The sequence below is a fragment of the Phyllobates terribilis genome, unplaced genomic scaffold, assembly GCF_046119375.1.
Source record: "Phyllobates terribilis strain yellow unplaced genomic scaffold, ASM4611937v1 Scaffold_162__1_contigs__length_4246735, whole genome shotgun sequence".
Lineage (NCBI taxonomy): Eukaryota > Metazoa > Chordata > Amphibia > Anura > Dendrobatidae > Phyllobates > Phyllobates terribilis.
In genome coordinates, this window is record NW_027362922.1 from 3,377,345 (window position 1) to 3,449,433 (window position 72,089).

Sequence of the window (72,089 nt, forward strand, 5' to 3'; positions counted from 1 at the left end):
GGGGCGCATATGCCCACTGGTCAACAGGTCATCGGATCCAGTCCCGTTTTCCATCCGGAAAACAGGTCATCAGATCGGGGCCCATCTGTCCACCGGACAACAGGTCATCGAATCCGGGCCCGTCTGCCCACCGGACAACAGGTCATCGGATCGGGGCCCATCTGCCCACCGGACAACAGGTCATCGGACCGGGGCCCTTCTACCCACCGGACAATAGGCCATCGGATCCAGTCCCGTTTTCCCATAGGAAAACAGGTCATCGGATCGGGGCCCATCTGCCCACCGGACAACAGGTCATCAGACCGGGGCCCTTATGCCCACCGGACAATAGGCCATCGGATCCAGTCCCGTTTTCACATAGGAAAACAGGTCATCGGATCGGGGCCCATCTGTCCACGGGACAACAGGTCATCGGATCCGGGCCCGTTTGCCCACCTGACAATAGGTCATCGGATCGGGGCGCATATGCCCACTGGACAACAGGTCATCAGATCCAGTCCCTTTTTCCCACCGGAAAACAGGTCATCGGATCGGGGCCCATCTGTCCACCGGACAACAGGTTGTCGGATTGAAGCCCATCTGCCCACCGGACAATAGGTCATCGGATCCAGTCCCGTTTTCCAACCGGACAACAGGTCATCGGATCGGGGCCCATCTGTCCACCGGACAACAGGTTATCGGATCCGGGCCCGTCTGCCCACCGGACAACAGGTCATCGGATCAGGGTCCATCTGCTCACCGGACAACAGGTCATCGGATCGGGGCCCGTCTGCCCACCGGACAATAGGTCATCGGATCCAGTCCCGTTTTCCCACCTGAAAACAGGTCATCGGATCGGGGCCCATCTGTCCACCGGACAACAGGTCATCGGATCCGGTCCCGTCTGCCCACTGAACAACAGGTCATCGGATCGGGGCCCGTCTGCCCACCGGACAATAGGCCATCGGATCCAGTCCCGTTTTCCCACCGGACAATAGGTCATCGGATTGGGGTGCATATGCCCACTGGACAACAGGTCATCGGATCCAGTCCCGTTTTCCCACCGGAAAACAGTTCATCGGATTGGGGCCCATCTGTCCACCGGACAACAGGTCATCGGATCCGGGCCCATCTGCCCACCGGACAACAGGTCATCGGATCGGGGCCCGTCTGCCCACCGGACAATAGGCCATCGGATCCAGTCCCGTTTACCCACCGGAAAACAGGTCATCGGATCGGGGCCCATCTGTCCAACGGTCAACAGGTTGTCGGATCGGGGCCCATCTGCCCACCGGACAACAGGTCATCGGATCGGTGCCCATCTGTCCACCGGACAACAGGTTGCCTGATCGGGACCCATCTGCCCACCGGACAACAGGTCATCGGATCGGGGCCTATCTGTCCACTGGACAACAGGTCATCGGATCCAGTCCCGTTTTCCCACTTGAAAACAGGTCATCGGATCGGGGCCCATCTGTCCACCGGACAACAGGTTATCGGATCCGGTCCCGTCTGCCCACTGAACAACAGGTCATCGGATCGGGGCCCGTCTGCCAACCGGACAATAGGCCATCGGATCCAGTCCCGTTTTCCCACCGGACAATAGGTCATCGGATTGGGGTGCATATGCCCACTGGACAACAGGTCATCGGATCCAGTCCCGTTTTCCCACCGGAAAACAGTTCATCGGATTGGGGCCCATCTGTCCACCGGACAACAGGTCATCGGATCCGGGCCCATCTGCCCACCGGACAACAGGTCATCGGATCGGGGCCCGTCTGCCCACCGGACAATAGGCCATCGGATCCAGTCCCGTTTACCCACCGGAAAACAGGTCATCGGATCGGGGCCCATCTGTCCAACGGTCAACAGGTTGTCGGATCGGGGCCCATCTGCCCACCGGACAACAGGTCATCGGATCGGTGCCCATCTGTCCACCGGACAACAGGTTGCCTGATCGGGACCCATCTGCCCACCGGACAACAGGTCATCGGATCGGGGCCTATCTGTCCACTGGACAACAGGTCATCGGATCCAGTCCCGTTTTCCCACTTGAAAACAGGTCATCGGATCGGGGCCCATCTGTCCACCGGACAACAGGTCATCGGATCCGGTCCCGTCTGCCCACTGAACAACAGGTCATCGGATCGGGGCCCGTCTGCCAACCGGACAATAGGCCATCGGATCCAGTCCCGTTTTCCCACCGGACAATAGGTCATCGGATTGGGGTGCATATGCCCACTGGACAACAGGTCATCGGATCCAGTCCCGTTTTCCCACCGGAAAACAGTTCATCGGATTGGGGCCCATCTGTCCACCGGACAACAGGTCATCGGATCCGGGCCCATCTGCCCACCGGACAACAGGTCATCGGATCGGGGCCCGTCTGCCCACCGGACAATAGGCCATCGGATCCAGTCCCGTTTACCCACCGGAAAACAGGTCATCGGATCGGGGCCCATCTGCCCACTGGACAACAGGTCATCGGATCGGTGCCCATCTGTCCACCGGACAACAGGTTGCCTGATCGGGACCCATCGGCCCACCGGACAACAGGTCATCGGATCGGGGCCTATCTGTCCACTGGACAACAGGTCATCGGATCCAGTCCCGTTTTCCCACTTGAAAACAGGTCATCGGATCGGGGCCCATCTGTCCACTGGACAACAGGTCATCGGATCGGGGGCCCATCTGCCCACCGGACAACAGGTCATCGGATCGGGGGCCCATCTGCCCACCGGACAACAGGTCATCGGACTGGGGCCCTTCTGCCCACCGGACAATAGGCCATCGGATCCAGTCCCGTTTTCCCATAGGAAAACAGGTCATCGGATCGGGGCCCATCTGTCGACGGGACAACAGGTGATCGGATCCGGGCCCGTTTGCCCACCTGACAATAGGTCATCGGATCGGGGCGCATATGCCTACTGGACAACAGGTCATCGGATCCAGTCCCGCTTTCCCACCGGAAAACAGGTTATAGGATTGGGGCCTATCTGCACACCGGACAACAGGTCATCGGAGCGGGGCCCGTCTGCCCACCGGACAATAGGCCATCGGATCCAGTCCCGTTTTCTCATCAGAAAACAGGTCATCGGATTGGGGCCCATCTGTCCACGGGACAAGAGGTCATCGGATCCGTTTGACCACCTGACAATAGGTCATCGGATCGGGGCGCATATGCCCACTGGACAACAGGTCATCGGATCCAGTCCCGTTTTCCCACCGGAAAGCAGGTCATCGGATCGGGGCCCATCTGTCCACCGGACAACAGGTTGTCGGATCGGGGCCCATCTGCCCACCGGACAACAGGTCATCGGATCGGTGCCCGTCTGTCCACCGGACAACAGGTTGTCGGATCGGGACCCATCTGCCCACCGGACAACAGGTCATAGGCCCCGATCCGATCTGTCCACTGGACAACAGGTTGTCGGATTGGGACCCATCTGCCCACCGGAAAACAGGTCATCGGATTGGGGCCCATCTGCCCACCGGACAACAGGTCATCGGATCCGGGCCCTTCTGCCCATCGGACAACAGGTCATCGGATCGGGACCCATCTGCCCACCGGACAACAGGTCATCGGATCGGGGCCCGTCTGCCCACCGGACAATAGGCCATTGGATCCAGTCCCGTTTTCCCATGGGAAAACAGATCATAGAATTGGAGCCCATCTGTCCACGGGACAACAGGTCATCGGATCCGGGCCCGTTTGCCCACCTGACAATAGGTCATCGGATCGGGGCGCATATGCCCACTGGACCACAGGTCATCGGATCCAGTCCCGTTTTCCAACCGGACAACAGGTCATCGGATCCGGGCCCGTCTGCCCACCGGACAACAGGTCATTGGATCAGGGCCCATCTGCTCACCGGACAACAGGTCATCGGATCGGGGCCCGTCTGCCCACCGGACAATAGGCCATCGGTTCCAGTCCCGTTTACCCACCGGGAAACAGGTCATCGGATCGGGGCCCATCTGTCCACCGGACAACAGGTTGTCGGATCGGGACCCATCTGCCCACCGGACAACAGGTCATCGGATCGGTGCCCAACTGTCCACCGGACAACAGGTTGCCTGATCGGGACCCATCTGCCCACCGGACAACAGGTCATCGGATCGGGGCCTATCTGTTCACTGGACAATAGGTCATCGGATCCAGTCCCGTTTTCCCACTTGAAAACAGGTCATTGGATCGGGGCCCATCTGTCCACCGGACAACAGGTCATCGGAACCGGGCCCGTCTGCCCACCGGACAACAGGTCATCGGATCGGGGCCAATCTGCCCACCGGACAACAGGTCATCGGATCGGGGCCCGTCTGCCCATCGGACAACAGGTCATCGGATCGGGGCCCATCTGCCCACCGGACAACAGGTCATCGGACCGGGGCCCTTCTGCCCACCGGACAATAGGCCATCGGATCCAGTCCCGTTTTCCCATAGGAAAACAGGTCATCGGATCGGGGCCCTTCTGTCCACGGGACAACAGGTCATCGGATCCGGGCCCGTTTGCCCACCTGACAATAGGTCATCGGATCGGGGCCCATCTGTCCACCAGACAACAGGTTGTCGGAGTGAAGCCCATCTGCCCACCGGACAATAGGTCATCGGATCCAGTCCCGTTTTCCAACCGGACAACAGGTCATCGGATCGGGGCCCATCTGTCCACCGGACAACAGGTTATCGGGACGGGCCCGTCTGCACACCGGACAACAGGTCATCGGATCGGGGCCCATCTGCTCACCGGACAACAGGTCATCGGATCGGGGCCCGTCTGCCCACCGGACAATAGGTCATCGGATCCAGTCCCGTTTTCCCACCTGAAAACAGGTCATCGGATCGGGGCCCATCTGTCAACTGGACAACAGGTCATCAGATCCGGGCCCGTCTGCCCACTGGACAACAGGTCATCGGATCAGGGCCCATCTGCCCACCGGACAACAGGTCATCGGATCGGGGCCCGTCTGTCCACCGGACAATAGGCCATCAAATCCAGTCCCGTTTTCCCACCGGAAAACAGTTCATCGGATCGGGGCCCATCTGTCCACCGGACAACAGGTCATCGGATCCAGGCCCGTTTGCCCACCTGACAATAGGTCATCAGATCGGGGTGCATATGCCGACTGGACAACAGGTCATCGGATCCAGTCCCGTTTTCCCACTGGAAAACCGGTCATCAGATCGGGGCCCATCTGTCCACCGGACAACAGGTCATCGGATCCGGGCCCGTCTGCCCACCGGACAACAGGTCATCGGACCGGAGCCCGTCTGCTCACCGGACAATAGGCCATCGGATCCAGTCCCGTTTTCCCATAGGAAAACAGGTCATCGGATCGGGGCCCATCTGTCCACGGGACAACAGGTCATCGGATCCGGGCCCGTTTGCCCACCTGACAATAGGTCATCGGATCGGGGCGCATATGCCCACTGGACAACAGGTCATCGGATCCAGTCCCGTTTTCCCAGCGGAAAACAGGTTATCGGATCGGAGCCCATCTGTCCACTGGACAACAGGTTGTCGGATTGAAGCCCATGCGCCCACCAGACAATAGGTCATCGGATCCAGTCCCGTTTTCCAACCGGACAACAGGTCATCAGATCGGGGCCCATCTGTCCACCAGACAACAGGTTATCGGATCCGGGCACGTCTGCCCACCGGACAACAGGTCATCGGATCAGGGCCCGTCTGCTCACCGGACAACAGGTCATCGGATCGGGGCCCGTCTGCCCACCGGACAATAGGTCATCGGATCCAGTCCCGTTTTCCCACCTGAAAACAGGTCATCGGATCGGGGCCCATCTGTCCACCGGACAACAGGTCATCGGATCCGGTCCCGTCTGCCCACTGGACAACAGGGCATCGGATCGGGGCCCGTCTGCCCACCGGACAATAGGCCATCGGATCCAGTCCCGTTTTCCCACCGGAAAACAGTTCATCGGATCGGGGCCCATCTGTCCACCGGACAACAGGTCATCGGATCCGGGCCCGTTTGCCCACCGGACAATAGGTCATCGCATCGGGGTGCATATGCCCACTGGACAACAGGTCATCGGATCCAGTCCCGTTTTCCCACCGGAAAACAGTTCATCGGATCGGGGCCCATCTGTCCACCGGACAACAAGTCATCGGATCCGGGCCCATCTGCCCACCGGACAACAGGTCATCGGATCGGGGCCCGTCTGCCCACCGGACAATAGGCCACCGGATCCAGTCCCGTTTACCCAGCGGAAAACAGGCCATCGGATCGGGGCCCATCTGTCCACGGGACAACAGTTCATCGGATCTGGGCCCGTTTGCCCGCCTGACAATAGGTCAACGGATCGGGGCGCATATGCCCACTGAACAACAGGTCATCGGATCCAGTCCCTTTCTCCCACCGGAAAACAGGTCATCGGATCGGGGCCCATCTGTCCACCGGACAACAGGTTGTCGGATCGGGGCCCATCTGCCCACCGGACAACAGGTCATCGGATCGGTGCCCGTCTGTCCACCGGACAACAGGTTGTCGGATCGGGACCCATCTGCCCACCGGACAACAGGTCATCGGATCGGGGCCTATCTGTCCACTGGACAACAGGTTGTCGGATTGGGACCCATCTGCCCACCGGAAAACAGGTCATCGGATTGGGGCCCATCTGCCCACCGGACAACAGGTCATCGGATCCGGGCCCTTCTGCCCACCGGACAACAGGTCATCGGATCGGGACCCATCTGCCCACCGGACAACAGGTCATCGGATCGGGGCCCGTCTGCCCACCGGACAATAGGCCATTGGATCCAGTCCCGTTTTCCCATGGGAAAACAGATCATAGAATTGGAGCCCATCTGTCCACGGGACAACAGGTCATCGGATCCGGGCCCGTTTGCCCACCTGACAATAGGTCATCGGATCGGGGCGCATATGCCCACTGGACCACAGGTCATCGGATCCAGTCCAGTTTTCCAACCGGACAACAGGTCATCGGATCCGGGCCCGTCTGCCCACCGGACAACAGGTCATTGGATCAGGGCCCATCTGCTCACCGGACAACAGGTCATCGGATCGGGGCCCGTCTGCCCACCGGACAATAGGCCATCGGTTCCAGTCCCGTTTACCCACCGGGAAACAGGTCATCGGATCGGGGCCCATCTGTCCACCGGACAACAGGTTGTCGGATCGGGACCCATCTGCCCACCGGACAACAGGTCATCGGATCGGTGCCCAACTGTCCACCGGACAACAGGTTGCCTGATCGGGACCCATCTGCCCACCGGACAACAGGTCATCGGATCGGGGCCTATCTGTTCACTGGACAATAGGTCATCGGATCCAGTCCCGTTTTCCCACTTGAAAACAGGTCATTGGATCGGGGCCCATCTGTCCACCGGACAACAGGTCATCGGAACCGGGCCCGTCTGCCCACCGGACAACAGGTCATCGGATCGGGGCCAATCTGCCCACCGGACAACAGGTCATCGGATCGGGGCCCGTCTGCCCATCGGACAACAGGTCATCGGATCGGGGCCCATCTGCCCACCGGACAACAGGTCATCGGACCGGGGCCCTTCTGCCCACCGGACAATAGGCCATCGGATCCAGTCCCGTTTTCCCATAGGAAAACAGGTCATCGGATCGGGGCCCTTCTGTCCACGGGACAACAGGTCATCGGATCCGGGCCCGTTTGCCCACCTGACAATAGGTCATCGGATCGGGGCCCATCTGTCCACCAGACAACAGGTTGTCGGAGTGAAGCCCATCTGCCCACCGGACAATAGGTCATCGGATCCAGTCCCGTTTTCCAACCGGACAACAGGTCATCGGATCGGGGCCCATCTGTCCACCGGACAACAGGTTATCGGGACGGGCCCGTCTGCACACCGGACAACAGGTCATCGGATCGGGGCCCATCTGCTCACCGGACAACAGGTCATCGGATCGGGGCCCGTCTGCCCACCGGACAATAGGTCATCGGATCCAGTCCCGTTTTCCCACCTGAAAACAGGTCATCGGATCGGGGCCCATCTGTCAACTGGACAACAGGTCATCAGATCCGGGCCTGTCTGCCCACTGGACAACAGGTCATCGGATCAGGGCCCATCTGCCCACCGGACAACAGGTCATCGGATCGGGGCCCGTCTGTCCACCGGACAATAGGCCATCAAATCCAGTCCCGTTTTCCCACCGGAAAACAGTTCATCGGATCGGGGCCCATCTGTCCACCGGACAACAGGTCATCGGATCCAGGCCCGTTTGCCCACCTGACAATAGGTCATCAGATCGGGGTGCATATGCCGACTGGACAACAGGTCATCGGATCCAGTCCCGTTTTCCCACTGGAAAACCGGTCATCAGATCGGGGCCCATCTGTCCACCGGACAACAGGTCATCGGATCCGGGCCCGTCTGCCCACCGGACAACAGGTCATCGGACCGGAGCCCGTCTGCTCACCGGACAATAGGCCATCGGATCCAGTCCCGTTTTCCCATAGGAAAACAGGTCATCGGATCGGGGCCCATCTGTCCACGGGACAACAGGTCATCGGATCCGGGCCCGTTTGCCCACCTGACAATAGGTCATCGGATCGGGGCGCATATGCCCACTGGACAACAGGTCATCGGATCCAGTCCCGTTTTCCCAGCGGAAAACAGGTTATCGGATCGGAGCCCATCTGTCCACTGGACAACAGGTTGTCGGATTGAAGCCCATGCGCCCACCAGACAATAGGTCATCGGATCCAGTCCCGTTTTCCAACCGGACAACAGGTCATCAGATCGGGGCCCATCTGTCCACCAGACAACAGGTTATCGGATCCGGGCACGTCTGCCCACCGGACAACAGGTCATCGGATCAGGGCCCGTCTGCTCACCGGACAACAGGTCATCGGATCGGGGCCCGTCTGCCCACCGGACAATAGGTCATCGGATCCAGTCCCGTTTTCCCACCTGAAAACAGGTCATCGGATCGGGGCCCATCTGTCCACCGGACAACAGGTCATCGGATCCGGTCCCGTCTGCCCACTGGACAACAGGGCATCGGATCGGGGCCCGTCTGCCCACCGGACAATAGGCCATCGGATCCAGTCCCGTTTTCCCACCGGAAAACAGTTCATCGGATCGGGGCCCATCTGTCCACCGGACAACAGGTCATCGGATCCGGGCCCGTTTGCCCACCGGACAATAGGTCATCGCATCGGGGTGCATATGCCCACTGGACAACAGGTCATCGGATCCAGTCCCGTTTTCCCACCGGAAAACAGTTCATCGGATCGGGGCCCATCTGTCCACCGGACAACAAGTCATCGGATCCGGGCCCATCTGCCCACCGGACAACAGGTCATCGGATCTGGGCCCGTCTGTCCACCGGACAACAGGTTGTCGGATCGGGGCCCATCTGCCCACCGGACAACAGGTCATCGGATCGGTGCCCGTCTGTCCACCGGACAACAGGTTGTCGGATCGGGACCCATCTGCCCACCGGACAACAGGTCATCGGATCGGGGCCTATCTGTCCACTGGACAACAGGTTGTCGGATTGGGACCCATCTGCCCACCGGAAAACAGGTCATCGGATTGGGGCCCATCTGCCCACCGGACAACAGGTCATCGGATCCGGGCCCTTCTGCCCACCGGACAACAGGTCATCGGATCGGGACCCATCTGCCCACCGGACAACAGGTCATCGGATCGGGGCCCGTCTGCCCACCGGACAATAGGCCATCGGATCCAGTCCCGTTTTCCCATGGGAAAACAGGTCATCGAATTGGAACCCATCTGTCCACGGGACAACAGGTCATCGGATCCGGGCCCGTTTGCCCACCTGACAATAGGTCATCGGATCGGGGCGCATATGCCCACTGGACCACAGGTCATCGGATCCAGTCCCGTTTTCCAACCGGACAACAGGTCATCGGATCGGGGCCCATCTGTCCACCGGACTACAGGTTATCGGATCCGGGCCCCTCTGCCCACCGGACAACAGGTCATTGGATCAGGGCCCATCTGCTCACCGGACAACAGGTCATCGGATATGGGCCCGTCTGCCCACCGGACAATAGGTCATCGGATCCAGTCCCGTTTTCCCATCTGAAAACAGGTCATCGGATCGGGGCCAATCTGTCCACCGGACAACAGGTCGTCGGATCCGGGCCCGTCTGCCCACTGGACAACAGGTCATCGGATCGGGACCCATCTACCCACTGGACAACAGGTCATCGGATCGGGGCCCGTCTGCCCACCGGACAATAGGCCATCGGATCCAGTCCCGTTTTCCCACCGGAAAACAGGTCATCGGATCGGGGCACATATGTCCACCGGACAACAGGTCATCGGATCCGGGCCCGTTTGCCCACCTGACAATAGGTCATCGGATCCGGGCTCTTATGCCCACTGGACAACAGGTCATCGGCTCCAGTCCCGTTTTCCCACCTGAAAACAGGTCATCGGATCGGGGCCCATCTGTCCACCGGACAACAGGTCATCGGAACCGGGCCCGTCTGCCCACCGAACAACAGGTCATCGGATCCAGTCCCGTTTTCCCACCGGAAAACAGGTCATCAGATCGGGGCCCATCTGTCCACCGGACAACAGATTGTCGGATTGAAGCCCATCTGCCCACCGGACAATAGGTCATCGGATCCAGTCCCGTTTTCCAACCGGACAACAAGTCATCGGATCGGGGCCCATATGTCCACCGGACAACAGGTCATCGAATCCAGGCCCGTTAGCCCAACTAACAATAGGTCATCGGATCGGGGCTCATACGCCCACTGGACAACAGGTCATCTGATCCAGTCCCGTTTTCCCACCTGAAAACAGCTCATCGGATCGGGGCCCATCTGCCCACCAGACAACAGGTCATCGGATCGGGGTCCATCTGCCCATGGGACAACAGGTCATCGGATCGGGGCCCGTCTGCCCACCGGACAATAGGCCATCGGATCCAGTCCCGTTTTCCCACCGGAAAACAGGTCATCGGATAGGGGCCCATCTGTCCACCGGACAACAGGTCATCGGATCCGGGCCCGTTTGCCCACCTGACATTAGGTCATCGGATCGGGGCGCTTATGCCCACTGGACAACAGGTCATCGGATCCAGTCCCGTTTTCCCACCTGAAAATAGGTCATCGGATCGGGGCCTATCTCTCCATCGGACAACAGGTCATCGGATTCAGTCCCGTTTTCCCGCCGGACAACAGGTCATCGGATCGGGAACCATCTGCCCACCGGACAACAGGTCATCAGATCGGGGCCCGTCTGCCCGCAAGACAATAGGCCATCGGATCCAGTCCCTTTTTCCCATCGGAAAACAGGTCATCGGATTGGGGCCCATCTGTCCCCGGGACAACAGGTCATCGGATCCGGGCCCGTTTGCCCACCTGACAATAGGTCATCAGATCGGGGTGCATATGCCGACTGGACAACAGGTCATCGGATCCAGTCCCGTTTTCCCACTGGAAAACCGGTCATCAGATCGGGGCCCATCTGTCCACCGGACAACAGGTCATCGGATCCGGGCCCGTCTGCCCACCGGACAACAGGTCATCGGACCGGAGCCCGTCTGCTCACCGGACAATAGGCCATCGGATCCAGTCCCGTTTTCCCATAGGAAAACAGGTCATCGGATCGGGGCCCATCTGTCCACGGGACAACAGGTCATCGGATCCGGGCCCGTTTGTCCACCTGACAATAGGTCATCGGATCGGGGCGCATATGCCCACTGGACAACAGGTCATCGGATCCAGTCCCGTTTTCCCAGCGGAAAACAGGTTATCGGATCGGAGCCCATCTGTCCACTGGACAACAGGTTGTCGGATTGAAGCCCATGCGCCCACCAGACAATAGGTCATCGGATCCAGTCCCGTTTTCCAACCGGACAACAGGTCATCAGATCGGGGCCCATCTGTCCACCAGACAACAGGTTATCGGATCCGGGCACGTCTGCCCACCGGACAACAGGTCATCGGATCAGGGCCCGTCTGCTCACCGGACAACAGGTCATCGGATCGGGGCCCGTCTGCCCACCGGACAATAGGTCATCGGATCCAGTCCCGTTTTCCCACCTGAAAACAGGTCATCGGATCGGGGCCCATCTGTCCACCGGACAACAGGTCATCGGATCCGGTCCCGTCTGCCCACTGGACAACAGGGCATCGGATCGGGGCCCGTCAGCCCACCGGACAATAGGCCATCGGATCCAGTCCCGTTTTCCCACCGGAAAACAGTTCATCGGATCGGGGCCCATCTGTCCACCGGACAACAGGTCATCGGATCCGGGCCCGTTTGCCCACCGGACAATAGGTCATCGCATCGGGGTGCATATGCCCACTGGACAACAGGTCATCGGATCCAGTCCCGTTTTTCCACCGGAAAACAGTTCATCGGATCGGGGCCCATCTGTCCACCGGACAACAGGTCATCGGATCCGGGCCCATCTGCCCACCGGACAACAGGTCATCGGATCGGGGCCCGTCTGCACACCGGACAATAGGCCACCGGATCCAGTCCCGTTTACCCAGCGGAAAACAGGCCATCGGATCGGGGCCCATCTGTCCACGGGACAACAGTTCATCGGATCTGGGCCCGTTTGCCCGCCTGACAATAGGTCAACGGATCGGGGCGCATATGCCCACTGAACAACAGGTCATCGGATCCAGTCCCTTTCTCGCACCGGAAAACAGGTCATCGGATCGGGGCCCATCTGTCCACCGGACAACAGGTTGTCGGATCGGGGCCCATCTGCCCACCGGACAACAGGTCATCGGATCGGTGCCCGTCTGTCCACCGGACAACAGGTTGTCGGATCGGGACCCATCTGCCCACCGGACAACAGGTCATCGGATCGGGGCCTATCTGTCCACTGGACAACAGGTTGTCGGATTGGGACCCATCTGCCCACCGGAAAACAGGTCATCGGATTGGGGCCCATCTGCCCACCGGACAACAGGTCATCGGATCCGGGCCCTTCTGCCCACCGGACAACAGGTCATCGGATCGGGACCCATCTGCCCACCGGACAACAGGTCATCGGATCGGGGCCCGTCTGCCCACCGGACAATAGGCCATCGGATCCAGTCCCGTTTTCCCATGGGAAAACAGGTCATCGAATTGGAACCCATCTGTCCACGGGACAACAGGTCATCGGATCCGGGCCCGTTTGCCCACCTGACAATAGGTCATCGGATCGGGGCGCATATGCCCACTGGACCACAGGTCATCGGATCCAGTCCCGTTTTCCAACCGGACAACAGGTCATCGGATCGGGGCCCATCTGTCCACCGGACTACAGGTTATCGGATCCGGGCCCCTCTGCCCACCGGACAACAGGTCATTGGATCAGGGCCCATCTGCTCACCGGACAACAGGTCATCGGATCGGGGCCCGTCTGCCCACCGAACAAAATAGGTCATCGGATCCAGTCCCGTTTTCCCATCTGAAAACAGGTCATCGGATCGGGGCTCATCTGTCCACCGGACAACAGGTCATCGGATCCGGGCCCGTTTGCCCACCTGACAATAGGTCATCGGATGGCGGCTCATATGCCCACTGAACAACAGGTCTTCGGATCCAGTCCCGTTTTCCTACCTGAAAACAGGTCATCGGATCAGGGCCCATCTGTCCACCGGACAACAGGTCATCGGAACCGGGCCCTTCTGACCACCGGACAACAGGTCATTGGATTGGGGCCCATCTGCCCACCGGACAACAGGTTATCGGATCGGGGCCCGTCTGCCCACCGGACAATAGGCCATCGGATCCAGTCCCGTTTACTCACCGGAAAACAAGTGATCGGATCGAGGCCCATCTGTCCACGTGACAACAGGTCATTGGATCCGGGCCCGTTTGCCCACCTGACAATAGGTCATCGGATCGGGGAACATATGCCCACTGTACAACAGGTCATCGGATCCAGTCCCGTTTTCCCACCGGACAACAGGTCATCGAATCGGGACCCATCTGCCCACCGGACAACAGGTCATCGGATCGGGGCCCGTCTACCCGCCAGACAATAGGCCATCGGATCCAGACCCGTTTTCCCATCGGAAAACAGGTCATCGGATCGGGGCCCATCTGTCCATGGGACAATAGGTCATCGGATCCGGGCCCGTTTGCCCACCTGACAATAGGTCATCGGATCCAGTCCCGTTTTCCAACCGGACAACAGGTCATCGGATCGGGGCCCATCTGTCCACCAGACAACAGGTTATCGGATCCGGTCCCGTCTACCCACTGGAGAACAGGTCATCGGATCGGGGCCCGTCTGCCCACCGGACAAAAGGCCATCGGATCCAGTCCCGTTTTACCACCGGAATACAGTTCATCGGATCGGGGACCATCTGCCCACCGGACAACTGGTCATCGGAACCGGGCCCGTCTGCCCACCGGACAGCAGGTCATCGGATCCAGTCCCGTTTTCCCACCGAAAAACAGGTCATCAGATCGGGCCCATCTGTCCACCAGACAACAGGTCATCGGATCCGATGACCTATCTGCCCACCGGACAGCAGGTCATCGGATCCAGTCCCGTTTTCCCACCGAAAAACAGGTCATCAGATCGGGCCCATCTGCCCACCGGACAACAGGTCATCGGACCGGGGCCCGTCTGCCCACCGGACAATAGGCCATCGGATCCAGTCCCGTGTTCCCATAGGAAAACAGGTCATCGGATCGGGGCCCATCTGTCCACGGGACAACAGGTCATCGGATCCAGTCCCGTTTTCCCACCGGAAAACAGGTCATCGTCCCGTTTTCCCACCGGAAAACAGGTCATCAGATCGGGCCCATCTGTCCACCGGACAACAGGTCATCGGACCGGGGCCCATCTGTCCACCGGACAACAGGTCATCGGATCCAGTCCCGTTTTCCCACCGGAAAACAGGTCATCGGATCGGGAACCATCTGTCCACCGGACAACAGGTTGTCGGATTGAAGCCCATCTGCCCACTGGACAATAGGTAATCGGATCCAGTCCCGTTTTCCAACCGGACAACAAGTCATCGGATCGGGGCCCTTCTGTCCACCAGACAACAGGTTATCGGATCCGGGCCCGTCTGCCCACCGGACAACAGGTCATCGGATCAGGGCCCATGTGCTCACCGGACAACAGGTCATCGGATCGGGGCCCGTCTGCCCACCGGACAATAGGTCACCGGATCCAGTCCCGTTTTCCCACCGGAAAACAGGTCATCGGATCGGGGCCCATCTGTCCACCAGACAACAGGTCATCGGATCCGGTCCCGTCTACTCACTGGACAACAGGTCATCGGATCCGGTCCCGTCTGCCCACTGGACAACAGGGCATCGGATCGGGGCCAGTCTGCCCACCGGACAATAGGCCATCGGATCCAGTCCCGTTTTCCCACCGGAAAACAGTTCATCGGATCGGGGCCCATCTGTCCACCGGACAACAGGTCATCGGATCCGGGCCCGTTTGCCCACCTGACAATAGGTCATCGGATCGTGGTGCATATGCCCACTGGACAACAGGTCTTCGGATCCAGTCCCGTTTTCCCACCAGAAAACAGGTCATCGGATCGGGGCCCATCTGTCCACGGGACAACAGGTCATCGGATCCAGTCCTGTTTTCCCACCGGAAAACAGGTCATCGTCCCGTTTTCCCACCGAAAAACAGGTCATTAGATCGGGCCCATCTGTCCACCGCACAACAGGTAATCGGACCGGGGCCCATCTGTCCACCGGACAACAGGTCATCGGATCCAGTCCCGTTTTCCCACAGGAAAACAGGTCATCGGATCAGGGCCCATCTGTCCACCGGACAACAGGTTGTCGGATTGAAGCCCATCTGCCCACTGGACAATAGGTAATCGGATCCAGTCCCGTTTTCCAACCGGACAACAAGTCATCGGATCGGGGCCCATCTGTCCACCAGACAACAGGTTATCGGATCCGGGCCCGTCTGCCCACCGGACAACAGGTCATCGGATCAGGGCCCATGTGCTCACCGGACAACAGGTCATCGGATCGGGGCCCGTCTGCCCACCGGACAATAGGTCATCGGATCCAGTCCCGTTTTCCCACCGGAAAACAGGTCATCGGATCGGGGCCCATCTGTCCACCGGACAACAGGTCATCGGATCCGGTCCCGTCTACCCACTGGACAACAGGTCATCGGATCCGGTCCCGTCTGCCCACTGGACAACAGGGCATCGGATCGGGGCCAGTCTGCTCACCGGACAATAGGCCATCGGATCCAGTCCCGTTTTTCCACCGGAAAACAGTTCATCGGATCGGGGCCCATCTGTCCACCGGACAACAGGTCATCGGATCGGGGCCCGTCTGCCCACCGGACAATAGGTCATCGGATCCAGTCCCGTTTTCCCACCGGAAAACAGTTCATCGGATCGGGGCCCATCTGTCCACCAGACAACAGGTCATCGGATTGGGGCCCATCTGCCCACCGGACAACAGGTCATCGGATCGGGGCCCGTCTGCCCACCGGACAATAGGCCATCGGATCCAGTCCCGTTTTCCCACCGGACAACAGGTCATTGGATCAGGGCCCATCTGCTCACCGGACAACAGGTCATCGGATCGGGGCCCGTCTGCCCACCGAACAAAATAGGTCATCGGATCCAGTCCCGTTTTCCCATCTGAAAACAGGTCATCGGATCGGGGCTCATCTGTCCACCGGACAACAGGTCATCGGATCCGGGCCCGTTTGCCCACCTGACAATAGGTCATCGGATGGCGGCTCATATGCCCACTGAACAACAGGTCTTCGGATCCAGTCCCGTTTTCCTACCTGAAAACAGGTCATCGGATCAGGGCCCATCTGTCCACCGGACAACAGGTCATCGGAACCGGGCCCTTCTGACCACCGGACAACAGGTCATTGGATTGGGGCCCATCTGCCCACCGGACAACAGGTTATCGGATCGGGGCCCGTCTGCCCACCGGACAATAGGCCATCGGATCCAGTCCCGTTTACTCACCGGAAAACAGGTGATCGGATCGAGGCCCATCTGTCCACGTGACAACAGGTCATCGGATCCGGGCCCGTTTGCCCACCTGACAATAGGTCATCGGATCGGGGAGCATATGCCCACTGTACAACAGGTCATCGGATCCAGTCCCGTTTTCCCACCGGACAACAGGTCATCGAATCGGGACCCATCTGCCCACCGGACAACAGGTCATCGGATCGGGGCCCGTCTACCCGCCAGACAATAGGCCATCGGATCCAGACCCGTTTTCCCATCGGAAAACAGGTCATCGGATCGGGGCCCATCTGTCCATGGGACAATAGGTCATCGGATCCGGGCCCGTTTGCCCACCTGACAATAGGTCATCGGATCCAGTCCCGTTTTCCAACCGGACAACAGGTCATCGGATCGGGGCCCATCTGTCCACCAGACAACAGGTTATAGGATCCGGTCCCGTCTACCCACTGGAGAACAGGTCATCGGATCGGGGCCCGTCTGCCCACCGGACAAAAGGCCATCGGATCCAGTCCCGTTTTACCACCGGAAAACAGTTCATCGGATCGGGGCCCATCTGCCCACCGGACAACTGGTCATCGGAACCGGGCCCGTCTGCCCACCGGACAGCAGGTCATCGGATCCAGTCCCGTTTTCCCACCGAAAAACAGGTCATCAGATCGGGCCCATCTGTCCACCAGACAACAGGTCATCGGATCCGATGACCTATCTGCCCACCGGACAGCAGGTCATCGGATCCAGTCCCGTTTTCCCACCGAAAAACAGGTCATCAGATCGGGCCCATCTGCCCACCGGACAACAGGTCATCGGACCGGGGCCCCTCTGCCCACCGGACAATAGGCCATCGGATCCAGTCCCGTGTTCCCAGAGGAAAACAGGTCATCGGATCGGGGCCCATCTGTCCACGGGACAACAGGTCATCGGATCCAGTCCCGTTTTCCCACCGGAAAACAGGTCATCGTCCCGTTTTCCCACCGGAAAACAGGTCATCAGATCGGGCCCATCTGTCCACCGGACAACAGGTCATCGGACCGGGGCCCATCTGTCCACCGGACAACAGGTCATCGGATCCAGTCCCGTTTTCCCACCGGAAAACAGGTCATCGGATCGGGAACCATCTGTCCACCGGACAACAGGTTGTCGGATTGAAGCCCATCTGCCCACTGGACAATAGGCAATCGGATCCAGTCCCGTTTTCCAACCGGACAACAAGTCATCGGATCGGGGCCCTTCTGTCCACCAGACAACAGGTTATCGGATCCGGGCCCGTCTGCCCACCGGACAACAGGTCATCGGATCAGGGCCCATGTGCTCACCGGACAACAGGTCATCGGATCGGGGCCCGTCTGCCCACCGGACAATAGGTCACCGGATCCAGTCCCGTTTTCCCACCGGAAAACAGGTCATCGGATCGGGGCCCATCTGTCCACCAGACAACAGGTCATCGGATCCGGTCCCGTCTACTCACTGGACAACAGGTCATCGGATCCGGTCCCGTCTGCCCACTGGACAACAGGGCATCGGATCGGGGCCAGTCTGCCCACCGGACAATAGGCCATCGGATCCAGTCCCGTTTTCCCACCGGAAAACAGTTCATCGGATCGGGGCCCATCTGTCCACCGGACAACAGGTCATCGGATCCGGGCCCGTTTGCCCACCTGACAATAGGTCATCGGATCGTGGTGCATATGCCCACTGGACAACAGGTCTTCGGATCCAGTCCCGTTTTCCCACCAGAAAACAGGTCATCGGATCGGGGCCCATCTGTCCACGGGACAACAGGTCATCGGATCCAGTCCTGTTTTCCCACCGGAAAACAGGTCATCGTCCCGTTTTCCCACCGAAAAACAGGTCATTAGATCGGGCCCATCTGTCCACCGCACAACAGGTAATCGGACCGGGGCCCATCTGTCCACCGGACAACAGGTCATCGGATCCAGTCCCGTTTTCCACAGGAAAACAGGTCATCGGATCGGGGCCCATCTGTCCACCGGACAACAGGTTGTCGGATTGAAGCCCATCTGCCCACTGGACAATAGGTAATCGGATCCAGTCCCGTTTTCCAACCGGACAACAAGTCATCGGATCGGGGCCCATCTGTCCACCAGACAACAGGTTATCGGATCCGGGCCCGTCTGCCCACCGGACAACAGGTCATCGGATCAGGGCCCATGTGCTCACCGGACAACAGGTCATCGGATCGGGGCCCGTCTGCCCACCGGACAATAGGTCATCGGATCCAGTCCCGTTTTCCCACCGGAAAACAGGTCATCGGATCGGGGCCCATCTGTCCACCGGACAACAGGTCATCGGATCCGGTCCCGTCTACCCACTGGACAACAGGTCATCGGATCCGGTCCCGTCTGCCCACTGGACAACAGGGCATCGGATCGGGGCCAGTCTGCCCACCGGACAATAGGTCATCGGATCCAGTCCCGTTTTCCCACCGGAAAACAGTTCATCGGATCGGGACCCATCTGTCCACCAGACAACAGGTCATCGGATTGGGGCCCATCTGCCCACCGGACAACAGGTCATCGGATCGGGGCCCGTCTGCCCACCGGACAATAGGCCATCGGATCCAGTCCCGTTTTCCCACCGGACAACAGGTCATTGGATCGGGACCCATCTGCCCACCGGACAACAGGTCATCGGATCGGGGCCCGTCTGCCCGCGAGACAATAGGCCATCGGTTCCAGTTCCGCTTTCCCATCGGAAAACAGGTCATCGGATTGGGGCCCATCTGTCCACGGGATAACAGGTCATCGGATCCGGGCCCGTTTGCCCACCTGACAATAGGTCATCGGATCGGGGTGCATATGCCCACTGGACAACAGTTCATCGGATCCAGTAACGTTTTCCCACCGGAAAATAGCTCATCGGATCTGGGCCCATCTGTCCACCGGAAAACAGGTTGTCGGATTGAAGCCCATCTGCCCACCGGACAATAGGTCATCGGATCCAGTCCCGTTTTACAACCGGGCAACAGGTCATCGGATCGGGGCACATCTGTCCACCGGACAACAGGTTAGCGGATCAGGGCCCGTCTGCCCACCGGACAACAGGTCATTGGATATTTGATCAGGGCCCATCTGCTCACCGGACAACAGGTCATTGGATCGGGGCCCGTCTGCCCACCGGACAATAGGTCATCGGATCCAGTCCCGTTTTCCCATCTGAAAACAGGTCATCGGATCGGGGCCCATATGTCCACCAGACAACAGGTCATCGGATCCGGGCCCGTCTGCCCACTGGACAACAGGCCATCGAGTCGGGACCCATCTGCCCACTGGACAACAGGTCATCGGATCGGGGCCCGTCTGCCCACCGGACAATAGGCCATCAGATCCAGTCCCGTTTTCCCATCGGAAAACAGGTCATCGGATCGGGGCCCATATGTCCACTGGACAACAGGTTGTCGGACTGAAGCCCATCTGCCCACCGGACAAGAGGTCATCGGATCCAGTCCCGTTTTCCAACCGGACAACAGGTCATCGGATAGGGGCCCATCTGTCCACCGGACAACAGGTTATCGGATCAGGGCCCGTCTGCCCACCGGACAACAGGTCATTGGATCAGGGCCCATCTGCTCACCGGACAACAGGTCATCGGATTGGGGCCCATCTGTCCACGGGATAACAGGTCATCGGATCCGGGCCCGTTTGCCCACCTGACAATAGGTCATCGGATCGGGGTGCATATGCCCACTGGACAACAGTTCATCGGATCCAGTAACGTTTTCCCACTGGAAAATAGCTCATCGGATCTGGGCCCATCTGTCCACCGGACAACAGGTTGTCGGATTGAAGCCCATCTGCCCACCGGACAATAGGTCATCGGATCCAGTCCCGTTTTACAACCGGGCAACAGGTCATTGGATCGGGGCACATCTGTCCACCGGACAACAGGTTAGCGGATCAGGGCCCGTCTGCCCACCGGACAACAGGTCATTGGATATTTGATCAGGGCCCATCTGCTCACCGGACAACAGGTCATTGGATCGGGGCCCGTCTGCCCACCGAACAATAGGTCATCGGATCCAGTCCCGTTTTCCCATCTGAAAACAGGTCATCGGATCGGGGCCCATATGTCCACCAGACAACAGGTCATCGGATCCGGGCCCGTCTGCCCACTGGACAACAGGCCATCGAGTCGGGACCCATCTGCCCACTGGACAACAGGTCATCGGATCGGGGCCCGTCTGCCCACCGGACAATAGGCCATCAGATCCAGTCCCGTTTTCCCATCGGAAAACAGGTCATCGGATCGGGGCCCATATGTCCACTGGACAACAGGTTGTCGGACTGAAGCCCATCTGCCCACCGGACAAGAGGTCATCGGATCCAGTCCCGTTTTCCAACCGGACAACAGGTCATCGGATAGGGGCCCATCTGTCCACCGGACAACAGGTTATCGGATCAGGGCCCGTCTGCCCACCGGACAACAGGTCATTGGATCAGGGCCCATCTGCTCACCGGACAACAGGTCATTGGATCGGGGCCCGTCTGCCCACCGGACAATAGGTCATCGGATCCAGTCCCGTTTTCCCATCTGAAAACAGGTCATCGGATCGGGGCCCATCTGTCCACTGGACAACAGGTCATCGGGTCGGGACCCAGCGGCCCACTGGACAACAGGTCATCGGGTCGGGACCCAGCGGCCCACTGGACAACAGGTCATCGGATCGGGGCCCGTCTGCCCACCGGACAATAGGCCATCAGATCCAGTCCCGTTTTCCCATCGGAAAACAGGTCATCGGATCGGGACCCATCTGCCCACTGGACAACATGTCATCGGATCGGGGCCCATATGTCCACCGGACAACAGGTCATCGGATTTGGGCCCGTTTGCCCACCTGACAATAGGTCATCGGATCGGGGCTCATATGCCCACCGGACAACAGAACATCGGATCGGGGGCCCGTCTGCCCGCCAGACAATGGGCCATCGGATCCAGTCCCGTTTTCCCATCAGAAAACAGGTCATGGGATCGGGATCCATCTGTCCACGGGCCAACAGGTCATCGGAACCGGGCCCGTTTGCCCACCTGACAATAGGTCATCGGATCGGGGCGCATATGCCCACTGGACAACAGGTCATCGGATCCAGTCCCGTTTTCACACCTGAAAACAGGTCATCGGATCGGAGCCCATCTCTCCACCGGACAACAGGTCATCGGATCCGGGCCCGTCTTCCCACCGGACAACAGGTCATCGGATCGGGACCCATCTGCCCACCGGACAACAGGTCATCGGATCGGGGCCCGTCTGCCCACCGGACAATAGCCCATCGGAAAACAGGTCATCGGATTGGGTCCCATCTGTCCACGGGACAACAGGTCATCGGATCCGGGCTCGTTTGCCCACCTAAAAATAGGTCATCGGATCGGGGCGCATATGCCCACTGGACAACAGGAACAGGTCATCGGATCCAGTCCCGTTTTCCCACCGGAAAACAGGTCATCGGATCGGGGACCATCTGTCCACCGGACAACAGGTCATCGGATCTGGGCCCATCTGCCCACTGGACAACAGGTCATCGGGTCGGGACCCATCGGCCCACTGGACAACAGGTCATCGGATCGGGGCCCGTCTGCCCACCAGACAACAGGTCATTGGATCAGGGCCCATCTGCTCACCGGACAACAGGTCATCGGATCGGGGCCCGTCTGCCCACCGGACAATAGGTCATCGGATCCAGTCCCGTTTTCCCATCTGAAAACAGGTCATCGGATCGGGGCCCATCTGTCCACCGGACAACAGGTCATCGGATCTGGGCCCATCTGCCCACTGGACAACAGGTCATCGGGTCGGGACCCATCGGCCCACTGGACAATAGGTCATCGGATCGGGGCCCGTCTGCCCACCGGACAATAGGCCATCAGATCCAGTCCCGTTTTCCCATCGGAAAACAGGTCATCGGATCGGGGCTCATATGCCCACCGGACAACAGATCATCGGATCGGGGGCCCGTCTGCCCGCCAGACTATGGGCCATCGGATCCAGTCCCGTTTTCCCATCAGAAAACAGGTCATCGGATCGGGGTCCATCTGTCCACGGGCCAACAGGTCATCGGATCCGGGCCCGTTTGCCCACCTGACAATAGGTCATCGGATCCAGTCCTGTTTTCCAACCGGACAACAGGTCATCGGATCGGGGCCCATCTGTCCACCGGACAACAGGATATCGGATCCGGGTCCGTCTGCCCACCGGACAACAGGTCATTGGATCAGGGCCCATCTGCTCACCTGACAATAGGTCATCGGATCAGGGCCAATCTGCCCACCGGACAACAGGTCATCGGGTCGGGACCCAGCGGCCCACTGGACAACAGGTCATCGGATCGGGGCCCGTCTGCCCACCGGACAATAGGCCATCAGATCCAGTCCCGTTTTCCCATCGGAAAACAGTTCATCGGATCGGGACCCATCTGCCCACTGGACAACATGTCATCGGATCGGGGCCCGTCTGCCCGCCAGACAATGGGCCATCGGATCCAGTCCCGTTTTCCCATCAGAAAACAGGTCATCGGATCGGGGTCCATCTGTCCACGGGCCAACAGGTCATCGGATCCGGGCCCGTTTGCCCACCTGACAATAGGTCATCGGATCGGGGCGCATATGCCCACTGGACAACAGGTCATCGGATCCAGTCCCGTTTTCCCACCTGAAAACAGGTCATCGGATCGGAGCCCATCTCTCCACCGGACAACAGGTCATCGGATCCGGGCCCGTCTTCCCACCGGACAACAGGTCATCGGATCGGGACCCATCTGCCCACCGGACAACAGGTCATCGGATCGCGGCCCGTCTGCCCACCGGACAATAGCCCATCGGAAAACAGGTCATCGGATTGGGTCCCATCTGTCCACGGGACAACAGGTCATCGGATCCGGGCTCGTTTGCCCACCTGAAAATAGGTCATCGGATCGGGGCGCATATGCCCACTGGACAACAGGAACAGGTCATCGGATCCAGTCCCGTTTTCCCACCGGAAAACAGGTCATCGGATCTGGGCCCATCTGTCCACCGGACAACAGGTCATCGGATCTGGGCCCATCTGCCCACTGGACAACAGGTCATCGGGTCGGGACCCATCGGCCCACTGGACAACAGGTCATCGGATCGGGGCCCGTCTGCCCACCAGAGAACAGGTCATTGGATCAGGGCCCATCTGCTCACCGGACAACAGGTCATCGGATCCAGTCCCGTTTTCCCATCTGAAAACAGGTCATCGGATCGGGGACAATCTGTCCACCGGACAACAGGTCATCGGATCTGGGCCCATCTGCCCACTGGACAACAGGTCATCGGGTCGGGACCCATCGGCCCACTGGACAATAGGTCATCGGATCGGGGCCCGTCTGCCCACCGGACAATAGGCCATCAGATCCAGTCCCGTTTTCCCATCGGAAAACAGGTCATCGGATCGGGGCCCATATGTCCACCGGACAACAGGTCATCGGATTTGGGCCCGTTTGCCCACCTGACAATAGGTCATCGGATCGGGGCTCATATGCCCACCGGACAACAGAACATCGGATCGGGGGCCCGTCTGCCCGCCAGACAATGGGCCATCGGATCCAGTCCCGTTTTCCCATCAGAAAACAGGTCATCGGATCGGGACCCATCTGCCCACTGGACAACATGTCATCGGATCGGGGCCCGTCTGCCCGCCAGACAATGGGCCATCGGATCCAGTCCCGTTTTCCCATCAGAAAACAGGTCATCGGATCGGGGTCCATCTGTCCACGGGCCAACAGGTAATCGGATCCGGGCCCGTTTGCCCACCTGACAATAGGTCATCGGATCCAGTCCCGTTTTCCAACCGGACAACAGGTCATCGGATCGGGGCCCATCTGTCCACCGGACAACAGGATATCGGATCCGGGCCCGTCTGCCCACCGGACAACAGGTCATTGGATCAGGGCCCATCTGCTCACCTGACAATAGGTCATCGGATCGGGGCCAATCTGCCCACCGGACAACAGGTCATCGGATCGGGGCCCGTCTGCCCATCGGACAACAGGTCATCGGATCGGGGCCCATCTGCCCACCGGACAACAGGTCATCGGACCGGGGCCCTTCTGCCCACCGGACAATAGGCCATCGGATCCAGTCCCGTTTTCCCATAGGAAAACAGGTCATCGGATCGGGGCCCTTCTGTCCACGGGACAACAGGTCATCGGATCCGGGCCCGTTTGCCCACATGACAATAGGTCATCGGATCGGGGCGCATATGCCCACTGGACAACAGGTCATCGGATCCAGTCCCTTTTTCCCACCGGAAAACAGGTCATCGGATCGGGGCCCATCTGTCCACCGGACAACAGGTTGTCGGAGTGAAGCCCATCTGCCCACCGGACAATAGGTCATCGGATCTAGTCCCGTTTTCCAACCGGACAACAGGTCATCGGATCGGGGCCCATCTGTCCACCGGACAACAGGTTATCGGATCCGGGCCCGTCTGCACACCAGACAACAGGTCATCGGATCGGGGCCCATCTGCTCACCGGACAACAGGTCATCGGATCGGGGCCCGTCTGCCCACCGGACAATAGGTCATCGGATCCAGTCCCGTTTTCCCACCTGAAAACAGGTCATCGGATCGGGGCCCATCTGTCAACTGGACAACAGGTCATCAGATCCGGGCCCGTCTGCCCACTGGACAACAGGTCATCGGATCAGGGCCCATCTGCCCACCGGACAACAGGTCATCGGATCGGGGCCCGTCTGTCCACCGGACAATAGGCCATCAAATCCAGTCCCGTTTTCCCACCGGAAAACAGTTCATCGGATCGGGGCCCATCTGTCCACCGGACAGCAGGTCATCGGATCCAGGCCCGTTTGCCCACCTGACAATAGGTCATCAGATCGGGGTGCATATGCCCACTGGACAACAGGTCATCGGATCCAGTCCCGTTTTCCCACTGGAAAACCGGTCATCAGATCGGGGCCCATCTGTCCACCGGACAACAGGTCATCGGATCCGGGCCCGTCTGCCCACCGGACAACAGGTCATCGGATCGGGGCCCGTCTGCCCACCGGACAATAGGCCATCAGATCCAGTCCCGTTTTCCCATCGGAAAACAGTTCATCGGATCGGGACCCATCTGCCCACTGGACAACATGTCATCGGATCGGGGCCCGTCTGCCCGCCAGACAATGGGCCATCGGATCCAGTCCCGTTTTCCCATCAGAAAACAGGTCATCGGATCGGGGTCCATCTGTCCACGGGCCAACAGGTCATCGGATCCGGGCCCGTTTGCCCACCTGACAATAGGTCATCGGATCGGGGCGCATATGCCCACTGGACAACAGGTCATCGGATCCAGTCCCGTTTTCCCACCTGAAAACAGGTCATCGGATCGGAGCCCATCTCTCCACCGGACAACAGGTCATCGGATCCGGGCCCGTCTTCCCACCGGACAACAGGTCATCGGATCGGGACCCATCTGCCCACCGGACAACAGGTCATCGGATCGCGGCCCGTCTGCCCACCGGACAATAGCCCATCGGAAAACAGGTCATCGGATTGGGTCCCATCTGTCCACGGGACAACAGGTCATCGGATCCGGGCTCGTTTGCCCACCTGAAAATAGGTCATCGGATCGGGGCGCATATGCCCACTGGACAACAGGAACAGGTCATCGGATCCAGTCCCGTTTTCCCACCGGAAAACAGGTCATCGGATCTGGTCCCATCTGTCCACCGGACAACAGGTCATCGGATCTGGGCCCATCTGCCCACTGGACAACAGGTCATCGGGTCGGGACCCATCGGCCCACTGGACAACAGGTCATCGGATCGGGGCCCGTCTGCCCACCAGAGAACAGGTCATTGGATCAGGGCCCATCTGCTCACCGGACAACAGGTCATCGGATCAGGGCCCGTCTGCCCACCGGACAATAGGTCATCGGATCCAGTCCCGTTTTCCCATCTGAAAACAGGTCATCGGATCGGGGACAATCTGTCCACCGGACAACAGGTCATCGGATCTGGGCCCATCTGCCCACTGGACAACAGGTCATCGGGTCGGGACCCATCGGCCCACTGGACAATAGGTCATCGGATCGGGGCCCGTCTGCCCACCGGACAATAGGCCATCAGATCCAGTCCCGTTTTCCCATCGGAAAACAGGTCATCGGATCGGGGCCCATATGTCCACCGGACAACAGGTCATCGGATTTGGGCCCGTTTGCCCACCTGACAATAGGTCATCGGATCGGGGCTCATATGCCCACCGGACAACAGAACATCGGATCGGGGGCCCGTCTGCCCGCCAGACAATGGGCCATCGGATCCAGTCCCATTTTCCCATCAGAAAACAGGTCATCGGATCGGGACCCATCTGCCCACTGGACAACATGTCATCGGATCGGGGCCCGTCTGCCCGCCAGACAATGGGCCATCGGATCCAGTCCCGTTTTCCCATCAGAAAACAGGTCATCGGATCGGGGTCCATCTGTCCACGGGCCAACAGGTCATCGGATCCGGGCCCGTTTGCCCACCTGACAATAGGTCATCGGATCCAGTCCCGTTTTCCAACCGGACAACAGGTCATCGGATCGGGGCCCATCTGTCCACCGGACAATAGGATATCGGATCCGGGCCCGTCTGCCCACCGGACAACAGGTCATTGGATCAGGGCCCATCTGCTCACCTGACAATAGGTCATCGGATCGGGGCCAATCTGCCCACCGGACAACAGGTCATCGGATCGGGGCCCGTCTGCCCATCGGACAACAGGTCATCGGATCGGGGCCCATCTGCCCACCGGACAACAGGTCATCGGACCGGGGCCCTTCTGCCCACCGGACAATAGGCCATCGGATCCAGTCCCGTTTTCCCATAGGAAAACAGGTCATCGGATCGGGGCCCTTCTGTCCACGGGACAACAGGTCATCGGATCCGGGCCCGTTTGCCCACATGACAATAGGTCATCGGATCGGGGCGCATATGCCCACTGGACAACAGGTCATCGGATCCAGTCCCTTTTTCCCACCGGAAAACAGGTCATCGGATCGGGGCTCATCTGTCCACCGGACAACAGGTTGTCGGAGTGAAGCCCATCTGCCCACCGGACAATAGGTCATCGGATCTAGTCCCGTTTTCCAACCGGACAACAGGTCATCGGATCGGGGCCCATCTGTCCACCGGACAACAGGTTATCGGATCCGGGCCCGTCTGCACACCAGACAACAGGTCATCGGATCGGGGCCCATCTGCTCACCGGACAACAGGTCATCGGATCGGGGCCCGTCTGCCCACCGGACAATAGGTCATCGGATCCAGTCCCGTTTTCCCACCTGAAAACAGGTCATCGGATCGGGGCCCATCTGTCAACTGGACAACAGGTCATCAGATCCGGGCCCGTCTGCCCACTGGACAACAGGTCATCGGATCAGGGCCCATCTGCCCACCGGACAACAGGTCATCGGATCGGGGCCCGTCTGTCCACCGGACAATAGGCCATCAAATCCAGTCCCGTTTTCCCACCGGAAAACAGTTCATCGGATCGGGGCCCATCTGTCCACCGGACAACAGGTCATCGGATCCAGGCCCGTTTGCCCACCTGACAATAGGTCATCAGATCGGGGTGCATATGCCCACTGGACAACAGGTCATCGGATCCAGTCCCGTTTTCCCACTGGAAAACCGGTCATCAGATCGGGGCCCATCTGTCCACCGGACAACAGGTCATCGGATCCGGGCCCGTCTGCCCACCGGACAACAGGTCATCGGACCGGGGCCCGTCTGCTCACCGGACAATAGGCCATCGGATCCAGTCCCGTTTACCCACTGGAAAACAGGTCATCGGATCGGGGACAATCTGTCCACGGTCCAACAGTACATCGGATCTGGGCCCGTTTGTCCGCCTGACAATAGGTCATCAGATCGGGGCACATATGCCTACTGAACAACAGGTCATCGGATCCAGTCCCGCTTTTCCACCGGAAAACAGGTCATCGGATTGGGGCCCATCTGCCCACCGGACAACAGGTCATCGGATCGGGACCCATCTGCCCACCGGACAACAGGTCATCGGATCGGGGCCCGTCTGCCCGCGAGACAATAGGCCATCGGTTCCAGTTCCGCTTTCCCATCGGAAAACAGGTCATCGGATTGGGGCCCATCTGTTCACGGGATAACAGGTCATCGGATCCGGGCCCGTTTGCCCACCTGACAATAGGTCATAGGATCGGGGTGCATATGCCCACTGGACAACAGGTTAGCGGATCAGGGCCCGTCTGCCCAACGGACAACAGGTCATTGGATATTTGATCAGGGCCCATCTGCTCACCGGACAACAGGTCATTGGATCGGGGCCCGTCTGCCCACCGGACAATAGGTCATCGGATCCAGTCCCGTTTTCCCATCTGAAAACAGGTCATCGGATCGGGGCCCATATGTCCACCAGACAACAGGTCATCGGATCCGGGCCCGTCTGCCCACTGGACAACAGGCCATCGAGTCGGGACCCATCTGCCCACTGGACAACAGGTCATCGGATCGGGGCCCGTCTGCCCACCGGACAATAGGCCATCAGATCCAGTCCCGTTTTCCCATCGGAAAACAGGTCATCGGATCGGGGCCCATATGTCCACTGGACAACAGGTTGTCGGACTGAAGCCCATCTGCCCACCGGACAAGAGGTCATCGGATCCAGTCCCGTTTTCCAACCGGACAACAGGTTATCGGATCAGGGCCCGTCTGCCCACCGGACAACAGGTCATTGGATCAGGGCCCATCTGCTCACCGGACAACAGGTCATCGGATCGGGGCCCGTCTGCCCACCGGACAATAGGTCATCGGATCCAGTCCCGTTTTCCCATCTGAAAACAGGTCATCGGATCGGGGCCCAGCGTCCCACTGGACAACAGGTCATCGGATCGGGGCCCGTCTGCCCACCGGACAATAGGCCATCAGATCCAGTCCCGTTTTCCCATCGGAAAACAGGTCATCGGATCGGGACCCATCTGCCCACTGGACAACATGTCATCGGATCGGGGCCCGTCTGCCCGCCAGACAATGGGCCATCGGATCCAGTCCCATTTTCCCATCAGAAAACAGGTCATCGGATCGGGGTCCATCTGTCCACGGGCCAACAGGTCATCGGATCCGGGCCCGTTTGCCCACCTGACAATAGGTCATCGGATCGGGGCGCATATGCCCACTGGACAACAGGTCTTCGGATCCAGTCTCGTTTTCCCACCTGAAAACAGGTCATCGGATCGGAGCCCATCTCTCCACCGGACAACAGGTCATCGGATCCGGGCCCGTCTTCCCACCGGACAACAGGTCATCGGATCGGGACCCATCTGCCCATCGGACAACAGGTCATCGGATCGGGGCCCGTCTGCCCACCGGACAATAGCCCATCGGATCCAGTCCCGTTTTCCCATCGGAAAACAGGTCATCGGATTGGGTCCCATCTGTCCACGGGACAACAGGTCATCGGATCTGGGCTCGTTTGCCCACCTGAAAATAGGTCATCGGATCGGGGCGCATATGCCCACTGGACAACAGGAACAGGTCATCGGATCCAGTCCCGTTTTCCCACCGGAAAACAGGTCATCGGATCGGGGACCATCTGTCCACCGGACAACAGGTCATCGGATCTGGGCCCATCTGCCCACTGGACAACAGGTCATCGGGTCGGGACCCATCGGCCCACTAGACAACAGGTCATCGGATCGGGGCCCGTCTGCCCACCAGACAACAGGTCATTGGATCAGGGCCCATCTGCTCACCGGACAACAGGTCATCGGATCGGGGCCCGTCTGCCCACCGGACAATAGGTCATCGGATCCAGTCCCTTTTTCCCATCTGAAAACAGGTCATCGGATCGGGGCCCATCTGTCCACCGGACAACAGGTCATCGGATCTGGGCCCATCTGCCCACTGGACAACAGGTCATCGGGTCGGGACCCATCGGCCCACTGGACAATAGGTCATCGGATCGGGGCCCGTCTGCCCACCGGACAATAGGCCATCAGATCCAGTCCCGTTTTCCCATCGGAAAACAGGTCATCAGATCGGGGCCCATATGTCCACCGGACAACAGGTCATCGGATTTGGGCCCGTTTGCCCACCTGACAATAGATCATCGGATCGGGGCTCATATGCCCACCGGACAACAGATCATCGGATCGGGGGCCCGTCTGCCCGCCAGACAATGGGCCATCGGATCCAGTCCCGTTTTCCCATCAGAATACAGGTCATCGGATCGGGGTCCATCTGTCCACGGGCCAACAGGTCATCGGATCCGGGCCCGTTTGCCCACCTGACAATAGGTCATCGGATCCAGTCCCGTTTTCCAACCGGACAACAGGTCATCGGATCGGGGCCCATCTGTCCACCGAACAACAGGATATCGGATCCGGGCCCGTCTGCCCACCGGACAACAGGTCATTGGATCAGGGCCCATCTGCTCACCTGACAATAGGTCATCGGATCGGGGCGCATATGCCCACTGGACAACAGTTCATCGGATCCAGTACCGTTTTCCCACCTGAAAACAGGTCATCGGATCGGGGCCCATCTCTCCACCGGACAACAGGTCATCGGATCCGGGCCCGTCTTCCCACCGGACAACAGGTCATCGGATCGGGACCCATCTGCCCACCGGACAACAGGTCATCGGATCCAGTCCCGTTTACTCACCGGAAAACAGGTCATCGGATCGGGGCCCATCTGTCCACGTGACAACAGGTCATCGGATCCGGGCCCGTTTGCCCACCTGACAATAGGTCATCGGATCGGGGAGCATATGCCCACTGTACAACAGGTCATCGGATCCAGTCCCGTTTTCCCACCGGACAACAGGTCATCGAATCGGGACCCATCTGCCCACCGGACAACAGGTCATCGGATCGGGGCCCGTCTACCCGCCAGACAATAGGCCATCGGATCCAGACCCGTTTTCCCATCGGAAAACAGGTTATCGGATCGGGGCCCATCTGTCCATGGGACAATAGGTCATCGGATCCGGGCCCGTTTGCCCACCTGACAATAGGTCACCGGATCGGGGTGCATATGCCCACTAGACAACAGGTCATCGGATCCAGTCCCGTTTTCCCACCTAAAAACAGGTAATTGGATCGGGGCCCATCTCTCCACCGGACAACAGGTCATCGGATCCGGGCCCGTCTGCCCACCGGACAACAGGTCTTCGGATCGGGACCCATCTGCCCACCGGACAACAGGTCATTGGATCCAGTCCCGTTTTCCCACCGGAAAACAGGTCATCAGATCGGGGCCCATCTGTCCACCGGACAGCAGGTCATCGGATCTGGGCCCGTCTGCCCACCGGACAACAGGTCATCGGATCGGGGCCCATCTGCCCACCGGACAACAGGTCATCGGACCGGGGCCTGTCTGCCCACCGGACAATAGGCCATCGGATCCAGTCCCGTTTTCCCATAGGAAAACAGGTCATCGAATCGGGGCCCATCTGTCCACGGGACAACAGGTCATCGGATCCAGTCCCGTTTTCCCACAGGAAAACAGGTCATCGGATCGGGGCCCATCTGTCCACGGGATAACTGGTTGTCGGATTGAAGCCCATCTGACCACCGGACAATAGGTCATCGGATCCAGTCCCGTTTTCCAACCGGACAACAGCTCATCGGATCGGGGCCCATCTGTCCACCAGACAACAGGTTATCGGATCCGGGCCCGTCTGCCCAACGGACAACAGGTCATCGGATCAGGGCCCATCTGCTCAACGGACAACAGGTCATCGAATCGGGGCCCATCTGTCCACGGGACAACAGGTCATCGGATCCAGTCCCGTTTTCCCACCGGAAAACAGGTCATCGGATCGGGGCCCATCTGTCCACCGGACAACTGGTTGTCGGATTGAAGCCCATCTGCCCACCGGACAATAGGTCATCGGATCCAGTCCCGTTTTCCAACCGGACAACAGGTCATCGGATCGGGGCCCATCTGTCCACCAGACAACAGGTTATCGGATCCGGGCCCGTCTGCCCTCCGGACAACAGGTCATCGGATTGGGGCCCATCTGTCCACCGGACAACAGGTCATTGGATCCAGTCCCGTTTTCCCACCGGAAAACAGGTCATCGGATCGGGGCCCATCTGTCTACGGGACAACAGGTCATCGGATCCAGTCCCGTTTTCCCACAGGAAAACAGGTCATCGAATCGGGGCCCATCTGTCCACGGGATAACTGGTTGTCGGATTGAAGCCCATCTGACCACCGGACAATAGGTCATCGGATCCAGTCCCGTTTTCCAACCGGACAACAGCTCATCGGATCGGGGCCCATCTGTCCACCAGACAACAGGTTATCGGATCCGGGCCCGTCTGCCCAACGGACAACAGGTCATCGGATCAGGGCCCATCTGCTCAACGGACAACAGGTCATCGAATCGGGGCCCATCTGTCCACGGGACAACAGGTCATCGGATCCAGTCCCGTTTTCCCACCGGAAAACAGGTCATCGGATCGGGGCCCATCTGTCCACCGGACAACTGGTTGTCGGATTGAAGCCCATCTGCCCAACGGACAAAGGGTCATCGGATCCAGTCCCGTTTTCCAACCGGACAACAGGTCATCGGATCGGGGCCCATCTGTCCACCAGACAACAGGTTATCGGATCCGGGCCCGTCTGCCCTCCGGACAACAGGTCATCGGATTGGGGCCCATCTGTCCACCGGACAACAGGTCATTGGATCCAGTCCCGTTTTCCCACCGGAAAACAGGTCATCGGATCGGGGCCCATCTGTCCACGGGACAACAGGTCATCGGATCCAGTCCCGTTTTCCCACAGGAAAACAGGTCATCGAATCGGGGCCCATCTGTCCACGGGATAACTGGTTGTCGGATTGAAGCCCATCTGCCCACCGGACAATAGGTCATCGGATCCAGTCCCGTTTTCCAACCGGACAACAGGTCATCGGATCGGGGCCCATCTGTCCACCAGACAACAGGTTATCGGATCCGGGCCCGTCTGCCCAACGGACAACAGGTCATCGGATCAGGGCCCATCTGCTCAGCGGACAACAGGTCATCGAATCGGGGCCCATCTGTCCACGGGACAACAGGTCATCGGATCCAGTCCCGTTTTCCCACCGGAAAACAGGTCATCGGATCGGGGCCCATCTGTCCACCGGACAACTGGTTGTCGGATTGAAGCCCATCTGCTCACCGGACAATAGGTCATCGGATCCAGTCCCGTTTTCCAACCGGACAACAGGTCATCGGATCGGGGCCCATCTGTCCACCAGACAACAGGTTATCGGATCCGGGCCCGTCTGCCCTCCGGACAACAGGTCATCGGATCGGGGCCCATCTGTCCACCGGACAACAGTTAATCGGATCCGGTCCCGTCTACCCACTGGAGAACAGGTCATCGGATCGGGGCCCGTCTGCCCACCGGACAAAAGGCCATCGGATCCAGTCCCGTTTTACCACCGGAAAACAGTTCATCGGATCGGGGCCCATCTGCCCACCGGACAACCGGTCATCGGAACCGGGCCCGTCTGCTCACCGGACAGCAGGTCATCGGATCCAGTCCCGTTTTCCCACCGGAAAACAGGTCATCAGATCGGGCCCATCTGTCCACCGGACAACAGGTCATCGGATCCGATGACCTATCTGCCCACTGGACAACAGGTCATCGACCGGGGCCCGTCTGCCCACCGGACAATAGGCCATCGGATCCAGTCCCGTGTTCCCATAGGAAAACAGGTCATCGGATCGGGGCCCATCTGTCCACGGGACAACAGGTCATCGGATCCAGTCCCGTTTTCCCACCGGAAAACAGGTCATCGTCCCGTTTTCCCACCGGAAAACAGGTCATCAGATCGGGCCCATCTGTCCACCGGACAACAGATCATCGGACCGGGGCCCATCTGTCCACGGGACAACAGGTCATCGGATCCAGTCCCGTTTTCCCACCGGAAAACAGGTCATCGGATCGGGGCCCATCTGTCCACCGGACAACAGGTTGTCGGATTGAAGCCCATCTGCCCACTGGACAATAGGTAATCGGATCCAGTCCCGTTTTCCAACCGGACAACAAGTCATCGGATCGGGGCCCATCTGTCCACCAGACAACAGGTTATCGGATCCGGGCCCGTCTGCCCACCGGAAAACAGGTCATCGAATCAGGGCCCATGTGCTCACCGGACAACAGGTCATCGGATCGGGGCCCGTCTGCCCACCGGACAATAGGTCATCGGATCCAGTCCTGTTTTCCCACCGGAAAACAGGTCATCGGATCGGGGCCCATCTGTCCACCGGACAACAGGTCATCGGATCCGGTCCCGTCTGCCCACTGGACAACAGGGCATCGGATCGGGGCCAGTCTGCCCACCGGACAATAGGCCATCGGATCCAGTCCTGTTTTCCCACGGGAAAACAGTTCATCGGATCGGGGCCCATCTGTCCACCGGACAACAGGTCATCGGATCCGGGCCCGTTTGCCCACCTGACAATAGGTCATCGGATCGGGGTGCATATGCCCACTGGACAACAGGTCTTCGGATCCAGTCCCGTTTTCCCACCAGAAAACAGGTCATTGGATCGGGGCCCATCTGTCCACCGGACAACAGGTCATCAGAACCGGGCCTGTCTGTCCACCGGACAACAGGTCATCGGATCGGGGCCCATCTGCCCACCGGACAATAGGCCATCGGATCCAGTCCCGTTTACCCACTGGAAAACAGGTCATCGGATTGGGGCCCATCTGTCCACGGTCCAACAGGTCATCGGATCTGGGCCCGTTTGTCCGCCTGACAATAGGTCATCAGATCAGGGCACATATGCCTACTGAACAACAGGTCATCGGATCCAGTCCCGCTTTTCCACCGGAAAACAGGTCATCGGATTGGGGCCCATCTGCCCACCGGACAACAGGTCATCGGATCGGGGCCCGTCTGCCCACCGGACAATAGGCCATCGGATCCAGTCCCGTTTTCCCACCGGACAACAGGTCATCGGATCGGGACCCATTTGCCCACCGGACAACAGGTAATCGGATCGGGGCCCGTCTGCCCGCGAGACAATAGGCCATCGGTTCCAGTTCCGCTTTCCCATGGGAAAACAGGTCATCGGATTGGGGCCCATCTGTCCACGGGATAACAGGTCATCGGATCCGGGCCCGTTTGCCCACCTGACAATAGGTCATCGGATCGGGGTGCATATGCCCACTGGACAACAGTTCATCGGATCCAGTAACGTTTTCCCACCGGAAAATAGCTCATCGGATCTGGGCCCATCTGTCCACCGGACAACAGGTTGTCGGATTGAAGCCCATCTTCCCACCGGACAATAGGTCATCGGATCCAGTCCCGTTTTACAACCGGGCAACAGGTCATCGGATCGGGGCACATCTGTCCACCGGACAACAGGTTAGCGGATCAGGGCCCGTCTGCCCACCGGACAACAGGTCATTGGATATTTGATCAGGGCCCATCTGCTCACCGGACAACAGGTCATTGGATCGGGGCCCGTCTGCCCACCGGACAATAGGTCATCGGATCCAGTCCTGTTTTCCCATCTGAAAACAGGTCATCGGATCGGGGCCCATATGTCCACCAGACAACAGGTCATCGGATCCGGGCCCGTCTGCCCACTGGATAACAGGTCATCGAGTCAGGACCCATCTGCCCACTGGACAACAGGTCATCGGATCGGGGCCCGTCTGCCCACCGGACAATAGGCCATCAGATCCAGTCCCGTTTTCCCATCGGAAAACAGGTCATCGGATCGGGGCCCATATGTCCACTGGACAACAGGTTGTCGGACTGAAGCCCATCTGCCCACCGGACAAGAGGTCATCGGATCCAGTCCCGTTTTCCCATCTGAAAACAGGTCATCGGATCGGGGCCCATATGTCCACCAGACAACAGGTCATCGGATCAGGGCCCGTCTGCCCACCGGACAACAGGTCATTGGATCAGGGCCCATCTGCTCACCGGACAACAGGTCATCAGATCGGGGCCCGTCTGCCCACCGGACAATATGTCATCGGATCCAGTCCCGTTTTCCCATCTGAAAACAGGTCATCGAATCGAGGCCCATCTGTCCACGGGACAACAGGTCATCGGATCCAGTCCCGTTTTCCCACCGGAAAACAGGTCATCGGATCGGGGCCCATCTGTCCACCGGACAACTGGTTGTCGGATTGAAGCCCATCTGCCCACCGGACAATAGGTCATCGGATCCAGTCCCGTTTTCCAACCGGACAACAGGTCATCGGATCGGGGCCCATCTGTCCACCAGACAACAGGTTATCGGATCCGGGCTCGTCTGCCCTCCGGACAACAGGTCATCGGATCGGGGCCCATCTGTCCACCGGACAACAGGTCATTGGATCCAGTCCCGTTTTCCCACCGGAAAACAGGTCATCGGATCGGGGCCCATCTGTCCACGGGACAACAGGTCATCGGATCCAGTCCCGTTTTCCCACAGGAAAACAGGTCATCGGATCGGGGCCCATCTGTCAACGGGATAACTGGTTGTCGGATTGAAGCCCATCTGCCCACCGGACAATAGGTCATCGGATCCAGTCCCGTTTTCCAACCGGACAACAGGTCATCGGATCGGGGCCCATCTGTCCACCAGACAACAGGTTATCGGATCCGGGCCCATCTGCCCAACGGACAACAGGTCATCGGATCAGGGCCCATCTGCTCAGCGGACAACAGGTCATCGAATCGGGGCCCATCTGTCCACGGGACAACAGGTCATCGGATCCAGTCCCGTTTTCCCACCGGAAAACAGGTCATCGGATCGGGGCCCATCTGTCCACCGGACAACTGGTTGTCGGATTAAAGCCCATCTGCCCACCGGACAATAGGTCATCGGATTCAGTCCCGTTTTCCAACCGGACAACAGGTCATCGGATCGGGGCCCATCTGTCCACCAGACAACAGGTTATCGGATCCGGGCATGTCTGCCCTCCGGACAACAGGTCATCGGATCGGGGCCCGTCTGCCCACCGGACAAAAGGCCATCGGATCCAGTGCCGTTTTACCACCGGAAAACAGTTCATCGGATCGGGGCCCATCTGCCCACCGGACAACCGGTCATCGGAACCGGGCCCGTCTGCTCACCGGACAGCAGGTCATCGGATCCAGTCCCGTTTTCCCACCGGAAAACAGGTCATCAGATCGGGCCCATCTGTCCACCGGACAACAGGTCATCGAATCCGATGACCTATCTGCCCACCGGACAACAAGTCATCGACCGGGGCCCGTCTGCCCACCGGACAATAGGCCATCGGATCCAGTCCCGTGTTCCCATAGGAAAACAGGTCATCGGATCGGGGCCCATCTGTCCACGGGACAACAGGTCATCGGATCCAGTCCCGTTTTCCCACCGGAAAACAGGTCATCGTCCCGTTTTCCCACCGGAAAACAGGTCATCAGATCGGGCCCATCTGTCCACCGGACACCAGATCATCGGACCGGGGCCCATCTGTCCACGGGACAACAGGTCATCGGATCCAGTCCCGTTTTCCCACCGGAAAACAGGTCATCGGATCGGGACCCATCTGCCCACCGGACAACAGGTCATCGGATCGGGGCCCGTCTGCCCACCGGACAATAGGCCATCAGATCCAGTCCCGTTTTCCCATCGGAAAACAGGTCATCGGATCGGGACCCATCTGCCCACTGGACAACATGTCATCGGATCGGGGCCCGTCTGCCCGCCAGACAATGGGCCATCGGATCCAGTCCCGTTTTCCCATCAGAAAACAGGTCATCGGATCGGGGTCCATCTGTCCACGGGCCAACAGGTCATCGGATCCGGGCCCGTTTGCCCACCTGACAAAAGGTCATCGGATCGGGGCGCATATGCCCACTGGACAACAGGTCATCGGATCCAGTCCCGTTTTCCCACCTGAAAACAGGTCATCGGATCGGAGCCCATCTCTCCACCGGACAACAGGTCATCGGATCCGGGCCCGTTTTCCCACCGGACAACAGGTCATCGGATCGGGACCAATCTGCCCACCGGACAACAGGTCATCGGATCGGGGCCCGTCTGCCCACCGGACAATAGCCCATCGGATCCAGTCCCGTTTTCCCATCGGAAAACAGGTCATCGGATTGGGTCCCATCTGTCCACGGGACAACAGGTCATCGGATCCGGGCTCGTTTGCCCACCTGAAAATAGGTCATCGGATCGGGGCGCATATGCCCACTGGACAACAGGAACAGGTCATCAGATCCAGTCCCGTTTTCCCACCGGAAAACAGGTCATCGGATCGGGGAAAATCTGTCCACCGGACAACAGGTCATCGGATCTGGGCCCATCTGCCCACTGGACAACAGGTCATCGGGTCGGGACCCATCGGCCCACTGGACAACAGGTCATCGGATCGGGGCCCATCTGCCCTCCGGACAACAGGTCATTGGATCAGGGCCCATCTGCTCACCGGACAACAGGTCATCGGATCGGGGCTCGTCTGCCCACCGGACAATAGGTCATCGGATCCAGTCCCGTTATCCCATCTGAAAACAGGTCATCGGATCGGGGCCCATCTGTCCACTGGACAACAGGTCATCGGATCTGGGCCCATCTGCCCACTGGACAACAGGTCATCGGGTCGGGACCCATCGGCCCACTGGACAATAGGTCATCGGATCGGGGCCCGTCTGCCCACCGGACAATAGGCCATCAGATCCAGTCCCGTTTTCCCATCGGAAAACAGGTCATCGGATCGGGGCCCATATGTCCACCGGACAACAGGTCATCGGATTTGGGCCCGTTTGCCCACCTGACAATAGGTCATCGGATCGGGGCTCATATGCCCACCGGACAACAGATCATCGGATCGGGGGCCCGTCTGCCCGCCAGACAATTGGCCATCGGATCCAGTCCCGTTTTCCCATCGGAAAACAGGTCATCAGATCGGGACCCATCTGCCCACTGGACAACATGTCATCGGATCGGGGCCCATCTGCCCGCCAGACAATGGGCCATCGGATCCAGTCCCGTTTTCCCATCAGAAAACAGGTCATCGGATCGGGGTCCATCTGTCCACGGGCCAACAGGTCATCGGATCCGGGCCCGTTTGCCCACCTGACAATAGGTCATCGGATCCAGTCCCGTTTTCCAACCGGACAACAGGTCATCGGATCGGGGCCCATCTGTCCACCGGACAACAGGATATCGGATCCGGGCCCGTCTGCCCACCGGACAACAGGTCATTGGATCAGGGCCCATCTGCTCACCTGACAATAGGTCATCGGATCCAGTCCCGTTTTCCCACTGGACAACAGATCATCGGATCGGGACCCATCTGCCCACCGGACAACAGGTCATCGGATCGGGGCCCGTTTACCCACCTGACAATAGGTCATCGGATCGGGGCGCATATGCCCACTGGACAACAGGTCATCGAATCCAGTCCCGTTTTCCCACCGGAAATCAGGTCATCGGATCGGGGCCCATCTGCCCACTGGACAACATGTCATCGGATCGGGGCCCGTCTGCCCGCCAGACAATGGGCCATCGGATCCAGTCCCGTTTTCCCATCAGAAAACAGGTCATCGGATCGGGGTCCATCTGTCCACGGGCCAACAGGTCATCGGATCCGGGCCCGTTTGCCCACCTGACAATAGGTCATCGGATCGGGGCCCGTTTACCCACCTGACAATAGGTCATTGGATCAGGGCCCATCTGCTCACATGACAATAGGTCATCGGATCGGGGCGCATATGCCCACAAGACAACAGGTCATCGGATCCAGTCCCGTTTTCCCACCGGAAATCAGGTCATCGGATCGGGGCCCATCTGTCCACCGGACAACAGGTTGTCGGATTGAAGCCCATCTGCCCACCGGACAATAGGTCATCGGATCCAGTCCCGTTTTCCAACCGGACAACAGGTCATCGGATCGGGACCCATCTGCCCACCGGACAACAGGTCATCGGATCGGGGCCCGTCTGCCCGCCAGACAATAGGCCATCGGATCCAGTCCCGTTTTCCCATCGGAAAATAGGTCATCGGATCGGGGCCCATCTGTCCACGGGACAACAGGTCATCGGATCTGGGCCCGTTTACCCACCTGACAATAGGTCATCGGATCGGGGCGCATATGCCCACTGGACAACAGGTCATCGGATCCAGTCCCGTTTTCCCACCGGAAAACAGCTCATCGGATCGGGGCCCATCTGTCCACCGGACAACAGGTTGTCGGATTGAAGCCCATCTGCCCACCGGACAATAGGTCATCGGATCCAGTCCCGTTTTCCAACCGGACAACAGGTCATCAGATCCAGTCCCGTCTGCCCACCGGACAAAAGAACATCGGATCAGGGCCCATCTGCTCACCGGACAACAGGTCATCGGATCGGGGCCCGTCTGCCCACCGGACAATAGGTCATCGGATCCAGTCCCGTTTTCTCATCTGAAAACAGGTCATCGGATCGGGGCCCATCTGTCCACCGGACAAGAGGTCATCGGATCCGGGCCCATCTGCTCACTGGACAACAGGTCATCGGATCGGGGCCCATCTGCCCACCGGACAACAGGTCATCGGATCCAGTCCCGTTTTCCCACCGGAAAACAGGTCATCAGATCGGGGCCCATCTGTCCACCGGACAACAGGTCATCGAATCTGGGCCCGTCTGCCCACCGGACAACAGGTCATCGGATCGGGCCCATCTGCCCACCGGACAACAGGTCATCGGACCGGGGCCCGTCTGCCCACCGGACAATAGGCCATCGGATCCAGTCCCGTTTTCCCATAGGAAAACAGGTCATCGGATCGGGGCCCATCTGTCCACGGGACAACAGGTCATCGGATCCAGTCCCGTTTTCCAATCGGGAAAACAGGTCATCGGATTGGGGCCCATCTGTCCACCGGATAACAGGTTGTCGGATTGAAGCCCATCTGCCCACCGGACAATAGGTAATCGGATCCAGTACCGTTTTCCAACCGGACAACAGGTCATCGGATCGAGGCCCATCTGTCCACCAGACAACAGGTTATCGGATCCGGGCCCGTCTGCCCACCGGACAACAGGTCATCGGATCATGGCCCATCTGCTCACCGGACAAAAGGTCATCGGATCGGGGCCCGTCTACGGTCATCGGATCCAGTCCCGTTTTCCCACCTGAAAACAGGTCATCGCATCGGGGCCCGTCTGCCCACCGGACAATAGGCCATCGGATCCAGTCCCTTTTTCCAACCGGAAAACAGTTCATCGGATCGGCGCCCATCTGCCCACCGGACAACAGGTCATCGGAACCGGGCCCGTCTGCCCACCGGACAACAGGTCATCGGATCCAGTCCCGTTTTCCCACCGGAAAACAGGTCATCAGATCGGGGCCCATCTGTCCACCGGACAACAGGTCATCGGATCCGGGCCCGTCTGCCCATCGGACAACAGGTCATTGGATCGGGGCCCATCTGCCCACCGGACAGCAGGTCATCGGACCGGGGCCCATCTGCCCACCGGACAATAGTCCATCAGATCCAGTCCCGTTTTCCCATAGGAAAACAGGTCATTGGATCGGGGCCCATTTGTCCATGGGACAACAGGTCATCGGATCCAGTCCCTTTTTCCCACCGGAAAACAGGTCATCGGATCGGGGCCCATCTGTCCACCGGACAACAGGTTGTCGGATTGAAGCCCATCTGCCCACCGGACAATAGGTCATCGGATCCAGTCCCGTTTTCCAACCGGACAACAGGTCATCGGATCGGGGCCCATCTGTCCACCAGACAACAAGTTATCGGATACGGGCCCGTCTGCCCATCGGACAACAGGTCATCGGATCAGGGCCCATCTGCTCACCGGACAACAGGTCATCGGATCGGGGCCCATCTGTCCACCGGACAACAGGTCATCGGATCCGGTCCCGTCTGCCCACTGGACAACAGGTCATCGGATGGGGGCCCGTCTGCCCACCGGTCAATAGGCCATCGGATCCAGTCCCGTTTTCCCACCTGACAATAGGTCATCGGATCGGGGCGCATATGCCCACTGTACAACAGGTCATCGGATCCAGTCCCGTTTTCCCACCGGACAACAGGTCATCGAATCGGGACCCATCTGCCCACAGGACAACAGGTCATCGGATCGGGGGCCCATCTGCCCACCGGACAACAGGTCATCGGACCGGGGCCCGTCTGCCCACCGGACAATAGGCCATCGGATCCAGTCCCGTTTTCCCACAGGAAAACATGTCATCGGATCGGGGCCCATCTGTCCACGGGATAACTGGTTGTCGGATTGAAGCCCATCTGCCCACCGGACAATAGGTCATCGGATCCAGTCCCGTTTTCCAACCGGACAACAGGTCATCGGATCTGGGCCCATCTGTCCACCAAACAACAGGTTATCGGATCCGGGCCCGTCTGCCCAACGGACAACAGGTCATCGGATCAGGGCCCATCTGCTCAGCGGACAACAGGTCATCGAATCGGGGCCCATCTGTCCACGGGACAACAGGTCATCGGATCCAGTCCCGTTTTCCCACCGGAAAACAGGTCATCGGATCGGGGCCCATCTGTCCACCGGACAACTGGTTGTCGGATTGAAGCCCATCTGCCCACCAGACAATAGGTCATCGGATCCAGTCCCGTTTTCCAACCGGACAACGGGTCATCGGATCGGGGCCCATCTGTCCACCAGACAACAGGTTATCGGATCCGGGCCCGTCTGCCCTCCGGACAACAGGTCATCGGATCAGGGCCCATCTGTCCACCGGACAACAGTTCATCGGATCAGGTCCCGTCTGCCCACTGGAGAATAGGTCATCGGATCGGGGCCCGTCTGCCCACTGGACAAAAGGCCATCGGATCCAGTCCCGTTTTCCCACCGGAAAACAGTTCATCGGATCGGGGCCCATCTGCCCACCGGACAACCGGTCATCGGAAACGGGCCCGTCTGCCCACCGGACAGCAGGTCATCGGATCCAGTCCCGTTTTCCCACCGGAAAACAGGTCATCAGATCGGGCCCATCTGTCCACCGGACAACAGGTTATCGGACCGGGGCCCGTCTGCCCACCGCACAATAGGCCATCGGATCCAGTCCTGTGTTCCCATAGGAAAACAGGTCATCGGATCGGGGCCCATCTGTCCCCGGGACAACAGGTCATCGGATCCAGTCCCGTTTTCCCACCGGAAAACAGGTCATCGGATCGGGCCTGTCTGTCCACCGGACAACAGGTCATCGGATCGGGGCCCATCTGCCCACCGGACAACAGGTCATCGGATCGGGGCCCTTCTGCCCACCGGACAATAGGCCATCGGATCCAGTCCCGTTTTCCCATCGGAAAACAGGTCATCGGATCGGGGCCCATCTGTCCACCGGACAACAGGTCATCGGATCAGGGCCCATGTGCTCACCGGACAACAGGTCATCGGATCGGGGCCCGTCTGCCCCCCGGACAATAGGTCATCGGATCCAGTCCCGTTTTCCCATCGGAAAACAGGTCATCGGATCGGGGCCCATCTGTCCACCGGACAACAGGTCATCAGATCCGGTCCCGTCTACCCACTGGACAACAGGTCATCACATCCGGTCCCGTCTGCCCACTGGACAACAGGGCATCGGATCGGGGCCAGTCTGCCCACCGGACAAAAGGCCATCGGATCCAGTCCCGTTTTCCCACCGGAAAACAGTTCATCGGACCAGGGCCCATCTGTCCACCGGACAACAGGTCATCGGATCCGGGCCCGTTTGCCCACCTGACAATAGGTCATCGGATCGGGGTGCATATGCCCACTGGACAACAGTTCTTCGGATCCAGTCCTGTTTTCCCACCAGAAAACAGATCATCGGATCGGGGCCCATCTGTCCACCGGACAACAGGTCATCAGAACCGGGCCTGTCTGTCCACCGGACAACAGGTCATCGGATCAGGGCCCATCTGCCCACCGGACAACAGGTCATCGGATCGGGGCCCCTTCTGCCCACCGGACAATAGGCCATCGGATCCAGTCCCGTTTACCCACTGGAAAACAGGTCATCGGATCGGGGCCCATCTGTCCACGGTCCAACAGGTCATCGGACCGGGGCCCGTTTGCCCGCCTGACAATAGGTCATCAGATCGGGGCACATGTGCCTACTGAACAACAGGTCATCGGATCCAGTCCCGCTTTTCCACCGGAAAACAGGTCATCGGATTGGGGACCATCTGCCCACCGGACAACAGGTCATCGGATCGGGGCCCGTTTGCCCACCTGACAATAGGTCATCGGATCGGGGTGCATATGCCCACTGGACAACAGTACATCGGATCCAGTAACGTTTTCCCACCGGAAAACAGCTCATCGGATCTGGGCCCATCTGTCCACCGGACAACAGGTTGTCGGATTGAAGCCCATCTGCCCACCGGACAATAGGTCATCGGATCCAGTCCCGTTTTACAACCGGGCAACAGGTCATTGGATCGGGGCACATCTGTCCACCGGACAACAGGTTAGCGGATCAGGGCCCGTCTGCCCAACGGACAACAGGTCATTGGATATTTGATCAGGGCCCATCTGCTCACCAGACAACAGGTCATTGGATCGGGGCCCGTCTGCCCACCGGACAATAGGTCATCGGATCCAGTCCCGTTTTCCCATCTGAAAACAGGTCATCGGATCGGGGCCCATATGTCCACCGGACAACAGGTCATCGGATCCGGGCCCGTCTGCCCACTGGACAACAGGTCATCGAGTCAGGACCCATCTGCCCACTGGACAACAGGTCATCGGATCGGGGCCCGTCTGCCCACCGGACAATAGGCCATCAGATCCAGTCCCGTTTTCCCGTCGGAAAACAGGTCATCGGATCGGGGCCCATATGTCCACTGGACAACAGGTTGTCGGATTGAAGCCCATCTGCCCACCGGACAATAGGTCATCGGATCCAGTCCCGTTTTCCAACCGGACAACAGGTCATCGGATAGGGGCCCATCTGTCCACCGGACAACAGGTTATCGGATAAGGGCCCGTCTGCCCACCGGACAACAGGTCATTGGATCAGGGCCCATCTGCTCACCGGACAACAGGTCATCGGATCGGGGCCCGTCTGCCCACCGGACAAAAGGTCATCGGATCCAGTCCCGTTTTCCCATCTGAAAACAGGTCATCGGATCGGGACCCATTTGTCCACCGGACAACAGGTCATCGGATCTGGGCCCATCTGCCCACTGGACAACAGGTCATCGGGTCGGGACCCATCGGCCCACTGGACAACAGGTCATCGGATCGGGGCCCGTCTGCCCACCGGACAATAGGCCATCAGATCCAGTCCCGTTTTCCCATCGGAAAACAGGTCATCGGATCGGGGCCCATATGTCCACCGGACAACAGGTCATCGGATTTGGGCCCGTTTGCCCACCTGACAATAGGTCATCGGATCGGGGCTCATATGCCCACCGGACAACAGGTCATCGGATCGGGGGCCCGTCTGCCCGCCAGACCATGGGCCATCGGATCCAGTCCCGTTTTCCCATCGGAAAACAGGTCATCGGATCGGGACCCATCTGCCCACTGGACAACATGTCATCGGATCGGGGCCCGTCTGCCCGCCAGACAATGGGCCATCGGATCCAGTCCCGTTTTCCCATCAGAAAACAGGTCATCGGATCGGGGTCCATCTGTCCACGGGCCAACAGGTCATCGGATCCGGGCCCGTTTGCCCACCTGACAATAGGTCATCGGATCGGGGCGCATATGCCCACTGGACAACTGGTCATCGGATCCAGTCCCGTTTTCCCACCTGAAAACAGGTCATCGGATCGGAGCCCATCTCTCCACCGGACAACAGGTCATCGGATCCGGGCCCGTCTTCCCACCGGACAACAGGTCATCGGATCGGGACTCATCTGCTCACCGGACAACAGGTCATCGGATCGGGGCCCGTCTGCCCACCGGACAATAGCCCATCGGATCTAGTCCCGTTTTACCATCGGAAAACAGGTCATCGGATTGGGTCCCATCTGTCCACGGGACAACAGGTCATCGGATCCGGGCCCGTTTGCCCACCTGAAAATAGGTCATCGGATTGGGGCGCATATGCCCACTGGACAACAGGAACAGGTCATCGGATCCAGTCCAGTTTTCCCACCGGAAAACAGGTCATCGGATCGGGGACCATCTGTCCACCGGACAACAGGTTGTCGGATTGAAGCCCATCTGCCCACCGGACAATAGGTCATCGGATCCAGTCCCGTTTTCCAACCGGACAACAGGTCATCGGATCGGGGCCCATCTGTCCACCGGACAACAGGATATCGGATCCGGGCCCGTCTGCCCACCTGACAACAGGTCATTGGATCAGGGCCCATCTGCTCATCTGACAATAGGTCATCGGATCGGGGCGCATATGCCCACTGGACAACAGGTCATCGGATCCAGTCCCGTTTTCCCACCTGAAAACAGGTCATCGGATCGTGGCCCATCTCTCCACCGGACAACAGGTCATCGGATCCGGGCCCGTCTTCACACCGGACAACAGGTCATCGGATCGGGACCCATCTGCCCACCGGACAACAGGTCATCCGATCGGGGCCCGTCTGCCCACCGGACAATAGGCCATCAGATCCAGTCCTGTTTTCCCATCGGAAAACAGGTCATCAGATTGGGTCTCATCTGTCCACGGGACAAAAGGTCATCGGATCCGGGCCCGTTTGCCCACCTGAAAATAGGTCATCGGATCGGGGTGCATATGCCCACTGGACAACAGGTCATCGGATCCAGTCCCGTTTTCCCACCGGAAAACAGGTCATCGGATCGGGGCCCATCTGTCCACCGGACAACAGGTTGTCGGATTGAAGCCCATCTGCCCACCGGACAATAGGTCATCGGATCCAGTCCCGTTTTCCAACTGGACAACAGGTCATCGGATCGGGGGCCCATCTGTCCACCGGACAACAGGATATCGGATCCGGGCCCGTCTGCCCACCGGACAACAGGTCATTGGATCAGGGCCCATCTGCTCACCGGACAACAGGTCATCGGATCGGGGTTCGTCTGCCCACCGGACAATAGGCCATCGGATCCAGTCCCGTTTTCCCACTGGAAAACAGGTCATCGGATCGGGGCCCATATGTCCACCGGACAACAGGTCATCGGATCCGGGCCCGTTTGCCCACCTGACAATAGGTGATCGGATCGGGGCTCATATGCCCACTGGACAACAGGTCATCGGATCCAGTCCCGTTTTCCCACCTGAAAGCAGGTCATCGGATCGGGGCCCATCTGTCCACGTGACAACAGGTCATCGGATGCGGGACCGTTTACCCACCTGACAATAGGTCATCGGATCGGGGCGCATATGCCCACTGGACAACAGGTCATCGGATCCAGTCCCGTTTTCCCACTGGACAACAGGTCATCGGATCGGGACCCATCTGCCCACCGGACAACAGGTCATCGGATCGGGGCCCGTCTGCCCGCCAGACAATAGGCCATCGGATCCAGTCCCGTTTTCCCATCGGAAAACAGGTCATTGGATCGGGGCCCATCTGTCCACGGGACAACAGGTCATCGGATCCGGGCCCGTTTACCCACCTTACAATAGGTCATCGGATCGGGGCGCATATGCCCACTGGACAACAGGTCATCGGATCCAGTCCCGTTTTCCCACCGGAAAACAGCTCATCGGATCGGGGCCCATCTGTCCACCGGACAACAGGTTGTCGGATTGAAGCCCATCTGCCCACCGGACAATAGGTCATCGGATCCAGTCCCGTTTTCCAACCGGACAACAGGTCATCGGATCGGGGCCCATCTGTCCACCAGACAACAGGTTATCGGATCCGGGCCCGTCTGCCCACCGGACAACAGGTCATCGGATCAGGGCCCATCTGCTCACCAGACAAAAGGTCATCGGATCGGGGCCCGTCTACGGTCATCGGATCCAGTCCCTTTTTCCCACCTGAAAACAGGTCATCGCATCGGGGCCCGTCTGCCCACCGGACAATAGGCCATCGGATCCAGTCCCTTTTTCCAACCGGAAAACAGTTCATCGGATCGGCGCCCATCTGCCCACCGGACAACAGGTCATCGGAACCGGGCCCGTCTGCCCACCGGACAACAGGTCATCGGATCCAGTCCCGTTTTCCCACCGGAAAACAGGTCATCAGATCGGGGCCCATCTGTCCACCAGACAACAGGTCATCGGATCCGGGCCCGTCTGCCCACCGGAGAACAGGTCATCGGATCGGGGCCCATCTGCTCACCGGACAGCAGGTCATCGGACAGGGGCCCATCTGCCCAGCGGACAATAGGCCATCGGATCCAGTCCCGTTTTCCCATAGGAAAACAGGTCATCGGATCGGGGCCCATTTGTCCACGGGACAACAGGTCATCGGATCCAGTCCCTTTTTCCCACCGGAAAACAGGTCATCGGATCGGGGCCCATCTGTCCACCGGACAACAGGTTGTCGGATTGAAGCCCATCTGCCCACCGGACAATAGGTTATGGGATTGAAGCCCCTATGCCCAACGGACAATAGGTCATCGGATCCAGTCCCTTTTTCCAACCTGAAAACAGGTCATCGGATCGGGGCCCATCAGTCCACCGGACAACAGGTCATCGGATCCGGGCCTGTGTGCCCACTGGACAACAGGTCATTGGATCGGGGCCCATCTGCCCACCGGACAACAGGTCATCGGATCGGGGCCCGTCTGCTCACCGGACAATAGGCCATCAGATCCAGTCCCGTTTTCCCACCGGAAAACAGGTCATCGGATCGGGGCCCATCTGTCCACCGGACAACAGGTCATCGGATCCGGGCCCGTTTGCCCACTGGACAAAAGGTCATCGGATGGGGGCCCGTCTGCCCACCGGACAATAGGCCATCGGATTCAGTCCCGTTTTCCCACCTGAAAACAGGTCATCGGATTGGGGTCCATCTGTCCACTGGACGAGCCCCGATTCGATGACCTGTTGTCCGATGGGCAGATGGCCCCGATCCGATGACCTGTTGTCCGGTGAGGAGACTGGCCCCGATCCGATGACCTGTTGTCCGGTGGGCACATCAGCACCTGTTGTCCGGTGGGCATAGGGGCCCCGATCCGATGAGCTATTGTCCGGTGGGTATAAGAGCCTCGATCCGATGAGCTATTGTCCGGTGGGCAAACGGGCCTGGATCCGATGATCTGTTGTCCGGTGGGCAGATGGGCCCCGATCCGATGACCTGTTGTCTGTTGGGTAGTCCGGCCCCGATCCGATGACCTGTTGTCCTGTGGGCATAAGGGCCCCGATCCGATGAGCTATTGTCCGGTGGGTATAAGGGCCTCGGTCCGATGAGCTGTTGTCCGGTGGGCAAACGGGCCTGGATCCGATGATCTGTTGTCCGGTGGGCAGATAGGCCCCGATTCAATGATCTGTTGTCCAGTGGGCAGGCGGGCCCCGATCCCATGACCTTTTGTCCGGTGGGCAGACGGGCCCCGATCCCATGACCTGTTGTCCGGTGGGCAGACGGGCCCCGATCCGATGACCTGTTGTCCGGTGAGCAGACCGGCCAGAATCCTATGACCTGTTGTCCTGTGAGCAAACGGGCCTCAATTCGATGACCTTTTGTCCGGTGGGCAGATGGGCCCCGATCCGATGACCTGTTGTTCGGTGGGCAAACAGACCTGGCCAGATCTGATGACTTGTTGTCCGGTGGGCAAACGAGCCTGGATCCGATGACCTGTTGTTCGGTAGGCAAATGGGCCCCGATCCACAGACCTGTTCTCTGGTGGGCAAACGTGCCTGGATACGATGACCTGATGTCCGGTGGCAGATGCGCCCTGATCCGATGACCTGTTTTCCGGTGTGCAAACGAGCCTGGATCCGATGACCTGTTGTCTGATGGGCAGATGGGCCCCGATCCGATGACCTGTTGACCGGTGGGCAAATGGGCCCGGATCCGATGACCTTTTGTCCGGTGGTCAAACGGGCCTGGATCCGATGACCTGTTGTCCGGTGGACAGATGGGCCCCGATCCGATGACCTGTTGTCCGGTGGACAAACGAGCCTGGATCTGATGACCTGTGTTCCGGTGGGCAGATGGGCCCCGATCCAATGACCTGTTGATCCGATGACCTGTTGTCCGGTGGGCAAACGAGCATGGATCCGATGACCTGTTGTTCTGTGGGCAGATGGGCCCGGATCCGATGACCTGTTGTCCGGTGGGCAAACATGCCTGGATCCACCTGTTGTCCGGTGTGCAGATGGGCCCCGGATCCAATGACCTGTTATCCGGTGGGCAAACGGGCCTGGATCCGATGACCTGTTGTTAGGTGAAATGGGCCCCGATCCAAAGACCTGTTCTCCGGTGGGCAAACGTGCCTGGATTCGATGACCTGTGTCCGGTGGGCAGATGGGCCCCAATCCGATGACCTGTTTTCCGGTGGGCAAATGAGCCTGGATCCAATGACCAACTGTTGTCTGGTGGGCAGATGGGCCCCGGGATCCGATGACCTGTTGTCCGGTGGGCAAATGGGCCCGGATCACATCTTTTATCCGGTGGGCAAACGGGCCTGGATCCGATGACCTGATATCCGGTGGGCAATTGGGCCCAGATCCAATGACCTGTTTGTTGTCCGGTGGGCCAAAATACCTGGATCCGATGACCTGTTGTCCGGTGGGCAGATGGGCCCCGATCCGATGACCTGTTTGTTGTCCGGTGGGCAAACGGGCCTGGATCCGATGACCTGTTGTTCGTTCGGTGGGCAAATGGGCCCCGTTCCACAGACCTGTTCTCCAGTGGGCAAACGTGCCTGGATCCGATGACCTGATGTCCGGTGGGCAGATGCGCCCTGATCCCATGACCTGTTTTTCGGTGTGCAAACGAGCCTGGTTCCGATGACCTGTTTGTTGTCTGATGGGCAGATGGGCCCCGATCCGATGACCTTTTGTCTGATGGTCAAACGGGCCTGGATCCGATGACCTTTTGTCCGGTGGTCAAACGGGCCTGGATCTGATGACCTGTTGTCCGGTGGACAGATGGGCCCCGATTCGATGACCTGTTGTCCGGTGGGCAGACGGGCTCAGATCCGATGACCTTTTGTCCGGTGGGCAGACCGGCCCCGATCCCATGACCTGTTGTTCGGTTGACAGACGGGCCCGGATCCGATGACTTGTTGTCAGGTGGGCATAAGGTCTTGGATCCGATGACCTGTTGTCCGGTGGGCAGATGGCCCGATCCGGTGACCTTTTGTCCGATGGGCAAACGAGCCTGGATCTGATGACTTCTTGTCCGGTGGGCAGAAAGGCCCCGATCAGATCAGATGACCTGTTTCCAGGGAGCAGACGGGCCCCGGACGGTGGGCAGACGAGCCCCGATTCGATGGCCTGTTGTCCGGTGGGCAGACGGGCCCCGATCCAATGACCTGTTGTCCGGTGAGCAGACGGGCCCCGATCCAATGACCTGTTGTCCGGTGAGCAGACGGGCCCCGATCCAATGACCTGTTGTCCGGTGGGCAGATGGCCCCGATCCAATGACCTGTTTTCCGGTGAGTAGACGGGCCCGGATTCGATGACCTGTTGTCCGGTGGGCAGACGGGCCCCGATCCAATGACCTGTTGTCCGGTGGGCAGATGGCCCCGATCCGATGACCTGTTTTCCGGTGAGCAGATGGCCCCGATCCAATGACCTGTTGTCCGGTGAGGAGACGGGCCCGGATCCGATGACCTGTTGTCCGGTGGGCACATCGGCACCTGTTGTCTGGTGGGCATAGGGGCCCCGATCCGATGAGCTATCGTCCGGTGGGTATAAGGGCCTCGATCCGATGAGCTATTGTCAGGTGGGCAGATGGGCCCCGATCCGATGACCTGTTGTCTGGTGGGCAGTCCGGCCCCGATCCGATGACCTGTTGTCCTGTGGGCATAAGGGCCCCGATCCGATGAGCTGTTGTCCGGTGGGCAGATGGGCCCCGATCCGATTGTCAGGTGGGCAAACAAGCCTGGATTCGATGATCTGTTGTCCGGTGGGCAAATGGGCACAGATCAAATGACCTGTTGTCCTGTGGGCAAACAAGCCTGGATTCGATGACCTGTTCTCCGGTGGGCAGATGGGCCCTGTCCAATGACCTGTTTTCCGGTGAGCAAACTGCCCCGTTCCGATGACCTGTTGTCCGGTGGTCAGACAATGACCTGTTGTCCGGTGGGCAAATGAGCCTGGATCCGATGACCTGTTGTCCTTTGGGCAGATGGGCCCCTATTCGATGACCTGTTGTCCGGTGGGCAAAAATGCCTGGATCTGATGACCTGTCCCGATCCTATGATCTGTTGTCCGGTGGGAAAACGAGCCTGGATCCGATGACCTGTGTCGGAGTGGGCAGATGGGCCCCGATCTGATGACCTGTTGATCCAATGACCTGTTGTCCGGTGGGCAGACAGGCCCCAATCCGATGGATGACCTGTTGTCCGGTGGGCAAACGAGCCTGGATCCGAGATCAGTGATGTTCAGCTCCTCCACACTGTTTACATCTGACCTCTGCCGAAGCTGCAAACAGCTGATTAGTGGAGGTGCCGTGTGCTGGACCCCCACAAATCTGATATTAATGACCTAACCAGGGGATAGGCCATCAATATGTTTGTCCTGGAAAATCCCTTTAAGGCCCACCTGCGGGTATATAATATATTATGATGGGCCCCGATTCGATGACCTGTTGTCCGGTGGGCAAATGGGCCCGGATCCGATGACCTGTTGTCCGGTGGGCAAACATGCCTGGATCCAGCTGATGTCCGGTGGGCAGATGGGCCCCGGATCCAATGACCTGTTTGTTATCCGGTGGGCAAAAGGGCCTGGATCCGATGACCTGTTGTTCGGTGAAATGGGCCCCGATCCAAAGACCTGTTCTCCGGTGGGCAAACGTGCCTGGATTCGATGACCTGTGTCCAGTGGGCAGATGGGCCCCGATCCGTTGACCTGTTTTCCGGTGGGCAAACGAGCCTGGATCCAATGACCTGTTGTCTGGTGGGCAGATGGGCCCTGGGATTGGATGACCTGTTGTCCGGTGGGCAAATGGGCCCGGCCGGATCACATCTTTTATCCGGTGGGCAAACGGGCCTGGATCCGATGACCTGTTATCCGGTGGGCAAATGGGCCCAGATTCAATGACCTGTTGTCCGGTGGGCAAACGAGCCTGGATCCGATGACCTGTTGTCCGGTGGGCAGATGGGCCCGGCCGGATCCAATGACCTGTTTTCCGGTGGGCAAACGGGCCTGGATCCGATGACCAACATGTTGTCCGGTGGGAAGACGGGCCCCGATCCGATGACCTGTTGTCCGGTGGGCAAATGAGCCTGGATCTGATGACCTGTTGTCCGGTGGGCAGATGGGCCCCGATTCAATGACCTGTTTTCCGGTGGGCAAATGGGCCCGGATCCGATGACCTGGTGGGCAAACATGCCTGGAGATCCGATGACCTGTTGTCCGGTGGGCAGATGGGCCCCGATCCGATGACCTGTTGTCCGGTGTGCAAAAGGGCCTGGATCCGATGACCTGTTTGTTGTTCGGTGGGCAAATGGGCCCTGATCCAAAGAACTGTTCTCAGGTGGGCAAACGTGCCTGGATCCGATGACCTGATGTCCGGTGGGCAGATGGGCCCCGATCCGATGACCTGTTTTCCGGTGGGCAAACGAGCATGGATCCGATGATCTGTTGTCTGGTGGGCAGATGGGCCCCGATCCGATGACCTTGTTGTCCGGTGGGCAAATGGGCCCGGATCCGATGACCGTTTGTCCGGTGGGCAGACGGGCTTGAATCCGATGGCCTGTTGTCCGGTGGGCAGATGGGCCCCGATCCAATGACCTGTTGTCCGGTAGGCAAACGAGCCTGGATCCCATGACCTGTGTGACATCACTGTGCTCATTCCTCCTGTACTGACATCGCTGTGTTCATTACTCCTGTACTGTGACATCACTGTGCTCATTACTCCTGTACTGTGACATCACTGTGCGTGCTCATTACTCCTGTACTGACATCATTGTGCTCATTACTCCTCCTGTACCACATGTGACATCACTGTGCTCATTACTCCTGTACTGTGACATCACTGTGCTCATTCCTCCTGTACTGACATCATTGTGCTCATTACTCCTGTACTGTGACATCACTGTGCTCATCTGTGACATCACGGTGCTCATTATGTTGTCTGGTAGGCAGATGGGCCCCGGGATCTGATGACCTGTTTTCCAGTGGGCAAACGGGCCTGGATCCGATGACCTATTGTCCGGTGGGCAGAAGACGGGTTTTAATCAGATGGCCTGTTGTAAGGTGGGCTGACGGGCCCAGATCCGATGACCTTTTGTCCGGACGGTGGGCAAACGGGTCTGGATCGGATGACCTGTCCTCCAGAGAGAGACTCTTTTTATAGCTCCCCATTGATGATGGGACCTGAATGGGGAGACCCCTCTATTAACTCAGAATTGCCAAAGAGGGTATTTGAAAACATTTTTTCCAAACCAGACAAGAAATTGTACTAGAGGAACTTGGGGTAAAAATCTGTCACTTTGGTATTTGTAGATCATGTATGAGACCAAATGATTTATTTTCACTGGAAAATATAATCTTCAGGGTCATGTTCTAAAGATGACCTCCTAATTGTACTTTTGTACTTTTTTTCATATGTTGTTGTAGCTATCCATGTAATGAATGACATGAAAGGACTGCACTGGCTTTACGAGCCATTGTATAAAAGCAGGTCATTGGATCGGGGCCCATCTGCCCACCGGACAACAGGTCATCGGATCGGGGCCCGTCTGCTCACCGGACAATAGGCCATCAGATCCAGTCCCGTTTTCCCACCGGAAAACCGGTCATCGGATCGGGGCCCATCTGTCCACCGGACAACAGGTCATCGGATCCGGGCCCGTTTGCCCACTGGACAACAGGTCATCGGATGGGGGCCCGTCTGCCCACCGGACAATAGGCCATCGGATCCAGTCCCGTTTTCCCACCTGAAAACAGGTCATCGGATTGGGGTCTATCTGTCCACCGGACGAGCCCCGATTCGATGACCTGTTGTCCGGTGGGCAGATGGCCCCGATCCGATGACCTGTTGTCCGGTGAGGAGACTGGCCCCGATCCAATGACCTGTTGTCCGGTGGGCACATCAGCACCTGTTGTCCGGTGGGCATAGGGGCCCCGATCCGATGAGCTATTGTCCGGTGGGTATAAGGGCCTCGATCCGATGAGCTATTGTCCGGTGGGCAAACGGGCCTGGATCCGATGATCTGTTGTCCGGTGGGCAGATGGGCCCCGATCCGATGACCTGTTGTCTGGTGGGTAGTCCGGCCCCGATCCGATGACCTGTTGTCCTGTGGGCATAAGGGCCCCGATCCGATGAGCTATTGTCCGGTGGGTATAAGGGCCTCGGTCCGATGAGCTGTTGTCCGGTGGGCAAACGGGCCTGGATCCGATGATCTGTTGTCCGGTGGGCAGATAGGCCCCGATTCGATGATCTGTTGTCCAGTGGGCAGGCGGGCCCCGATCCCATGACCTTTTGTCCGGTGGGCAGACGGGCCCCGATCCCATGACCTGTTGTCCGGTGGGCAGATGGGCCCCGATCCGATGACCTGTTGTCCGGTGAGCAGACCGGCCAGAATCCTATGACCTGTTGTCCTGTGAGCAAATGGGCCTCAATCCGAAGACCTTTTGTCCGGTGGGCAGATGGGCCCCGATCTGATGACCTGTTGTTCGGTGGGCAAACAGACCTGGCCAGATCTGATGACTTGTTGTCCGGTGGGCAAACGAGCCTGGATCCGATGACCTGTTGTTCGGTAGGCAAATGGGCCCCGATCCACAGACCTGTTCTCTGGTGGGCAAACGTGCCTGGATCCGATGACCTGATGTCCGGTGGCAGATGCGCCCTGATCCGATGACCTGTTTTCCGGTGTGCAAACGAGCCTGGATCCGATGACCTGTTGTCTGATGGGCAGATGGGCCCCGATCCGATGACCTGTTGACCGGTGGACAAATGGGCCCGGATCCGATGACCTTTTGTCCGGTGGTCAAACGGGCCTGGATCCGATGACCTGTTGTCCGGTGGACAGATGGGCCCCGATCCGATGACCTGTTGTCCGGTGGACAAACGAGCCTGGATCTGATGACCTGTGTTCCGGTGGGCAGATGGGCCCCGATCCAATGACCTGTTGATCCGATGACCTGTTGTCCGGTGGGCAAACGAGCATGGATCCGATGACCTGTTGTTCTGTGGGCAGATGGGCCCGGATCCGATGACCTGTTGTCCGGTGGGCAAACATGCCTGGATCCACCTGTTGTCCGGTGTGCAGATGGGCCCCGGATCCAATGACCTGTTATCCGGTGGGCAAACGGGCCTGGATCCGATGACCTGTTGTTAGGTGAAATGGGCCCCGATCCAAAGACCTGTTCTCCGGTGGGCAAACGTGCCTGGATTCGATGACCTGTGTCCGGTGGGCAGATGGGCCCCAATCCGATGACCTGTTTTCCGGTGGGCAAATGAGCCTGGATCCAATGACCAACTGTTGTCTGGTGGGCAGATGGGCCCCGGGATCCGATGACCTGATGTCCGGTGGGCAAATGGGCCCGGATCACATCTTTTATCCGGTGGGCAAACGGGCCTGGATCCGATGACCTGATATCCGGTGGGCAATTGGGCCCAGATCCAATGACCTGTTTGTTGTCCGGTGGGCCAAAATACCTGGATCCGATGACCTGTTGTCCGGTGGGCAGATGGGCCCCGATCCGATGACCTGTTTGTTGTCCGGTGGGCAAACGGGCCTGGATCCGATGACCTGTTGTTCGTTCGGTGGGCAAATGGGCCCCGTTCCACAGACCTGTTCTCCAGTGGGCAAACGTGCCTGGATCCGATGACCTGTTGTCCGGTTGGCAAACTGGCCTGGATCCGATGGCCTGTTGTCCGGTGGACAGATGGGCCCCGATCCGATGACCTGTTGTCCGATGGGAAAACGGGACTGGATCCGATGACCTATTGTCCGGTGAGCAGACGGGCCCCGATCCGATGACCTGTTGTCCGATGGGAAAACGGGACTGGATCCGATCTATTGTCCGGTGAGCAGACGGGCCCCGATCCGATGACCTGTTGTCCGGTGGGCAGATGGGCCACGATGCGATGACTTGTTGTCCGGTGGGCAGAGGGGACCGGATCTGATGACATGCTGTCTGGTGGATAGATGGGCCGATCTGATGACCTGTTGTCCGGTGGGTAAACGGGACTGGATCCGATGACCTTTTGTTTGGTGGGTAGATGGGCCCCGATCCGATGACCTGTTGTCTGGTGGGCAGATGGCCCCGATCCGATGACCTGTTGTCGGGTGGGCAAACGGGCCTGGATCCGATATCCTCCTGTTGTCCAGTGGACAAATGGGCCCCGATCCGATGGCCTGTTGTCCGGGGGGCAGATGGGCCCCGATACGATGACCTGTGTTGTCCGGAGGGAGGGCAGACAGGCCCGGATCCGATTGTTTGTTGTCTGTCCGGTGCACAGATGGGCCCCGGGATCCGATGACCTGTTGTTTGGTGGGCAGACAGGCCCCGATCCGATGACCTGTTGTTTGGTGGGCAGACGGGCCCCAATCCGCAGACCTGTTGTCCGGTGGGCAGACGGGCCCCGATCCGATGACCTGTTATCCGGTGGGTAGACGGGCCCCGATCCGATGACGTGTTTTCCGGTGGACAGACCGGCCTCACTGTATGTAGTGCTCATCAGTCACTGTTGCTCATCTGGTATATAGTGCTCTGCACTCACTGTATATAGTTAGTGCTCATCCACTGTATATAGTGCTCAGCAGTCACTAGCTCATCAGTCACTATGTACAGCACGATCCGATGACCGACTAGTCGTCCGGTGGACAGACCGGCCATGATCCGAACAACAGGTCATCGGATCGGGGCCCATCTGCCCACCGGACAACAGGTCATCGGATCCAGGCCAGTTTGCCCACCGGACAACAGTTGGTCATTGGATCGGGGCCCATCTGTACACCGGCCAACTGGTCATCGGATCCAGGTCCGTTTGCCCACCGGAAAACAGGTCATCGGATGGGGGCCCATCTGCCGACCGGACAAAAGGTCATCGGATTCAGGCCCGTTTGCCAACCGAACGGCAGGTCATCGGATCGAGGTCCTTATACCCACCGGACAATAGCTCATCGGATCGGGGTCCTCATGCCCACTGGACAACAAACAGGTCATCGGATCAGGGCCTGTCTGACCTCCGGACAACAGGTCATCGGATCGGGGCCCGTCTGCTCACCGGACAACAGGTCATCGGATCCGGGCCCGTCTGACCTCCGGACAACAGGTCATGGGATCGGGGCCCATCTGCCCACCAGACAACAGGTCATTGGATTGGGGCCCATCTGCCCACCAGACAATAGGTCATTGGATTGGGGCCCATTTGCCCACCGGACAACAGGTCATCGCGATGATCGGCGCCTGTCTGCCCACCGGACAACAGATCATCCGATCCGGGCCCGTCTGCCCACCGGACAACAGGTCATCGGATCGGGGTCCGTCTTCCCACCGGACAACAGGTCATCGGATCCAGGCCCGTTAGCCCACTCGACAGCAGGTCATCTGATCCAGGCCCGTTTGCCCACCGGACAATAGGTCATCGGATCGGGGCCCATCTGCCCTCTGGACAACAGGTCATCGGATCCAGGCCCGTCTGCCCAACAGACAACATGTTGGTCATCGGATCAGGGCCCATCTGTCCACCGGGCAAAAGGTCATCGGATCCAGGCCCGTTTGACCACCAGACAACAGGTCAAAGGATCGGGGCCCATCAGCCCACGGACAACAGGTCATCCAATCCAGGCCTATTTGCCCACTTGACAAGTCATCGGATCAGGGCCTATCTGCCCACCGGACAACAGGTCATTGGATCCAGGCCCATTTGCCCACCGGAGAAGAGGTCATCAGATCCAGGCCCATTTGCCCACCGGACAACATGCTCATCGTATCAAGGCCCTTATATCCACCGGACAATAGCTCATCGGATTGGGGCCCTTATGCACACCAGACAACAGGTCATCGGATCTGAGCCCTTATGCCCTCCGGACAACAGCTCATCGGATCGGGGCCCATATGGCCACCGGACAACAGCTCATTGGATCGGGGCCCTTATGCCCACCAGACAACAGGTCGTCGGGTGAGACAACAGGTCATCGGATCGGGGCCCGTCTGCCCACCGGACAACAGGTCATCGGATCGGGGCCCGTCGGCCCACCAGACAGCAGGTCATCGGATCGGGGTCTGTCTGCCCACCGGACAACAGATCATCCGATCGGGGCCCGTCTGCCCCAACAGACAATAGGTCATCGGATCCAAACCAGTTTTCCTACCGGACAACAGGTCATCGGATCGGGGTCCATCTGTCCACCGGACAACAGTCCATCGGATGCAGGCCTGTTTGCCCACTGGACAACAGGTCAACGGATCGGGGCCCATCTGCCCACCGGACAACAGGTCAAAGGGGCCTGGATCCGATGACCTGTTATCCGGTGGGCAATCGGACTTGGATTCGATGACCTGTTGTTCAGTGGACAGATGAGCCCCGATCCGATGACCTGTTGTCCGGTGGACAAATGGGCTTGGATCCGATGACCTGTTATGCGGTGGGCAGATGGGCCCCGATCCAAAGACCTGTTCTCCGGTGGGCAAACGGGCCTGGATCCGATGACCTGTTGTCCGGTGGGCAGATGGGCCGGATCTGATGACCTGTTGTCCGGTGGGCAGATGGGCCCCGATCCGATGACCTGTTGTCCAGTGTGCAGACGGGCGGGTACCGATGACCTGTTGTCCGGTGGGCAGACGGGCCCTTATCCGATGACCTGTTGGCCGGTGGACAGACCGACCACGATCCGATGGCCTGTCGTCCGGTGGGCAGACGGTCCCTGATCCGATGAGCTATTGTCCGGTGGGCATAAGGGCCCCGATCCGATGAGCTATTGTTCGGTGTGTATAGAGGCCTCGATCCGATGATCTGTTGTCCGGTGGACAGACGGGCCTGGATTCGATGACCTGTTCTCCAGTGGGAAAATGAGCCTGGATCCAATGACATGTTGTCCGGTTGACAAACATGCCTGGATCCGATGACCTGTTGTCCGGATCTAAGCCCGTTTTCCCACCAGACAACAGGTCATTGGATCGGGGCCCATCTGCCCACCGGACAACAGGTCATCGGATCCAGGCCCGTTTGCCCACCTGAGAACAGGTCTTTGGATCGGGGCCCACCTGCCCACCAGACAACAGGTCATTGGATCCAGGCCTATTTGCCCACTGGATAACAGGTCATCGGATCGGGGCCCATCTGCCCACCGAACAGCAGGTCATCGGATCGGGGCCCATCTGCCCACCGGACAGCAGGTCATCGGATCGGGGCCCCTCTGTCCACCGGACAACAGGTCATCGGATCCGGGCCCATCTGCCCACCGGACAACAGGCCATCGGATCCAGGCCCATCTGCCCACCGGACAACAGGTCATAGGATCCAGACCCGTTTGCCCACCGGACAACAGGTCATCGGATCCAGGCCCGTTAGTTAGCCCACTCAATAGCAGCTCATCTGATCCAGGCCCTTTTGCCCACCGGACAACAGGTCATCGGATCGGGGCCCATCTGCCAACTGGACAACATGTTGGTCATCAGATCCAGGCCCGTTTTCCCACCGGAGAACGGGTCATCAGATCGGGGCCCGTCTGCCCACCGGACAACAGGTCATCGGATCGGGGCCCATCTGCCCACCGGACAACAGGTCATCGGATCGGGGCCCGTTTGCCCTCCAAACAGGTCATCAGATCGGGGCCCATTTGCCCACCGGACAACAGGTCATTAGAACCAGGCCCGTTTGCCCACCTGACAACAGGTCATCGGATCGAGGCCCTTATACCCACCGGACAAAAACCTAACTGTTTGTCAAGTGATATACTGTGGATAAGGGTTGAGAGACTGAACCACTAATAGACACAGAAACATGGGAAGCAAGATGAAATAGACTTTCCAGCTCAGGCAGAAGGTGGCCACCCACCGGACAACAGGTCATCGGATTGGGGCCCGTCTGTCCACAGGACAACAGGTCATAGGATTGAGGCCCGTCTGCCCACCGGACAACAGGTCATCTGATCGGGGCGCATCTGCCCACCGGACAACAGGTCATCAGATCCAGGTCCTTTTGCCCACCGGACAACAGGTCATCGGATCGGGCCCATCTGCCCACAGGACAACAGGTCATAGGATCCAGGACCGTTTGCCCACCGGACAACAGGTTATCAGATCGAGGCCCTTCTACCCACCGGACAAAAACCTTACTGTTTGTCAAGTGATGTACTGTGGATAAGGGCTGAGAGACTGAACCACTAATAGACACAGAAACATGGGAAGCAAGATGAAATAGACTTTCCAGCTCAGGCAAAAGGTGGCCACACCCTTATATGCACTTGTGCACATTAGACTGAAAAAAGCTGAAGGACTGAACTGGAATGTAAATTGGTGTGCATGCTACAAGTAAGAGCATGTTCACACATGGTCACTAAACGGAAAAAAAACAAATATAGAAACACAATACACAAATACCCTGCCTGGTCGGACGACTGCTTTCTGGTAGCGTATATGGCTTCAGGGGAGGGAACGATTACAGAGCAAAAGAAACAGGACTATTACATTTTATATTTAATCCAAAAGAGAGGCAGTGCTTATGAAAAATATACAAAAGGTTTTATAAAAGGGGACATTTACAGTACGGAATATACTGTGTCACTGGTGTTATATATGAGGGGACGTATGTGTCACTTAGGTTGCTAGCCTGTGTGAACGGAAACCTACATACTTTCTGCCAGCATACTGGGGGCTAACTCACTAAAGGGTGTGTTTTTTTGTGAATGGCAAAGAGGGTGGGACGCCATTCACACTACCTCGCCTCAGGGTGTGGCTGAGCAAGCTTAAATACACAGTCACTGTTTTTTTTTCTGTTGTTGTGTTTGGAGAGGCAAGGTCTCCAGACTGAGAAGCCATAGCTCAGGAAGGAGCTGAAGGCTGTGCTACAACCTGTGTGGACAAACCACACACTCCTATGGACTGTGCTGTCGTTTATCTTTTGCTTTGTCATTTTGCCAGTAAGGTCGTGTTTATTTTTAATGGAGCTGCGGGGCTTTATGCCATATAATAAAGCCTGCAGAGAAAACCCGGTTCCTGAGTCTACTTCCGAAAGCGGACAAGTGAGTCGTCTTACCACAACAGTTACACAAAATAAACAGGATTACAGAAGACTTACTATAAAGATCGCTGAGATGATTCGGTATAGGTGGAGGGGAGGTGCCCCAATTATTGATTTGACCGTTCTCGAACAGGATCCATTGCTTATAGAACCTATACCCCCCGGCAATGAATACTGACCCCCCTTTGACTGTGTCTTTTATGCCGAAGGTGGAGACCTGCCCACACACCCCACGTGATGACCTCACGTATGCTGGGCTCCAGCCTTCATATTTCTATTAGAATCTCTAATTTCTGGCATAACTTATCGCTGGTTGATCGCAGAAGCCCCAAAGTGATACCATATTTTCCATTATGAATTTAACTCTCTTTAGAGACCACAGATGACTTAGTTGCAGTCTGTTATTTTGTTACTTTTCCATCACAGCTTCCCGGAGGGGCTTACAGCTATGGAAAAATATCCATATTACTCCTTAGCTGACCCTGCAACTAAAAATATGGGTCCCATTATTATCAGAAGTATAGCACTTCAGTTATTCCATATTTTGTGTCGGTGACAAAAATCCTGCAGTTTGCAGCTGGGAATTGTCCTGGTTATTGTGAGTGTGTTTGAAATGGGAGAAAGATACCCCGAACCAACCGTTCAGGGTGATCGGAAGGCTGTATCCCCAGTCGGTCAGGGTGGTGGGCTAGCTGGGTCCATATCTCGTCAGACCACTAGGAAAAGGTGGTTATCCCCCAGGGAAAGGGCAGGAATAACCAACCGCAGATATGTCATGTCTACTCTCTAAAGAAAGTTAAATTGATAATAAAAAATATGGTATCACTTGCGAACTTATGCGATCACATGGCCCCACTCACGCCTCAAAAGTCACATGTGTACCATCGTAAATGCCATCTGTATCGCTCCTGGTTTCAGTTACAGCTGCGAGACGTGCAGTCCTGCCTCATCTGCGCACAGCACAACCCAGGTAAGACAGTAAAAGTCCCTTAGAAAGCGACACCAAGGCCTCTCTACCCACTTCAGAGACTGCAGAGAAAAACAAACACACTCTAATACATCACTATTATTTTGTTGCACCACCTCTGTCTTTAATAACAGCTTGCAGTCTCTGAGGCATGGACTTAATGAGTGACAAACAGTACTCTTCATCAATCTGGCTCCAACTTTCTCTGATTGCTGTTGCCAGATCAGCTTTGCAGGTTGGAGCCTTGTCATGGACCATTTTCTTCAACTTCCACCAAAGATTTTCAGTTGGATTGAGATACGGACTATTTGCAGGCCATGACATTGACCTTATGTGTCTTCTTTCAAGGAATGTTTTCACAGTTTTTGCTCTATGGCAGGATGCATTACCATCTTGAAAAATGATGTCATCATCCCCAAACATCCATTCAATTGATGGGATAAGAAAACTGTCCAAAATATCAATGTAAACTTGGGCATTTATTGAAGATTTAATGACAGCCATCTCCCCAGTGCCTTTACCTGACATGCAGCCCCATATCATCAATGACTGTAGAAATTTGCATGTTCTCTTCATGCAGTCATCTTTATAAATCTCATTGGAACGGCACCAAACAAAAGTTCCAGCATCATCACCTTGCCCAGTGCAGATTTGCGATTCATCACTGAATATGACTTTCATCCAGACATCCACAGTCCACGATTGATTTCCTTAGCCCATGGTAACCTTTTTTTTTTCTGTTTAGGTGTTAATGATGGCTTATGTTTAGCTTTTCTGTATGTAAATCCCATTTCCTTTAGGCGGTTTCTTACAGCTCGGTCACAGGCATTGACTCCAGCTTCCTCCCATTCATTCCTCATTTGTTTTGTTGTGCATTTCCTGTTTTGGAGACATTTTGCTTTAAGTTTCCGGTCTTGACGCTTTGATGTCTTCATTGGTCTACCAATATGTTTGCCTTTAACAACCTTCCTGTTACGCTCGCGCCCGGACTGACTAGCGTGAGGGTGATTAGTGATCCCACTGTACCATGAACCGAGGAGTGCCTGGAGGGGCGTAACTAAGTATCAACCCGATCCAACCAAGATTGCATGGCGGCTAGTCGACTCCGTGGACCAAGGAGGAACCGAGCAGAGGGACCAGGTGCGACTCCAGGTCAGACCCCGGTCACAGTTGTTGACCCACACCGGGGAATGCAGGAACAGGCAGGTTAGATTGGCATACAGACAGGTGGGTATTGGCAAGTACGGCTGGTATGCAGACAGTTGGGTACTGGCAAGTACGGCTGGTATGCAGACAGGTGGGCACTGGCAAGCACGGCTGGTATGCAGACAGGTGGGTATTGGCAAGTACGGCTGGTATGCAGACAGGTGGGTACGGGCAAGCACAGCCTGGTATGCAGACAGGTGGGCACTGGCAAGCACGGCTGGTATGCAGACAGGTGGGCACTGGCAAGCACGGCTGGTATGCAGATAGGGAGATACTGGCAAGCACGGCTGGAGTGCAGACCGGGAGGTACTAGCAGGTTGGAGCGCAGGCTGGATAGGGTCCAGTACAGACTGGGAGACAGACAGCTACAGAGCCGCAGATGCGGTAGAAAAGCAGAGTAAAGCGAAACCGCCAGAGCGGAGGACAAGGCAGAGCAGAGAGGAACTGCTGGTGCGGTGAGCAAGGCAGAGCAGAGAGAAGCCGCCGGAGCGGTGAGCAAGGCAGAGCAGAGAGAAGCCGCCGGAGCGGTGGCCAAGTCAGAGCAGAGAGAAACCGCCGGAACGGTGGGTAAGGCAGAGCAGAGGGAAAATGCCGGAGCGGTGGGCAAGTCAGAGCAGAGAGAAACCACCGGAGCGGTGGGTAAGTAAGAACAAAGAGAAACCGCTGGTGCGGTGGGCAAGGCAGAGCAGAGAGAACCCGCCGGAGCGGTGGGCAAGTCAGAGCAGAGAGAAGCCGCTGGAGCGGTGGGTAAGGCAGAGCAGAGGGAAGCCGCCGGAGTGGTGGGCAAGTCAGAGCAGAGAGAAACCGCCGGAGCGGTGGGTAAGGCAGAGCAGAGGGAAACTGCCGGAGCGGTGGGCAAGTCAGAGCAGAGAGAAACCGCCGGAGCGGTGGGCAAGACAGAGCAGAGCGAAACCGCAGGTGCGGTGGACAAGGCAGAGAGGACAGGGCTCTGTTCACATGGAACAGACTGGAAAATACAGGAAGATACGGAGGAAGGGAAAAGGGACAAGCAGAACCAGATACACACAAGGTACTTCCTATGACAGATAACAGGTCTGGTTATGCAACCAGCCCCCAGAGATGGCGGGAACAGACAAGAAGCAGAACTGGATCTGGCAACTTCAGAGTCAAGGAGCACACTGAATGTTAGTGTTGCTCAGGCACCTCTTACTGGGTGGAGGGGGTTTAAATATCCAGTGACTCACAGCAATAGGCTGGAGACGCATTAGGCGTGCGCCCACAGCAGCTATAAGAATCAGGAAGTAACCGGGCCGCCGCCCTAAGCAGTCAGTCAAGAGACATGCACACAGCATGAACTGGAGCAAGATTTGCAGGCTGGACTGACTGGTAAGATTGCGGTCTTGCATAGTGGGAGGTGGTTCACTATGCAAGCACTCCGCCAGGGATGTTACACTTCCCATGTTGTTTGTATTTGGTCCACATTTTAGACACAGCTGACTGTGAACAACCAACATATTTTGCAAAATTGCGTGATGATTTACCTTCTGTTAAGAGTTTGATAATCCTCTCCTTTGTTTCAATTGACATCTCTCGTGTTGGAGCCATGATTCATGTCAGTCCACTTGGTGCAACAGCTCTCCAAGGTGTGATCACTCCTTTTTAGATGCAGACTAATGAGCAGATCTAATTTGATGCAGGTGTTAGTTTTGGAAATGAAAATTTACAGGGTGATTCCATATTTTTTTCCTCAGAATTGAGTGATTCCATAATTTTTTCCCTCTGCTTGGTCTGAAAAAAATTATCCTTACTGAGTACCATATTTTTTATCTTGATTTCTTTTAGTGTTTCTTAAAGCCCTAAAGTTGCCATTTGAAATGACTTTAGTTTTGTGCCATGTCTGTGATCTGCTTTTTTTCAACAACATTAAACAACTGAATGAACATCCTCCAAGCCCGGTGATTCCATAATTTTTGCCAGGGGTTGTATGGACTAGGACAACAAATTTATTCAACATCATGGTTTTCTTATAAAAGATATGGAAGGAGAAAAGCCGAAGGACTGTTGGATTTGCACACACAGCCCAGTATCTGCAAAGACTATGCCGTACTTAGCCTTACCTCTGGAGCCAGGGGAGGTATTAACACCACACTGCAAACACAATGAGAAAAACCTACAAGATGCAAAATGAACATAAACCCTGCTGTAAATAAATAAAAAGCAAGTGCATTTAAATAAAATAGGGTTCTTAGTAACACTGTTTTTGATCAAAAATAGTATAAAAGATTTCCCACTGCGACAAGGTGAACCCGTTCGGGAAAGTCATACACTGTCTAATATAAATTGACTTTCCAGAACAGCAGGGTTTATGTGGGTGAAAGGCACGTAGGGGTGCAAGGACACACAGCTCATATTCACCCTTCACTATAAGTATATGTCACTACCTATTAGGATGATATCTTATACATGAATATATTAAGTCAGTGGTGAGGTGCGCAATTTTTGCTTACATTTATCTCTAGGGTCATCCTATTTAGGATTCAGGCATATATATTGGTATGTATGACCATATACATTCCCCATTTAGCCCTTTTAGGTGTATTACTATTAGGACTAATTAAATCATTTTGATCCAGTTTTGCACAAAGCACATGTCACTTTATAAAGGTATTGGGGATATTTAATTGTGGTTTGATAAAAACTTATTTACTTGATTTGTAACTGTAAAAAATATTCAAGATGATCCCTTGTCAATCATTGTGCCCTGTTGGCGGGCTTATAGAGCTCTTCTAATGTACAGTGTAATCCAACACTTCTGCAAGGGAGGGGGCCGAGAGGCAGGGAGTAACAGCAGCTCTCAGCCCAGAAGCTGCCATAGAAAGACCTCCTGTGGACCCCAGCCATGCGGTCTTTTATGTCTGACTATTATAATTCAACACCGAGTTATGGGAATACAATACATCCCAGTGATACACCAAATAGATTTTTGGAAACACACAAATTGGATGAATCTCACCCTTCCTTTCAGCACAGTCCAGCGTGTAGGGAAAGGGAGATACACGACACAGCCTTGCGAGAGCCCCTAGGGCCCCGGTGCTTGGTTTCCACGCATAGCAGGAGCCCGGCCGGATCCGATGACACCAGAACCGGCTCCCTAGGTCCGTCCATTAAGGAAGTATAGCTGTTTTAGTTTTAGAGTTTTTAGCTGAGAGAGGCCAGGGGTGGAGATTCAGGTCCAGCCAGGAGGCAGAAGGGGGAGTGACCAAGAGGGGTTAAGAGCTCCAGCAGCCCTAGATCCATTGTCTTTTTCCCTGGGAGGTCGTGATGACACATCATGTGTGGGAGAAGTCCTGCAACAAAGGGGACCACAAGCCTCCCATGTGGCAGCCCCTACCTCACAAGCCAGCTCTTCCAATTGACTGGTGACTGATTCATATCTTTTGTACTCCTACTATTGTGTTTGTTTCTCTGATCATTATGTAAATGTAACCCTTATGTATATAGTGTAATGTCTAGTGTGCCCTTACGGCGATTAAATATATGATTTAACCTTGGGCTGCTCTGTTATCTTTAGCCATGAACTCATATGTCCGTTGTTTGGCTTAATCCTCATGCTACCGAGGCAGGTTTCTGGCCCCATATAATTCCCGTTAACGGACCGGCGATTTATATCTAATAGAAACCGGTGGCAGCTCTACCAGGCCAACAAGATTCTGCTTCACTGGGGCTAGTGAATGGGCCTCTCAGCCTGTCAGGGGTGGGAGAGAGTGTGATGCCATGTCAGTGACTGAGTGGGCCACCTCTTCTCACTCCCGGTGCCTTCTTGTACCCGTGTGGACAGGGGGTGTCTGTGTAGAACTATACCAATCTGAACTTACGCATCCTCGAGGGGGTTCAGAACGTAACGTTGGTGCAAGGGGCAGATCCTTATCACGTGATCTGTCGGACGTAATTGTGACGTCAGGTGGGTGACGAGGTGTGGATCTATCACAAGTGGCGGCAGTGGTGGGATTCTGCGGGGTCCCTCTGGTGCCATTTCTTCACATTGGTGGCAGCGGTGGGATTCTGCGCGGTCATTTAGTGCCATTCATCACAAGTGGTGGCAGCGGTGGGATTCTGCAGTGTCCCTCTGCTGCTGTTTCTTCACAGTACCCTATTAGCACCTTATAAGGACAAAAGGAGTTATGAAATGATCTGTGTCTCCTCTGTGTAGCACTGTGTTATTTTAAATTTGTTAGATGTGTTTAATAAAGATATTTTTTGGTTTAAAAAGAACTCTGGTCATCTGGGCTTTCTTTTTTAGGCCCACTCTTCATGTTAATTATGTGTTGTTTTGGAGTTTAAAAAACATGACATTGTTACCTTATGAGTATAATGTTGAAGATGCATACAAGCAGCACACAAGCTGCACATCGAAAACATACAAGCTGCATACGAGCCACATACAAACTCCATAAAAGCAGCATACAAGCTGTATACAAGATGCATTCAAGCTGCACACAATCTGTATCCAAGATGCATAAAAGCCGCATACAAGTTGAATATAAGCTGCATACAAGCAGCAAACAAAGCCGCATACAAGATGTACACAAGCTGCATACAAGCAGCATACAAGATGCACACAAGGCACATACAATCTGCACACAAGCAGCATACAGGATGCATACAAGCTGCACACAAGGCACATACAATCTGCACATAAGCAGCATACAGGATGCATACAAGCAGCATATAAATTGCATACAGGTAGCACACAAGTTGCATACAAGCTCCATAAAAGACACATACAATCTGCATACAAGCATCATTCAAGCTGCATTCAAGGCACATACAATCCGCATACAAGCTGCACACAAGGCACATACAATCTGCATACAAGCCGCATACCATCTGCACACAAGCAACATACATGATGCATATAAGCTGCACACAAGCAGCATACAAGGCACATACAATCTGCATAGAAGCAGCATACAATCTGCATACAAGCAGCATACAATGGTACATACAAGATGCATTCAAGCCACATATAAGATGTATACAGGATACATAAAAGTTGCATACAAGGCACCTACAAACTGTATACAGGATACATACAACCTGCATAAAAACCGCACATATAAGACACATACAAGCAGCTGTATAAAGGATACATCCATGTTGCATGCAGGATACATAAAAGGCACATACAAGCTGCATACAAGCCGCATATACGTTGCATACAGGATACAAACACGGCACATACAAGCTGTATACAGGATACATACATGGCACATACAAGCTGTATACAGCGTAGGGATTTGTACTCACTGAGCCGCGTTGTAGGTAGGCACAGGTTCACATAGTGATGCAGTCCGCGGGTTCAAACAAACTGGTGGTTTATTTAGTGCCCATACACCAGTGAGGAAACAAAAGTAACAGCCTTTTCCTGGCACAAAAAAGGAATAACAGAACAAAGCTCAAAATAACAAGTCCATGCAGCACGGCCTCAGCCGTTTAAACAAAGTGCCTTCCTCTGCCTCCTGCAGAGTCTAAGCAGCACATGCAAGGTCTGCTCACCTTATCCAACACAGACAGACTGTGAGACAGGCGCAGCTGTCTTAAATCAGCCTTCCAAGACCTGGACTGGAGGTACTGTAAGTGAGCAGCTGTTCCCCCCTCAGCTCTTTCAGCTGCTCATAAAACCCGGCTCTGTAATCTGGGCCCATTAAACTCCTCTCAGCACTATGTGTGCTGGAGCCTGCTTCTCCGGGTCCTACATCACCGAAGCTTGGCACTTCAGGGACACATACCTCCCGTCCACGACCTGTCCAGCAGCCACCTTATATACCCCCGCCTCTGCCCAAAGCCGGGGGGCTTGGCACCTTCTGTCACCATACAATAAACCCTTGACAAGGCATCAGCATACCCATGTTGTTTCCCAGGCCTATGTTCTACCCGGAAACAAAAATCTTGTAGAGCCAGGAACCACCTAGTCACTCTGGCATTGTTCCCCTTCTTTTCACGCATCCACCTCAGTGGGACATGGGCTGACACTAGCCTGAACCTTCTACCTAACAGGTAATACCTCAGACTGTCTAACGCCCACTTAATGGCCAAACATTCTTTTTCTACAATGGAGTAGTTCTTCTCACAAGTGGAGAGCTTCTGACTGAGGTATATTACAGGGTGTTCTTCTCCGTTAATCTCCTGGGACAAGACTGCTCCCAGCCCAACATCCGATGCATCCGTCTGGACCACAAACTCCTTGGAGAAGTTGGGCGCCACCAAGACTGGCTGTTTACAGAGGACCAGTTTCAGTTCCTGGAAGGCCGCTTCTGCTTCCGGGGACCACTTGGCCATAGCCGACTTCGTCCCTTTCAGAAGATCCGTCAGTGGGGCTGCTATCAGGGCAAAGTTAGGGACAAATCTTCGATAGTAGCCCACAATGCCTAGAAACGCCCTGACCTACTTCTTCGAGAGGAGCTGTGGCAAGTTCAAGATCGCCTCGACCTTATTTATTTGTGATTTTATTTCCCCTCTACCAACCACGTACCCTAGGTACTTGGCTTCCTCCATCTCCATGGCACATTTCTTTGGGTTGATAGTAAAGCCCGCCTTCCTTAGGGCATCAAGTATGGCTTGAACTTTGTCCAGATGACTTTCCCAGTCCTGGGTGAATATGACGATGTCATCTAGGTCGGCCGCTGCATACTTTTTGTGGGGTGCTAAGATCCGGTCCATGGTTCCCTGGAAGGTGGCCGGAGCTCCCTGCAACCCAAACGGCATCCTGACGTATTGATAACATCCGTCTGGCATCGAGAAGGCTCTCTTCTCCTTGGCCTCTTTGGACAGGGTAATTTGCCAATATCCTTTGGTGAGGTTCAGAGTGGTGATGTACCTAGCAAGTCCTAGCCTTTC